Source organism: Dermacentor albipictus, chromosome 3 (assembly GCF_038994185.2).
Source record: "Dermacentor albipictus isolate Rhodes 1998 colony chromosome 3, USDA_Dalb.pri_finalv2, whole genome shotgun sequence".
Taxonomy (NCBI): Eukaryota; Metazoa; Arthropoda; class Arachnida; order Ixodida; family Ixodidae; genus Dermacentor; species Dermacentor albipictus.
The window spans coordinates 18,104,025-18,161,518 of NC_091823.1; the positions used below are offsets into that span (position 1 = coordinate 18,104,025).

Consider the following 57,494-nt stretch of genomic DNA (forward strand, 5'->3'; position numbering starts at 1 on the left):
TTTCCCAACAAACACATATACAACTGCGCTCGAGCACATATAACTCGAGGAGTCCCCGATCAACAGATGAATGGCACGAATTAAGAAAGGAAGATATAATGCTATCAAAAAGCTCTCACTTCGTGTAAGAAATGGCAGTATTCGTGTGTGTGCATGCGTGCGCGCGCGCGCGCGCGCGCGTGCGTGTGTGTGTGTGTGTGTGTGTGTGTGTGTGTGTGTGTGTGTGTGTGTGTGTGTGTGTGTGTGTGTGTGTGTGTGTGTGTGTGTGTGTGTGTGTGTGTGTGTGTGTGTGTCGCGTAACCAGATCGCGGTTTTTCGTTATTATGTGACTGCTTTTAGAAACCTGAGACCTTAACTTTTTTTCACGATACGAGCATCTAATTGCGAAAGTAAAAGAGTGAAAGAATAAACACGACCGAGTGCGTCCAGGACAGGTGCCACGAGCTGTGGACAACGCCAAATAAAAACAGCAAAAGCGACTTGGGCGCGATTTACCGGAGCGAAAGCAAAAGGGGTGAAAAAAGTTCGCGCCGAATACGAGGCCCATTCGCATTCACACCGTGTCCCCACAATTTCGTGTATTGCCCGAGCGGGAACCACGAATGTGGGAGAGGAGGCGAAATATTGGGAGAGAGTCACCAGATGGCGTTCGGGCGCCAAAAACAAGTACAACGAAATGGAGCGGCCTGATTGGCGCAGCCACGCGGCCTCCTCCTCCTCCGCCCGGTGGAGAGAGGGCGTCGCGTGCCGGTCGCGCGCGCGATCTTCGACAAAGAGCGGCTGCTGACGCGCGCCGAGGCACAAGCCGAGTTGTGAACGTGCGCCCGCCGCGACCGCATGAGTCCGAGCAGCTGCTTCAGCACCGGTGTCTCGCGATTCGAGTCGCGCTGCTCGCCGCAGTTCTTTGCGTGGTGCGGTGCGTTGGGAAGACTTGGCTTGCGGACGGCGCTGCCCCCTTTGGAGTTACTCAGCCATGAATGAGCCAATTAAGAAGAGCTACCTGCCTACCGTACACAAGGTGAGTAGTACATGGACCGCGTTTAGTTGCCAGCGTTAGAACGTGCGCTGCTTTGCTCATTATTTCTTGTTTGAACCAAAATACGGGCTCAGCATAGTATACGAAACGATGGCTTGCTCTGCGTTCCAAGTGACGTAGATATGCTTGCAGTTGTGTGCGTTATTGTATGCTACTTAACGAAGGCCCGTTCTCAACAGTGAACGTAACATTAATATCACAAAGGCACAAACGTCTTTTTCGAGCTGTAAGCGAGGGGTTTGAAATTGAGCCCGCAAAGCAGTTCCTTTTCTTTATTTATTCCTTTAGCTGCATATTTGCTTTTTGTGTTCTCTTTTACATTGACGTGTACGATCATCGTAAAAGTATTGCACGGGAAATCAAGTGAAATAATGTGACATGATAAATCAAGCCATGGAGACCGCACGACGTCCCCGCTATCCGCTTTCTCATTTACAAGGACGATGTTGAGCTGTGGTTCACTCACTGAGACTTGGATACGCGATGTGGACATTTGCGGGCATCGCTAAATGTTCTTCATGAATGCACACGAAGTGCCGACCTCGAACTATCGTCGAAAAGGTCCTGCTGTGCGCACCTTACCTAACAAGTACGGCATTACATAGTGGCATCTGAGGCAGAAATTTAATCTCGAGATGTGCTAGGCCATTAGGCCGGTAACGAAAATAATGCGGGTGTTTGGACTTGATAACGATCAGTGCGTAGTGCCTCGATCGTATCTTCGGAAAGTCAGCAGAACGTCGGCGACAACTCTGCACATGGTGCGCCGGATGGCGTCAAGCATGGAAACCGAATAAAGAGGCTTGCGCCGCTTCATTCACTTGTTCCTCACACGGCGCATTGTCTCCCAGGTACACCTTCACCGACTCGTCGTTGAGTAGTGGGCGAGCGTGGAAGCGACAAACAGAAACCGGATGAGAACTATCACAGCGCTTCCTCGTCTAACGCCCATTCAAATTTTGCAAGAGCGCGCTCATCTCGATGCTATTTCGTGACTCAGAAAGAGAGAGGACCGCGATTTTCAGAAGAGCGCATTACCACTGCCGCGGCTCTTAACTATATTATCCCAATGGAGGACTCCCCCTGACTAAGACACAATATGACCACATGGCGTTGCTTATCTCCTACGACAAACTAATCAGCGTGGCCTCGCCGATGTGACCAGCCAGCTTGCACAGCTGAGATTACTGTGTCCACCAGGGCCATTGCTTGCGTGGCGTATACATGCGGGTGCGATGGTGGATGAGGAGGAGTATGAATTCTTCTTTTCTAACTACATATGCTTTGCGGCATATTCCCGAATTGAAAGAAAAGAAAAATCAGGTGACAGAAGATGCTGCATCAAGCAACGAATCATGTCATTTTCAATTATTTTTGCTCTTCGTCATCGGTTCTAAATACACCTCGCAGCCATTGTCGCCGTTGTTAGCCAGTCGGCGCAAACGCGTCACAAGTGCAGATAATCCCTGCAAAATACGATATCAGAAAATTGAGGCCTGAAATCGTATTCACCACGTTATGGCGAGGCGAGGTCAGAAGCAAGACCAAAAAAAACGAAGGCCGGCACGTACTCCGTGAAAGCTATTGTGAACAAAGTCATGCGTATTGTCGCTGAAGAACACCGAGGTACAGTGCGACGTTGCGCTCTCTTAAGAGTGCCTATAGTTCTGGCAGTGGCGTATGCCGCAGAGCGGGGTTTAGTATGGCGCACTGTGGCGTTGTTTTCTGAAGCCGGAGGCTTGCCCGGCATGTGAAACTACAACCTGCAAACTGCGTTTACGAGTTGTCTGCGCGCACGCTTGATTTTATTTCGCTGCGCGTGCCCGAGTTTCCCTCGGAGATAACATTCTGCGATGATGAACACGCGCTATGGCAAAGGTTGAACTGATTACCGTGTTATCTTTCCCAAAGTGAAAAAGGAAGGCTTCCGTTTATTCTAATAATGATATTAAAAATGACGTCGCAGCGAAGCCTTGATCAGAAATGGTATAAAGCCGCTCGGACACACAAATTCGGCCAATATGTGAATCTTACAGTATTTTTGTAGGGATTATGCTGCTGCACTATTTTCATTTCATCACGCCAAACGCCTTCATTGGCGCTTCCAACGAATCGGAACTTACTTGATGTTCACGCTGACGGGGGTGTCCCTTTGCTGGCATTGATTGATACGGGAGCCCGATGGGGAGGTGGGGGGGATTCTGTGACATGTCCATTTCGTCTGCCGCTGAAATTGTGATTGGCTGGACTGGGGTATGCGTCAGAAGGAGAAAGGTGGCCCCACCCAATCAGCATTTCAGTATCAGACGAAATGGACTTGTGTACCCCTCCTCCAGTTGTCCACAGTGAGTGCTAACAACAGCCGTCGTCGACTAAAAAAAGGTTCTGCCTGCTACTATACACTGACGAAGAAGCGATGAAATAGCAGTAAACGTAAACTACATCGTGATGAAGCCTAATTTTGACACCGGCATATATTCTCATCTTCGGGGCGTCCTTTTTTGTTTCAGTACGGAAACGATTGAAAAGGTGAAGTTTTATTGACTCATTTTGCGCACAGTATAAGAACATCGATGAGGTTAACTACATTCACAGGTCCCAGAGTTAAGCAACTGTCAGGTGGACCTCTTAAAACAAAACGTATCCATATTATGGGCAAATACAGCATGGTAGTACAACTAGTATAGTACAAGACACGCACTACTTGACATATCCCGCGGTCGACAGCATTTCCCCTTGCAGCAATGCTATAGTAAAATCACAAGATCACCCGTCGTGGTGGCGTACGTATACGCAGTCGCTATGGCTTTGTGCTGCTAAGCCCTCGAACGCGGGTTCAAATCCCGGCAGCGGCGGTCGCATTTCGACCGGTCCGAAATGCAAAAAACGCCCATGTACTGCGCATTAGGTGCGCGGTAGAGAACCCCAGCTGGTGAAAATTAATCCGGAGTCCTGGTATACGGTGTGCCTCATAATCATATCGTGGTTTTGGCACGTGAAGCCCCGCAATTTAACTCAATCTTTAAACACTAAATCACGCTTTCTCACTGTTACTTCACTAGAAGCAGAAGGAGTAAACTCGTGTGCATTATCATTAATTAAGCCGCCGTGAGCCGTTCAGAAGATCACCGCTGACCCAGTCCATAATAACTAGCGCCTTCTATATATGCCCCGCCTATACGTCACTAGCAGAAGAGCCGCCAGAAGTGTCCCCTTTCTTCTTTCATTCCTTTCTTCATCTCGCTGCGGTCGCGACCCGCGGTCTGCGGTCCGCTAACGACGTTTCGTGCTGTCCTGTCGGTCGGTCACTCGGAAACAAGCAGCCCCCTATCGGACAGCATAACGCACTTTCTGGGTCGCTCGCGCGGTACAGGGCGGCAGACGCGCGTGATTCCCTGCAAGTGGGGCTGCCCCGCCGCTCACCAATGAGCGCGGCCGAAACAGGGTGCACTGAACGTGACAGCTCCTGCCCTAGCTAGGCCGCACCAGAGGCCTCGGTGGCACTCGGGATCCCGTAAAACCGTGCACCTCCGCGAGTACCAAAAACGTGGTAACTTAATGAAGGTATACAGCATCGAATAGTGCTCCAGTTAGACGCCACGGCTCGCACATCAGCCATACGGGCTTGTAGCTGTGCGCGTTGTGGACAACCTTCTTTGAGCCCTTCTTTTAATTGGCCTCTCCACAATTTACTTTCTTTCTAGAATCGACGGATGCATTCGGGAAATCCGCCAGACTGTCGGCCAATGCCCATGGCTCCATGGGTAGGTGGCGTTGCCTTTAAGGTTATCGTATACTGGCTGCCCTCATCGGTCCACTAATGACCGTGCGCTCTTCCGGTGGCCGGACGGTGTCGACCCCTGTAGCTTCCGCTGCGCTGCGCTGCACCATTTTAGCGAGACGCGCAGCCCACGCTCGGAGCCGGCGCCGCGGTTCGTGTCACCCGCCGAGTCACGTCGGAGCGCTGTGGGCGCAACGCGCTGGTAAATTGCTCTGGCATCTACACACCTCTCCCGTCACGGTGTGCGTCGCATCCGGCCCTGGTGCCTTCTGCGGGTCGAACGGCTGCCTGATTTAAATTTGTAGGTCGTTCTTGTTATGAGCATTCTTTTTATGTCGTCCTAGAATAATTTTTTATGCTCGCTCAGACAAGCGCATTTGCTTTCTACACCACACAAATTACCTCCGCTGCACTGTCATTGTCAAGGAACCTTACTTCCATGACGTTGTCAGCAAAAGAATTATTCTTTCTTAGGAAGCACAGGCATGCCCGCCTCTCTGAGTAATCCAGCTCAAGGACTCCAATTTGGTTATCTGCAACAGGCGATATTTAAAAATAGTGAGAAACTTAAATATGATCACCCCGTATATAATAATGGTTGTTGGCAGTACACTACCAACCATTGAAACAAAAGCGAACAGAACGTATAATACTCAGCCATCTTAAGGACACTCTTGTGTGCGGTAACTTGAGGATACGATGTCGCGATGCTGCGCGTCGTCGGTTGGCAAACATGGCTCAACTTGTGATGAAACAATCGAGGTTGCCGTGCTTTAAAGGAAAACGCGTTGTACTCTGTTCAGCGCGTGAGCTTGCGTACAGCCAAAGGCATTGGTATAGCGTAAGATATTGCGTCACACGAGCGCTAAAAGGTGGAAAAGAACGTGACGGAATCTTAATTTCACTGGTCACGCTGCCGAAGATTTAGTTTCGCGTGTCAGCACGCTTCGAGCGGTCGGCCGCGACACTGCGAACTTCATTTTGTTGCCTGGTATAACAACACAGAAACCAACCGTAATCCTGTCGTTATATCGAACAACATACTGCCCGTGGTTTGCCGTAGCAACCGGGTCTAAGCACAGAAATAAGTACGCCTCACTTCAAATGAAGAAGTCGTCATATGACTACGATAAACGACTTTTTTTTTTCATGTTTCGAAGCCGTATACTTTCATAACATGCGTCGCAGGCCCATATCCTGGTTGACGTTACGCGCGAGTGCCATCGGAGCGTTGTTTGATGAGCCGAAGAACATTTGCGCTTCGCGGAGACGTCAAGGCCCAGAAGAGAGCTTACCGAGGCATCAGCAGCAGCGGGCTATAGCTGACGAGGTGGACCATCAGTCCCGCCAACGTGACGCAAATGCGGGCAAAATACACCGCGAGACGGCGCTGTCCACTCAACCGTTGCCTGCGGTTTCGTCTGCGCAAGAGGATCGCGGTGCACAGAGTGGCTATTTGAGCACTCGCAGCTCTTAAGTGCCTGTTTCATCGGCCGTGCGATCTTGCTCAGTGCTTTAGCTTCGTTTGTCGACAGCTGCGACTGCGATTAAGCAGACTAGAAAGTGGTCGGTAGCTCAGCAGCAGTGACAGTGACAAGAAATTTTTTGGACCGTCCTGAGGAACTTGATAGGGGGGAACCAAAGGCTCCCCAATCAGATCGGTGACAGCAATGTTATGAAGATTTTAGCAGAGCTGCGTCTGGCAAACACCGCTAAGTACCCGGAAGACTACAGGAAAAGTATAACCTGTAAACAGTGTATTATGAAAACACACAAAGCGGAAGGAACGTATATGCGAGCTAACTTGAAATCCCGCAGTGGCTTTAACCTGAACAGTTAATTTCAGTAAATATACTGCAATGTTTTTTCTTTTTTTTTGCAGGGAAAACAAAATACTCTAGTTTGCTGCACTGTAGTAAAAAAAGTTTCGTTATCAAACGGATGTATGTGTACACGTTGTATGCATATATGCACAGTGACTTCTGCTTGTTGTTTCGTCTCTCCCTTGGTTATTTATTTCGTCACTTTTTTTCCCTTCCCCTTGCAAGGTTGTGACAATGCCTCCGCGTGCTAATTTGTCCATCTTTTCTGACATTGACATCTTTATACACATTCATACTATTTCCATAATTGAACATTTATATCCCGAGACATGCTGCTTTAAGTCTCTACGCCTGAACCGCAGCTTTGGGCTGTCCCGAGAGCCTGCGATGCGGCGTTTTGGTTAGGCCTAACTGTCCCCACGTGGGAGCGGCCCGCGATGTCGCCCTAAGGGGCGGCGCTTTTAATAAAGTTCTTCGTATACGCATAAGGAAAATAAAAATAACCGTAGCCATTGAGCACCGCCAGGAACAATGGCATTATAGGACATATTTTAGGTTTCAGAGCACACTGTGTGGTGACTTCCGGCCTCTCTCTTTAAGCATAAAGTGGTGCGGAATTAATTATAGTGCGTCTACAAAAAACATTTTAGTGGGTGTACATCAAGAACACCTTCAGCTGTCAGGGGCGAATTCTTGAAGGCCTGCGATGATTTCCAAGTTCAGTGCAATGTTTCTAGGAATTCCGATTTCGTTAAATAGTTACGCGCTCACATATTTTACCACTCCCACTTTAAGGGACCCAGCAGTGTGCTTACACATGTTCACTTAACTATCTACTAAGTTTTAACTCCCCCCCCCCTTCCCCCTAAGTTCAAGCCACTATTGTGTTTTGTGAATACTATGGCAATACTCAAGGGCAACTACATGTCCTCAACTTGCAGTTCGAAAATTGGCAATCCGCTCGCTAAACTGAACATATCTTCTCTTTATGGTCAATGATGTTGTTTTTCTAAAAATTTCCTCTCTTGCATTTCCCCGTTTTGGGACGCGTTATTTGGAACTTCGGTAACAGGACACGCTGCTTTCCGTGACAACTTCTGCAATTTTGTATTTCCATGATAGACATTTCATTCGCACTTCTTAAGTACACGCTCCATTTTAGTGTTCATTTTATGCGCTCTTTCGTTTCATACGTAGCAGCTTCGCTGTGCTCGTCGGCGCCTGTATGGCGTAATAAGTAAAAAATTAAAAACTGATGTTTAAATAAACAAAGTGAAGTATCTGCCCATGCAGCACGTATAATTTAACGAACCAATAAAAAGAAAGCTTTGTAAACACGCTCACATTTCCGTGTAGTATCGCATGTTGACACTCACAGCAGGAAAGAAAACCTGTATGCACAGTAGGGAGCTTTTACGATCTTGCTGCAACGATGGTGCGCTTCAAGTGGAACTACGGATGAGAGAAGAGAGCACAAAGAAACCGCCCGTCTTGAGCTTACTAAACTTCCGCGTTGCTTACGATAGCAGTGCTCATAGCAAAGTGAGTGCGACAGCACGGTTAACGAACCGAACACATCTCCGCTCGCTCTGTTTTGACAAGAACTCCGCGAGGCACGGGCGCGAGGAAGGAATGAGCGCGCCTGGTGGACCCGGGAGCTTTATAACATCGGAAGACGTATTTATTCAGAAAGCTAAAAACAACGCGGTTCCTGCACTCCGGGGAAAGACGCGGGACCTCGACATATTATTAAGCGGAGACGCGCTGCCTTTCGGCGACTCCTTTACTGTCACCGGAGGAAAGAAGACGTGCTTATGTGTTCTGTGCTGTTTTTTTTGTTTATTGTTTTATGGCGTTGTATAAGGCTACGGCTGAGGTTTAAAGGTCATCCACTGTGAGAAGTCGTCCCATTTGGGTAGCAGGATATGTGCCTGACCTTTCGCATACAACTCTTTTAACAACGTTCTTGCACGGAGTATGGCAATGCGCGAGAAAAGCAAAGGGTCTGAGTCAAAACAAAATTATCTCATTACCTTGAGCGATCCTTCAACGAACACTCGTAATACGCAAGCGAACATCTTATACACTAGTACACCTGGGTTATAATTGGAGGTGGCGGGAGGAGGAGGAGGAGGGTTAGTTGCAGACGTTTTGGTTAGCGCAACTGCTCGAGCAATACTTTCAGGCCACCAGAAAACTCCCGGAATCGACATGCATGTTTGCATTCACCTAATGCAGCAGAAAATGTTGGTTCAACACCCACACGCTTCGAGGTATCATTTCGTCCACCCTCATTTCTCGTTACATTATTCATTGTACACTTCATTTAAGCATAGCAATTAATTTGACCTGCGCTTTCTCTGGCTTCGTGGTCCGTTTCTTCGTATAAACGTAACCAAGAAATCTAGCCCCTCGGATATCCACCTCTCCTCGCTCACGGAATTCGAGACGTTCAGGAAAGGAACACGTACAGAGAAACGGAACAAAAACAAGCGGGTAGAAAAAACCGTGCATCGCACTTCCGTTGCGAGAAAATCCCGTGAAACGGGCTCCGCTGGTGTACTCTCGGCGACTATACGCGCCTGTCAGCTGCCGTGCCACTCGTGTCCATCACAAAGGCAATCACCGCCATCGGCTCGGCCCACCCACTTTCCTTCATTTTGGTTTTCTTTCCTTCTTCCCCTTGCGACTTTTATCGAGGCCGGCCCCGAAGAACCGAGGGAATAAAGCTTGAAACAAAGTGGTTGACAGGGGGCCGTAATGCCCTATACGCGTTCCCCAACCAAAGCTCCGCGACACATTTTCTTCGGGAGAACAGAATCAGCCGTGCTACCGTCGGGGAACAACATTCGCGGTAGAAGTTGAAATTCGTGTACCGGCGACGAACGGCTGGGCTCTCCGACGTTGTAAAAAAAGAAAACAATGCTAGAAGGTGCTGGCGGTCGCTTTCACCGAGCTAGATACTCTACTCCACGCATCAGCTTCGCGCGGTAGTCCCGCCGGTCACCGATTCTCCTTATGCTGCGGCGCACCTTTGTGCTCTGCCGTAATAAAAGGGTACATACAACATGGCGAAGGCGAGACGTGGAGGAGACGCGCGATCGGCAATGCGCAAATACTATCACCTGCTCAGTGCACGAGGTCTTTATATGAAACTCCAGCTAGTGTAAATTAAGGCCTTACTTTGTTTCTTTGTTTCGGCACTACACCGTGATTGGATTTACTTGGCACTTTCACGGTGAGTGTCTATGACGGAAATCTCACTGCCTTCGTGATCAGCCTGCAATGTGTCGCAGCCTGACGGCGTGGCTCATCAGGGAACGTATACTTGTGCATCGCACAAGCACACGGGATGACACACACATTTTGATAGTATAGCATACTCACATTAGTATTGAAAACAATGTTAAGTTCAGAGTGTAGATAATTTAATAAGCAAGAATTTGCGTCGACTCGTGAAACAAATGTGCAGTGTGGTATGTTCAAAACAATCCTAAACGAATTCGTTCAAGTAGTTGAAGTATACAACGTTGCGCATTCACAAGCCTTTTCCTTCTTATAGGTGCTGCTTGCCACGTGACCGATTGCTCGCCTTCGCCAATAATATGTCCATTGACTGGAATTTTCACTTACGAGCTATTCTAGCGCAACATCTTGTGAAAACTGGCCGAGATTCTCAGTACCTGGCAAATTTAAAATTTTCCACAAATCGCGCGTGTTAGTCAGCACTTGTGTTGTTCGAAGAACCGAATAACATTTTTAGGACACTGTAGCGCGCATGACACGTTAAGCTGCGTTCAGACTGCGGTCATAATTTTCTAATCAATATCAATTCGCTTGTTCTTACTTCGCGCGTGTATTTAGTGACGTCATTCGCCGCTCAAGCAACCGCGTATGCGACTGTATATAGCATGCATCCAGTTAAAGATAAGAACGTAGCATCAATTCCGGCATTGGGGTCGGTGGACCCCCATGCATCAAATTATGTGTAATCAACGCTGGAGCAAAAATCAATGGAACTGCGACTGCCTTTTCTACTCACGAACAAACGGTCCCAAGCAGGCGACTCTGTGAAAACGCTGTTGCCAAGTGAAACGCCTAACATAAGTAAGTGCTGGCGTCAGCTTGGCTGAATCACGCATTCCACCACGTGCGCTATAGGCACGACGTCTGCGCCGCTCGCAGATTTCACAAAGATGCACAGATTTAGCTGCAGGCCCTGCTAGAACGGACGCGCTCGTGATTGTCGACGCCGTGGCTCCGAATCCTCTCCTCTCGATTCAGCACAAAGCTGCCCGCGTTGCGTCTGTCGCTTTCGGGTGTGCTAAACGCCGCGCTCTTGCGGTGCCGGCAGCCGCCCCTCTTGTCTTTGTGTGGCCGCCGAGAAGGAGACCGTGCCGGTGCGCGTCGGCGCTGCGAAGCGCGCTCATCAATCGCCGCTGCCGCTAACGCCTGGAGGAGGGCGAAGTCTTCGGCGTGCAAGAGGCGCAGCCGGGCTAAATCCACCGGCGACGCCCTGAGCATCAATCCTCAGTGCCGGCAGCCCCTGTGTGATCGTGTGATCCAACCTGCAGCCCCACCGAGGAAAGACGGGCGCGTACGGCCGGAGAGAAAAGAGGGTTCGCTGCCAAGGGCCTGGCGCAACGTTTCCACTCATCAATTGTTCGGTCGCGTTTTTGTAATTTCTTTCTTCAAAGTTTCATCTTTAGTTCTTTTGTTACGATCGCAGTTATCGTCAGTCTGCGCGGCCTTTTTCTATTTTCGGTCGATGCACTAGCACGTGGCGCTGTAAACGGGAGAAACAAAAAAGAAAGCGCGAGGAAGCTTCACTTTGCAATGATGAGATTTGCCAAGGCGCTGGCTCCAACGCCCAAAGTAATTGTTTCGAACGTTCACACAAATGAAACGGCCTGCCAAACGCTATCTTATTCTCTCTTTATTTTCTTTTTCTGTGAACTGTCGTTCAAGCAGCAACTGCTTATTACATACAAATCGTATTCTTGCATGGGTGCAATCTTTATTGCTCATAGAACAGCAGTTACTGTTCGATAAGCTATATTGACATATGCTACCTATGTTTTAGGGGGAACCCATTGCGGTAAGTTCTGAATTAAGTTTTTATAAAGCCGTGAAACGTCTCGCGTTGACTGAGAGGGATCACGTGATTGATCGATATCCGCAGCCGTCCAGTGTATTTACGTTACAGAAAGGAACTCGCTGGGTTGCCATGTATACTATATACCCTGTTGATGTCGCTTAAGATTCGTATCTTCGTCTGTTGCCATCTCGAAGCTCTCAGAAAGAGCCACAAAGATTGTGTAAAACAGAATTAAAGTCACAGTGTGAAATTGAGCTAGTTTATTAGCGGCATAACGGCTTCATTAACGTCACAGGATCCCTCTCAGGACCGCAGGAAGGCTTGCGTACATGTTGTGCACTGTCATTGCAGTGCTTTCGACGCACTCTGGAACGACCCACCAGAAAGCAAGAATGCTAACCTGTATATAACCTGGTTTGCTGTCCTTCTGGCCAGTTGGCTCGGAAATGTCCACCTCTAAGCCAACTTGTGATAGGCATGACGCAGAAAGCAAAGAAAAGTGTAAAATGCCAAAGGAAGTGTGTAACGGATCAACTGCGAAGCATGAAACAATGTCCAAAGTATGTGAAGGCCAAAAGGGGAGGAATAGCTGCAGCCAGTCATACGACGGAATGCCACGGCTGACAAGGGCCCCAAACAAACCTCGAATCGCGACCTTCGTTGAATCATCAGCTCTGGGAAGTTGTTTCATACCTCGCTGCTCGCTGAGGCGCACCTGCATGGCAAATTCCCTACTGGTTAACGCTTCGCGCTTCACGATCGGAGGCACTGACGCACGTTCGAAAGCATTGACGAAATGCTTGGATCGTTACAGGGAACCGTGACGTTGGTATTCTTGGGGATTCCCTCAGCTGTGCTTCGTCAGCCATGTGAATGCGCATGTGCCTATGCAGATTGTTTAGCACGTGATGTGGCTACGGTTGAGTAAACGTATTTATTTATTTATTTATTGGTTTATTTACCAATGCTCTTAATGCAGTCAATGCTTGCAGCAGGAAGGACGCGCACATTAATACAAATACGTAGAATCGAATCAAAGGCAGGCATCAATTGACGTACACACAAAAGATGCCCACGTGGAGAACACCAAATAGACAAGTATCAGTACTGATGCCAATGGCAAGGTGAACCAAACCGTAAGGAAATGTTGCTAAAGAGCTGCGTTTTGTACCGAGTGAGCAAAACACGACACCGGGAATGTCGAAAACGCTGTAAAACACAGCGGTTCTGCGATGTGGAAAGTGTCTGTTAGTAGACGCAATTCGTTATGCTTACATGGTTAATGTCGGCAGCGATGGCAAAGCTACCCACAAACCATCATATGATGGGCTATGAAATCGGGAGAGGTGTTCGTCTTTAAGACAAGCTGGAGGTGTCTGTAACCTTCCTATACATCTTTCCCCGTGCAGGCATTGTTCAATCTGTCCCCCTTTTTCCACATGTGTGCACAGCGCAAAAGACGAGGACTGAAGGAAGAACACCTCGTCCTCGTCTTTTGCGCTGTGCACGCATGTTGATATGGAACCAACAACTCGCCCAAGCTCCCACCTTACCCCCCCCCCCTTTTTTTTTTCTCTTTCTATTGCCCCTTTTCTTTACACCCAGTGCAGGGTAGCAAGCCGGGCGTTCGTTTAGCTGACCTCCCTACCTTTTCTCTCTTTGCTTTCTCTCTCTCTTTCTCCGTCTGGAGATGTTTGCCGGGGATAAGGGCCTGATGTGGGGTACAAGGTGTTGGATGATAAATAGGACACACCCGATGGATTGCCTCTCACGAACGCAACATACATTTATTTGTTTATTTAGTTTAAATACCCTCAGGGCCGAATCATTACACAGGGGAGCGGAAAACAAGAAATATAAAAAATAGATATAATGAAACCAGCATGTAAAGCATAACAAATCAAGCATGATTAACATGGTCACTATGAAAGTAGCAGGTACAAAATGGGCTCTATTTATACAATATTCATACAAATCATACAATACAATGCAATATACCGTACAATATTTACAGAAATCCATTTCATTTGGTCTGTCGTTGTCTATAAACTCCCAAGCGAGTCGCTTGCTTAAATTCTGTAAATACTATTTGACAGGAAGCGTCATGCAGGCCCCCAAAACCGTCTACGTACGTACCGTAAACTTTGCAACAAAAAACAAAATGCATTGAATTTCTACACGTAGTTATTACACACAAGCGTGCACACACACAGGCGCAAAAACACATGCGCGCGTTTTTATTGGACGTGTCCGTTTGCTCGAATAACGCGGAAGTGTCATTTGCCGGAAGGTCGCTCTAAATTTTTGTTTTCGCCGTGCACTTTCTGCATTCCACTAAAAGGTTCAATCATGAAGCCCGGCACACTTACACCACCCGTGATACGGAGGTTCGTTCAGACAGCTGTCTGATATAAATAAAGGGCCTTTTATAATCGGTTTCCTTCATCCAAGCCCATCGTAGACTGATCGGTCTCTTCTGACACGCTTTTCCTCTTGGAAAAACGCAGTTTAATACAGTACCTATCGATAAAACAAGTCTATTTCCTTTGATATGTTGTTGTTCATAGAAATCCGAACAGGTTGCGAGACGAAAGTCTACATACAACCGCTGACAAAAACTGTAGGGTCAAATAGCCTACGCACTCTCAATTAGTCACAACCGTATGAAGCCAACAGGCATTGAGGCCAATGGCAAACATGTGTAGGAAATTACTTGTTTTAATTAAAACGGAGAAATTATCAAGTAAAAGGGCTGCACTAAAAAAAAATGGCCGTAAGTGGGAACCAAACTCACGTCTTTCGCATTTACGCGTGCGCTGCTCTACTACTTGAGCTACCGTGGCACAGATTTCGCGTCCACTTTCTTGGGTGTTTGTGTATGGGTATTATGCAGGGAGGCCCAACTATCCTGCACCAAGATTTTAAAAAATATGCAAATGCCACGTGGTTGGACAGAACCATGATAATGTTGTTTGCCGTCGCTTGGAGATACTCAGATTATTTTTTTTTACATTCCGCCTAAATACATAATTAGTCTTAATTAGTTAATCAACTTCATAAATATTATACCTAGATTAAAAGCATCAATGAGAAAATTGTAGAGCAACACGAAGAACTCCCGGATACGGCTTTCTGGTGCTCAGTGGGTGCTACATAAAAGTGTTTTTGCGAGCGTGAAAGATGCCCGCGATAACACGCAAAGTGCCTCGATCGGCCAGTTGCGCGGCAATTTTGCGTGTACTCGTGGGCTTCTTTCGTGCTCGCAAAAACACTTTTAGGTAGCACGTATTGAGCAACAGAAAGCTGTATCCGAAAGTTTTTCATGTTGCTCTACAATTTCCTAACTGACACTATCTCATATATTTATAATATTTGGGAAGTTGAATGAATAACTAAGACTAATTATGTAATTAGTCGGAATGCAAAAAAATAATAATCTGAGCATCTACAAGCGACGGCAAACAACATTATCTTGATTCTGTCCAGCTACACGGCATCTGCATATTTTAAAATATTGGTTCATTATTATTGGGGCACCCTGCAGATGCATAGCTCTGGGGGTGTTAACCACAGAAACTACTCCACAGAAAACGCTCTTCAATATTCGTGACATCATCGTGCGGTTGCGTGAGCTGACCTTCGCATTGCCCAAAAAGGGTTTCATCTGAGCGGGCACTTACTTGGTTACTGCAGCGCACAACCTACTATTACGTTCAGCACAGAAGGTAAGATGACACGTGGCTGACTAAAAACTAAAACCTTGTGTCGAAGTTTTAAAGACAGACTCTTCAAATTGGCGTCACCACATGCCTTTCTGTGTTGTATCACTTATGAATTACCATGCAAACCTCATCTCTCGGTAATACTGGCCCCTTTTTTGGTGTTTCAGAAGTGTAAGTTGCCAATTCACCACAGAGTTATTTTCTGTGCAGTCTACCGTTTAAAAGTGTCAACAGATGCACAGCCGAGCTGGAATAACGAGGCTTCCAATAGTGCTATTTTACTACACTGGATTCTAGGAACATTCCGACGACGAAGCCTTCATGGCTGTAACCAAGTCTTTTGTCTGAGCATTGCGAAAGTTCTGCGCTTCCTTCATCGCCACAAAGGGCCGAGCAAGTCTCCCTGATATAGACCCGAAGCCCGGAAAAGAGCCGATACGCAATCAGGCTTCCAGGTTCCGCAATCCGAGCTGTCGCCTCACAATGCGCAGAATTAGCAGCGCGCGGTGTTTCGAGATCATTGAAACTCCTTCTCCGAGTGCACAACGGGCGCATGCAACCGCAGGCCGTCGCTGACGCAACTCCCGTTCGGTACCGCTGTCTTCAGTGCAGCCACGCGCTTGTAAGGAACCAGACTTTTGTCGTCATCGCTTTTTTGTGAGGCCGCTACCACAGAGTTAAAATTAGTCGAGGGAGCTGTGACAATGCCGTGTGCAGGAGCTGTAAGTATGGCGGTTCAGCGAGACTCGCGATGGGTAGCGCATTGATTTCAAACGGCTTTGCGATACTACAAGTTGAATATGTTCAACAAGAAAGTGCTTTAAAAAGCAACAAGTGACAATGATTGTACGATTGCTTTTAAACTGAGGAAGATAAAGCGCAAGAAAATAACGTGAAAAGAACGCCTGAAACCAGAAGCACGAAGATTAGACAGATCCACGTAATATATCCACCACTTCCATGGGAGTTGAACGATCGCCAGCGCCGGGGTTTTCTCTATGCGTCTGCTGCGCTTGAGAATATTCGAAGGGGTTGCCGTGCATCCTTGTCAAAGACAGGGAGCCCGAGCATTGCCATCCCTAGCCGGCGGGCTCGTTCTGGAAACCTCGCGAGACTAGAAGTCGTTCGCAGCCCTCGAGAAGCTCGCTTCTTGTGGGATAAGGGCTGCACGGTGCGCATGCGAGGAGAGGGGGGCCCCAGGGCGTCGGTCCATGGAAGCGGCGGCCATCGGACACCCATGGTCGGCTATGCAGAAACGCAGCCAGCGACTCGTGAAGGAAAGCTCCGGCTGCGCACATGCTGCCTGATTCGGGAGTTTCACCGGCGCACGCCATCCTCAGGCGAAGGCCATGCGGCTCCGCCGGACCCCTCGTTTTCTTCGACATTGCGCCGAACACCGCCGACCATCTGCCGGCGCACACGTCCGTCCAGGAAGGTCGCTGCGGCGCGAGCCACCACTCTCGCCCAGCACCGGTTGCTTCGCCGCGCGCAAACTGCGGTTCCCCTTCTCCACTTCTGCCGCCCCGATGCCAGCAGCCCCGGCGTTCGCTTTTTCTTTCTTCACCTTTTCTTGCTCGTTTGTCCGCCAGCAGTGCCTCGCCAGCTGGCATTGTGTACGACAGACGATCAGCGGCGCCCGCTCCCCTGTTGGAAGCCAATAGAGCACGGCCGGAATGCGGCGCTGCTTGCCGTCAAAGGCGCGGAACAACTTCCGAGGCAGCGAAAGTGGTCGCGGCAGGGAGATTGGGTTGGCGTGACGGGTCTTTCTGCGTGTGTGTGTTTGTGTGTGTGTGTTGCGCGTCCTATGCGGTGAAGCACCTCTCCGTTGCGAGGGGGCGTTGCCGGTTTGGGCGTCGTTGCAAAAAGGCGGCAGGTGTCGTTCTATAACGAGAGCAAAATGACTCCATAGGAGACGCTGGGCTGACTTTGGACGTTGCGGCGACCCGGTGGATTATTAGAAGGGACCGAGGCGTTTGACCGCCGCTGTGTAACTTTCGCGCTCAAGCGGAAACGTGCACGCAGTAACAGCCGGTACGCTCGGCCCGACGCATTCAATTCTTTTTTGTTTCGCCTCTTCGTGGCTACCGCCGCCAATAAAGTTAAAAACGGAACGGGAAACACAAGTTCACCAAGAGGACTTTTCTGACCTACAGCGAAGCAACCAAATATACAAGAGGGTAGTGAGCAGTCGTTTGGTTTTCTTCTTCCTTTTTTCTGTTTTCCCCTTCTTGTCCACATGTATTGAGCACGCTCTAAACGGATACACAGACGGATAGCGCCAAAGCGAATAGCACCGTGGTATACAGGCACGTCGCCTGCCTTTCTTTCTTTCTTTCTTTCTTTCTTTCTTTCTTTCTTTCTTTCTTTCTTTCTTTCTTTCTTTCTTTCTTTCTTTCTTTCTTTCTTTCTTTCTTATCATTTAGATGTCCAGTCTCACAGCACAAATAAGAGGTTTTTCTTAGCTGCAGACGACTCAGATCTCCAGTCTGCGCAATGCATTCTTCTATTCCGAGAACGCACATCACACTGATCGGGCACACTGACGCGCAAAACAATGCAACTGCTGACCACGGTTACCAATGTTGGATACCTATAAAACATGGGCAACCATACATGGCTAACAACGGGACTAATCTACAGCTTCTTCCGCTACCTCTCGTCTCATCTGTGGGTCTTGCTGCCTAATGGAATTACGCGCGGATTCTCCGGTGTACTTAGCGACCCGGAAGCATGACAGCGTTTGTTCTGTGGCTTCTGACGAGGCTTCGCCATTGGCACCACGCCAATCCTAGCTGTGCGACACACACCGTATAACTGAAGCGGAAGCTGCCGGTTTCTGATCTCTGTTATACGTTATTCGTCAGGGTGGCGGTGGTACAGACGGGTTTAGACGTCTCGATGTGGCCGGCAATTGCTCCGCCTGAGCGTCTCTTTCACTGTTGCTGGGATGTTCACTATCTGTCGAACAGCTCAGAGTCTCTTAGAAATGTGAGAAGAAGGCGTGAAGCTTCCTTGCAGGCTATCGCAGATCCTTCCTGAAACAAAATGTGTTATTCGCACTTTATTATACCACGTGTAGTGTACGCGTGCTTTGGTGCGCAAGATCTGCGCTGAAATATACCACATACACCGCCGGCGATGTTGGGCAGTTATGACTCGCTGGAGGGCACTTGCGGCCACTGTAGTCCAATCGCTGCGTAAACGAAACCGTTGAGGACGCCGCGTACTGCTTAGCAGTTTAACGACGGTTTGGTCTGGGCTATCTGGTTCGTAGAAATTGTAACGTAACCTAAATTTACAAACCGCACATGGAAGAAATAACATGATCCATGGCTGGCTAACAAATGGGATCTTTATTCAACGCGCGTGAAGTATATACTACAGAAGACACCATGTAAGCAGACGTGAAAAAAGAAACAGAAATGCGCACTTAAGGACCCAACTGCTGGCACTCTTAAGTAGCGATGTCACACTTACGTCTTAAAGGAACACAATGCGAGGGTGCAGACCCATGTGTAAATAATATGCGCCAGAGAGATGCTGAGTTAGATGACTGAGGGAGCAAATAACCCATAGGCCGGGCACCATGGTGGTTACTGTTTATTTATTTATTTATTTATTTATTTATTTATTTATTTATTTATTTATTTTCGGTTCCCTAAATTGGCGAGGCGCTGCGGAGGGGATTGAGTGGTTGGCAGCATTTAAACAAAGAAAAGAACAGAATGAAACTTGCATCCTTATAAAATATTACCGACAAATTTATAAATGTGAAATGAAATATAACATAATGAAACAACTAAAACAAAAATAACTGAATAGGAATAAACAGCATCTGCATATATGTCATGCAATATTAACGGCATAATATAAACGTAAAAGAAATATTCGAAAGGGAGGAAAAAAGAAGAAATATAAAGAAAATTGCAGGCATCGCGGCACATGTAAAAAGAAAAAAAAAGAAAGGGGTTGGGAGGAGAACTGTGTAAGATGGTTAAGCAGGATTATCACAATGTAGCTGCGCAGATAAAGAATGGCAAAAAAAAGAGAGTGATGATCAATGGAAACAATATGGTCAGGTACGTGTCCACCTCCTATGTACATCTGTCCCATCCCCCATTTGGACATGTATTTTTTTTTATTGTCTATCTCCATAATATTACATAACCAAAGGCAGGATCATCTTAACACGCCAGGACGAAGACCTCTTCCAAGTGTGTTTAGTCGGCTCCACGTCCTACGTCAGCCATCACATGACTGCAAGTGTCTCACCGCTGCATCTAATCCACCGCTTTTCTCGCCTGCGTTTGCCATACCTTGGCATCATGCATGTCTGTCATAACAAACCATCGTATGTTCGTTCTAAGCACTGCATAACTTGCCCAATTCTGCATCTTCCTCGTAAGGCTCAATTATAGGATATAATATACATACTCGCGTTTTCTCCCACTTGCATATTGCTGCGTTTATATCTCTTAACGTTGCTTCTTTTGTTCTTCTTTCCATCGCCCGTAGCGCGGTACGCATTTACGTGTTTATGCGGAAAAAGACATCTTAATTCACACTGAAACCACTGCGCCACGCCAGAAGTTTTGTGTGGTGCACTTAGCCAGGTGGGGGTGGCGGTCGGGGAAGTGCTCGCAACACGAACGATGGCAAAATATATTTCCCTACGTTCTAGGGCCACGTTGCTTACAGCTCTTTGTGCCCTTTCTTTCTATCCTTCTCATCCTTTCCTTTTCGTCCGTCTTCCTCCTGTTCTTACGGGTTTTGTTGGGGAATATTTTAGGATAGCCGGCAATGTATCGAAAACTCCGATGTTTTTCCTGCATGTATAACAACGTCAGCAAAAAAAAAAAAAAAGAGTAGTGATACTTCGACGGCCGCACGCAACAATGCAGTGTTTTCGTTGAGAAGGTCTGAACAGGGTGCGCCGAATTCTGATGCGGTGGACGCTCTTCTGAAACTATTGCCGTTTCGTACTTTTCAAAGTAAACCTCGCACGGTCGTCTGAGTGGACAACCAAGTCGCCACTTCCATTGGCATGCACGACCTGACAGCTGAAAAGCCCCCACCCGTAATGAAGTTAATGACGCTTTTCTTCAGATCGCAAAAATGAGACTTCCTGCATAACACCGTCGAATTACGCTCGCGCGCTTTCCGCTTTCACCGAACTGATTATATAGGAAAAACTAATTATAGAGCCTCTTTGATAAAGCACCAATCGTGGCGCACGCCTGCCTGTGTAATGGAACCGCCTCCTCGTCGGGTCGGTAAGAGCTAAGCCTCGCATGCGAAAACCAATTACGTATACGCCGAATGCGAGTCATTTACGTGTCAGTGCGTTCCAATTCCACATTTCGTTTAATTTATTTCACCCCCAGGGTCATTCGGCATCACAGAGGGGTGAAGGCACGTGAGCCACACAACCCAAATGTGCATAAATAAACGTTTTCTGTTTGATATCACAGTGGAAGGCATGAAAAAACTAAACGCAATATTAATGCAAGGATATTGCCAGAATAATAACGATAATAATACAATAGCACAATAGTAATTAACATTTTATTAATGATATTAATACTTGCAGTGATACACGTGTAAAGAAAAAGAAAGGAAAAAAAGCCGAATACAATTGTCCGTAAGATTAAGTTATTCATGTGCAAGGAGGTTAGTTACAGCATGCTTAAAATGTCCTTAATCCGTGGTATGCAAAATACTGCATATGTGGGAGCTGATTCCACTTAGTGCATGATTTAGGATGAAACGAATTACGGCGGCATCCTGTAAGGATCATGACAACTTTTCTATCGGGCCGTCGTAAAATCTCCGCGAAAAAGTAAAATCAAGGAATCCGAGATTATAGCTATACAAAGAGAGATCTTGTTAGTACTAGTTTTTAAAGAGGGAAAATGACGTATAACATTACGGAACCTGAGAATTACTTGCTTCATTTTGGCAGCGTTACCGTGTATACAAACGCGACTTTTTTGCTGATCGGTCAGTTACTGTTAACACGAACAGTATATATGCTGTCTCGGAGGTGCGTGCCTTATAGTCTCACATTTTTGACCCTGCAGCACGCACTCGTTGGTCGGTTCAGAGATCACGTGATTACATCGCGTCGAGTTCACGTGGTGCAGCAGAATGCTTGGCGTCGCTTCAGGACCGTTACTGCGATGTTTTTAATTCCGATAGCCCATCGCTCACACGAGCGCTCGAGGTTTAGTCCTACGCCCTGTATGGTTTCAATCTCCGGCGATTATGGCGGCACTTCTTGGCGCAGCGCTTGTCCCCGTATACTTCCGCAGCTTTCGCATTCTGAATTCTCCGCGCTAGAACTATTAACATGAATTGAGTCGCCTGGCTTTCCATTCTTCTTAGGCTCACGTTACTTCCCACACGCGTACAGAAAAGAGCCGGCGAGGTGCCTTAACGACCGCTTTTAAATAACGGTTGTGCGTGTTCAGTGTCAAAGACATTCATCGTTGGCACGAGGGCCCCCAGGCAGCACAATCTCTCTTGTACGTTCGCATTCAATTACAGCTCCTCTCTCTCTCTCTCTCTCTCTCTCTCTAGCTGCATGTCGCCATCTCCAACTCGCATCAAACGCAGTGAGGTTCAGTGCACCATCGGCTGCCGTGGGATCCTTAGATGCGCAAACCTCGGGTCACTCAGGTTCGAAGTTCAGAGCCGCTAACAGCGTTCTAGTAAACGAAATCGGTATTGACGTCGACGCAGCATTCGTTTTGTTTGCCGTCCCGTGTGGCAAATAAAGGAACCGCGAGAGAGACGCCCGCTGCAATCTACGGGTCAAGTACTTCCCGTTTCAGCCCTTTCTGACCCGCTCCTCGGAAATGTCGCGCATAAAGAGCGCGGCTCTCGTCCCTTTGCCCTTGGGCTTGTTTGCGCACTTTCCCGAGGACGGAGGTTGGGAATCGGGATAAAAGCTCGCCCGCTGCATACCAGATGCTTCCTTCGTTGGTCCACGCTGCGTTTTTGCGTATTTTGTAGTTTCTGCTCCGCACATAGGTCAGGCCGCGGGTCGAACCACACGTGTTTACAGGTCTCGGTGAGGCCGTATACGCACAAACGTCGTTCCTTATACGTTCACAGTGCATCAGCGCGGGCAGCCAGTGCTAGACGCGTGGTGCGTAGTCGGGCATGTGGCGATTCAAGAACCAGTTAAGCAAAGTGTTAGAACGAGCGGTCAAGGACCATTTGCGATTCATGGGAGCACAAACGGGGGGGAGCGGGGGGGGGGCAGCAGAGTTGCATCTTCGATTTCTTTTCTTGTAGGCTGCCCCGCTTAACGATCGATCTAAAAGGCATAGAGGCGAAAGCCTCCCATGGGGGCAGTTTCTTTTCGTCGCGGTAAAGAGAAATGGATACGAGATACTGAAAGGCCAACTACAGAAAAAGGAGAAAGAAGAAAACTGAATCGGAAGTTTAGACAGCGCGGACTGAAATCGTTCCTGACACAAATAGTTCGGGAGCTTTTGGGTATTATTATTGTCCTTCACCTCATGGATACTTAGGCTTGCTTTGTCAATATTGAGGGGAGCACACCTTCCGAGGAGAGGAAATACAAAAGTAAGGAAGTGGAAGTCAACACCACGAAACATTGCTTCGTGCCGATCCGATTGTAGGTGCGTATTTAATAAGCTGGAAGATTCGTGTGTGCCGCTGCGTTGTAGTTGATGCTTGGGGAAAAAAAAAGGAAAATGATTGTTTAAACTTACGGTAGTTCCAGAGGCGAAATTTTCGCTGAAATTTTGATACGTATGATTAATTTCATTCTGTACTCCGCGAGTGCAAAAAGAAATTGCGTTTCAGGGAATGAAAAACAAGTAAGAGGTTTCAAGGTTGGCTGTAACCGGCTGTTTCAAAAAGAAGTCAATTTTTAAGCATAGCGCGATAGAGATGGAGATTTTTTTTTTTCGGCGACATACTGTTATCGCTTGCGGACATCGAATCGTTCGCAATAATGGCTGACTGAATATTCATGTAACTAATACTAACTGTTATCTTGAGTTAATCACTTTGGGAACATTTTGATGCTGTGCAGTTGAAGACAGGAAATTCTCGAGACATTTCTGTTTAACAGTTGTATGGCAAGTCTGGCAACCTTCTCGATATATGCGTCCGCAAAAACTGGATTAACTATACAGCGCTTCACATTTTGCACCGGTATACGCGGAATTAACACAAAATTAATGTAAGCAACATTATAGAACAGTTTGTGACTGATACTCAACGTATATGTATCTCACAAACGGGACAGTTGACGACTACAGAAAATAAAGAACACAAAAAACTGGCGTACACTTGCTTACTTTGCAGGAGCGGTATCGTTGCATAGTAATGAATGGGAACATTATAGGGTTGATTTTGCATGCCGAAAGCAAACAGGACGTAGGTACGTACAACTGCCTTGTGTAGACGAAAATACAGATCGGAGGACGACCAGTTACTCATAAGAAAGTGGATGCCCTAACCAGACAGACAGTTACAAAAAGGGGGGTGGGGGAGGGGGGTCGCATTCAAAATAGTTCGCATGGTTTCTAACCTCTCCGTCGGGACCTCGGTTAACCTTACGTGCCAAGTTAGTCTGATTTCTAGCGGTAATAAAAGCAAAGTACACCCTTAGGGCAGTATTGTGCGCAGAATTATCATATTCTTTTCGCCCTTCGTCATTGGCTTAGGCTTCGGCCGCGATAGGCCACTCAGCGCATCGAATGATACTAAAGACAAATGGTAGCTCAATAAAACAGGTCGTTACAGAATATAGCCCAAGATTATATGTCGCGTGTTATGTTCGCATTCGAGACGATGATCACGAGGTTATGCGTTCACGGCTGCGTTTCGACAGCGGTTCGTTGCCTCCTTCGAACGTCGGCGGGATCGGCAAAAGAGTAGAGAAAGGGCATGGGGTCGAGGGTGTGGTCGAACCCACGTGCTGCACGCAAGGAGTGGACGTGACCACGTTACGCTTTGTAGTTACCGACGAACATCCCTCCTTCGTGTGCGCGAACGTGAAATGTCCGCGTGGCCGTATCGAACGCACCGTTCACATCTTGCGCAGCCAGTTTGCGTCCTTCGTCAGGCCATTCTCCTCCACTCCTCCCGTCGTGATGGGACATCGAAAAATTCGATGAAAGTATTCTCTGTATTTGAGAATATTCGACAGAAAGATAGTAAAAAGACACTTGTATAAGAAAAAAAAGGGGGGAAGGGCGGAAGTCGCTGGGACATTTAGCTATGGTTTCGCGAATTTCTGGCAGCTTTTTCTTGTTTACGAAGACACGTACACGCTCCCCTTGAGCGTGCAACGCACTTGTAAGAAAACACGACAGATAGGCGCATCGTAGAAGATGAAGCTTTATAGGGCATTGCTTACAGCTTGCAGGAATTGTTGTTTCATTTAGCTTCATTTTGCTCTGTAAGGCAACTCCCTCTTCACTCGTTTTCTCGTGCTTTCGTGTCGCTTTCGCGACTTCGCATTTTTCTCCAGAAACCTTCCTTTCTTGGTTGGATACCGAGGGCTTGGTCGTTATGCCAGAGCCTTAATATCCATAATGCGGCCGCGTATAGAAAGCAGAATGCGGCGAAATAGGCGCCGGTACTTCCCAAATTGTTTATGCTGGCGGGCAATAACATTGGGGTGGGCCTACACAAGTTAATGTAAAGTAATATAATACGCGCTGCCCTCAACACCAAAGTATGGCAGGCTGCCAAATTGACAAATAAATAAATAAACAAGTGGGTAGGGCGTTAGCTAAATAACGTTCGTGGAACGAAAAAAAAGCTTAATAATAGAAATCTACCGTAAGAGACGAAACCATGGCCAAGGAAATGGGTGGAAGCGGATTTAATGAATTAATATTTACGCGGATATTATTTCAAAGATAGTACGATAAGCATTAGAATCTTCGTCTTGACTGCCAAATCTTCTCGACTTGTTTTGTATACAGCCATTCGGTGAAGTTTAATTCTGCGACTCCCAATATCTTTATTGTTCGGATACCGTCAGAGTATGCAGAAAAATGCCCTAATACACTCCGTTTTATTTCATCCACAATGCAGGGCATTTTTTTGTTTTGCTGTTCACGGGCGGGCCCACGTTGACCGCCGAAAACGCTGGAGATATATACTGTTGAGAGACTGGAAAGTTGGGTGTATTGGTGAAGCATAGACGCACATCGCGTGGATGTGTGGCCATTCCTGTGCGTCTCATGTTCATGCAATGTACGTCCAACTGCTTTATATACTTCCGACCCACCGTCACTACCGGTAATAAAACTCGCCACCTTTCGACAACCCGCCGGTAGCCACAGCTGAAGAGCGACTGCAACGCGTACGTGATTCCGTAATAAAGGGCGACGCAGCAATTTGTCGAAAAAAGAAAGTTCGGCAGTAGTAGATTTTTCTTAAGTATAGGGCTGAAACGTGCGTTCACCATCCAAGCTCAACGACGAGGCTACACCTAAAAAAGTGCACGACTGGCCGAGTATAGCGGGTGCGTTAAAGCGTGCTGCAGCATAGCGCATTCGCGAATCACGAGAGAGAGAGAGAGAGAGAGAGAGAGAGAACAAACAGGGAAACAGCCGCTTCTGGTGCGAGGGGGTTCCTAAAATATTTTTAAAAAGTGGTCTTCAGACTTATTCATCAAAATTGTCCTTGAACGCGCTGATGGTCTGTTTATGCGAACATTTCCTTTATGCTTGCAATGAAAACACGCAGAACACAGCTAGACAAACGCAACGTAATATGCTCTCTTTGTGTATGTCCGTGCGCTCTGCTGTGCATACAGAAAAAAAAAAGTCATCATCTACGTGTGGACGTAGTAGTGTGGAAGTGTTCGTGTGGACGTGTAACGTCCACACGAACACTACCACTTCCTAGAATCTCGATAACAGCCCGCGGCTGCATGGCTTTAGAAAATTGCGTCAGATTTGCAATAATGGAACAGCCGCACGGGCGGTTCCATTCAATACTTTTTGCCGCTTAGTTCGCGCCATTCTCTCTATTGCCCCTGTTTATGGTGGGCGGTGCACGTTCGCAGAGCTCTCGCATTAGCAGCCCGAGATGTGTGCATGCCGTGGTCGTCTAATTAAAGCAGTCTATTAGCATGTCGGCGGCGTGCGTCGGGAAAGCGGGACGACGACGATCAAGCGCAGTCTGCTGCTCCCTCGCGTCTGGAGGGTGTCTGTCGGTCGATCGATGCGCACAGCCGCATAGAGCCCGCCTCGCAAAGAAAGCATCGAACCGGTGGGAGGAGCGCCTGGCTCGACTGGGCGTAGGAATCCGGGAGGAATGTCAGCTGGCTCTTGCAGCCGAACGGCAGCTCCACTCCCCCTTGCGTACACTTGACGGAGGGTTGCCCTGTACTGTTTCGTTGTGATAGAACATGCGGTGGTAGCAAAAATAAGAAAGATAATCAGATGTTACGCTTTATTGCCCCATAATCCCCATAATCTGTAACAGGACACACACACACACACACACACACACACACACACACACACACACACACACACACACACACACACACACACACACACACACATATATATATATATATATATATATATATATATATATATATATATATATAGGTAGGCTAATGAGCGTGGCGAGCAGACACGGAGGCGCTGCCGTAACATTCAGTGTATGTATGTATGTATGTATGTATGTATGTATGTATGTATGTATGTATGTATGTATGTATGTATGTATGTATGTATGTATGTATGTATGTATGTATGTATGTATGTATGTATGTATGTATGTATGTATGTATGTGTGTGTGTATGTATGTATGTATGTATGTATGTATGTATGTATGTATGTATGTATGTATGTATGTATGTATGTATGTATGTATGTATGTATGTATGTATGTATGTATGTATGTATGTATGTATGTATGTATGTATGTATGTATGTATGTATGTATGTATGTATGTGTGTGTATGTATGTATGCGTGTGCGTGCTAATTTGCAGGCGTCCGCGTTTTTCTTAACGTGTGATGTTTAGGATATGTCGGTGCTCTTCATTTGTTGTGCGTTTGCATCTGTATAAAGAGTGATTGTAGTTACCAGAAATTGCACTGTAATCAGCTTCCCTTAGAGACAATATTAGTACTTATACTGTGAACTTAAGCGAATAGCGAGAACCAATCGGTGTCAATGAGTCCTTCTGACCTCTTCTACATTTATTTATTTTTAGTGCGCTATACGTCGTCACGCCCCTTCATTTTGTAAGCATGCGGTTTAAATACGTGCCGCGATGGGGCAGCACGCCAGCACTTGGAAATCGCAAACTCTGCTTGACGTGAAAGCGCGTCTTTTTTTAATCTTTGCACCGAGTACGTTTGCTAGTGCACATTATTTCCTTCTCTATGTGCTGCTCCACTTCTGCGGTTCTTCAGACTATCTTGCCGCACCCAGGCACACGCTCGAGCTCTTTGCAATGGGCCGTCTTGTAGCACGAAACGTGCCTTGACTGCGCAGGCACAATTCCCGAGCGTATAAGTGAACAAACAGTAAAACAGGCGCCGCGGACATGCTTCGTTATGTGTAATTGGTGCGCGATTTCGCAGCCTTCCGATCTTCTGGACTATACTATTCCGAGACCTTCCTCTACCAGCCTGTTTATTACTTTTCTTTTCCGTTTTGTTTCACTTGGTTGTTTCCGTTCTTTCGCACTCGCTTGAAGCCTTCATTTCGGGCGCTTCATTTTCGGGCCATGAAAAATGCAGCGCACATCAAAAATGACGGCTTCCTTCTGATTTCCAACTGAGGACGCGAAGGGAGAGGCATCGCGCGTTATACGAATATGCACGCACGTATAAGCACACACGTGGTGCGCCTTAAGTATTCTTTCGCTCCATAGGCTCCTCCGCATGGCACCACGCCCGGTCCGCTGCGCCGTGCAGTGCAGCACGCAGTGCGGGTAGTTTATTTTTATGGCGTACGAGCTACGTGCTTCCGAGGACAGAACGTTTAAAGAGTGCCCGCTGTACTCCGGGTGGCCAATTTTTCGGAGTGCCAACCTTTAGCGCGTGCCGCTCTTTGGCAGTTCGGCGCATGGGCCTTGGAGTACAGTGTTGGCGTGCTTGATCGAACACGGGCTTCAGCTAGTGTGCCAGACGTCTTCGCCTTTCCCCCTGTATATGCTTCGCGGCGATTCCTAATGACGTCACTATCTGTGTCTAGCACGGCGATACAAATGCGAGAGTTGCCATTTGCACCTTCAATCATCTAGTAGTGGATGCTTGTCATTGATTTTTTACCATTTGTGACTCTGCCCACTGGTGCCCGTCGCATTCGTTCACTGAAGCGGGATTCTCTCGAGCACAACCTGTACCGAGCAGAGGGCAAATTTCTGTGCGGTGGCTGCGGCTGACTGATCGATCTCCATCGAGTCCCGCAGGGACAGCAAACGTTTCTGCCAGTTTTCTTTATTTGTCTTTTTTGTGTGTGTGTGTTCTTGTCAGCTGCTTTCGGATGACAAATGGCCGAATAGGTTAAAGTCATAGCTGTGCCATGAAATTCTCGGCATACGCGCTTAACTTACGTCGACATTGAGTTACCTTACTGCTGCGTTCGCACCGAGTGTTATTCGCAATTTGTCTTAGTGTTTTCCTGTCTTTTGCTGTCTTTTTTTTTGTTCTCGCCCTCTTGTTACCAGATTAACAGATCTGATTTTTCACGAGTGGCGAAGAACCTTTCTTTTGGTTGGTTTGATGGGGAGAAAAACAGGGCGTGTAAAATATGTTCCACGCAGACTACTAGATGACTGGGGCCTTGGTACATTTCATTGGTAGCGATAGCCGATGCCCAAATCACAGTCTTAAAAAGTACAATAATAAATAAATAAATAAATAAATAAATAAATAAATAAATAAATAAATAAATAAATAAATAAATAAATAAATAGCGTGATTCGAAAATCTTTCTTGCCGCAACGACGTGCGACGTTGGACACCGGACGCCGGATTTTCTGCGACACGGGGCCCTTAACACTATCGCGTTAAAAAAGAAAGAAAGGAAAAAAAAAAAGTCGTCGAGAGAATACTCGACTGTCGCCGCACGAGGCTGTCGCAACACCACGATATCCCTCGTTGTATATATAGCCGTCACTTTAACGGAGATCACGCTGCGTGAAGACACATTTCGAAAGCGTCAGATAACTCGCGGTACCCCTGCCTATACTAGGTAACAAATGAAAAAAAAAAAAAAAACAGCAGTTGGCAACCAAGGCACACGGACCGCGCGGCGTTGTGTTACTGCGCTAGCCAATCACACAGAAGCAAAGTCGTCGTCAAGCGACGTGTCCAAAATGGCGTCGTTCTTTATACTTCCGGAGCGTCTGCTTTCTTTAGTCTTCGTCGGCGGAAGCGATGAGGTGTACAACAGACACGGATAAAGTGTATGGATTCTGAGCATTTCACTCTTCAAAAGTCCACGGTACAGCTCATTTCACTGCTGACCCCGTTTTACTCATGACACTTCACTTCAAACTGAAGTGAAACTTGACAATAAGTTGCACCGAAGCAAGCGTTTTATTTCATTTCGATAAAGAATTAGGCTTTCACCGTTTCACTGTAATAGACGAGCGAGAACGTATAAAATTATGCACTTATAATTTAATTTTTGAGGTTACCGCCTTATTTAGGTAACAGGGCAAGTTTGAAGTATACGAACTATTTGCAGCCTCGCGGAGGAACAGTGGCTGGCGGTTATGAGGGCGTGGGCGGGGCTTCCTTGCAGACTTCAGTTGTATCTGACTATAGTGTATGTAAATTTGTTTAGGACTTTGAGTGCTGCCATATCAGGCTATACCGGAGCGGTACATTTTGTATACTTATTCATACCGTATCAAGTGCGAAAGATGCTTCTGCGACGTAACTATAGGACAAGATTACTTTTATTTTACTTGCTTCAATGACCAAAAAAACTTTCATCGCGAAACCTTAAACGGGCTATATAAAAGTACATGTATGAAAAAAGTTTCGGCAGCGCTTCTGTATTGTTCGAAGAACGCTGGTATCCGCGACCGTTTATATACAGTAAACGATTATTAAGTGTATGGGATCATAAACTTTTTTGTCTTTTTGTTTTCTCCTCATATCTCACCCCGACTCTATTCTTTCCGGCACTGCAGCGTATAGAGAAATAAGCCGCGCACACTGCCTTTAAGCCAACACTTCCTGTGAGATAAGAGAGTGACGGGGCTCGGATTTTTGACGCCAAAGGGTGCGTTGACAGCGAATGGAGGAGATCATCGAGGGAGAAGGGACGCTTTTAGTGTCGATGTTTTCATCGCGGCGTGTTTCGAGAATCCATCGGTCCGTAGACGCTGCCTTCTTGAAAAGGTTCGATTATCGACTACGGAAGAGAACTTGCCGCTTTGCAAGCTGCTTTAGTTACACAATTTAGAAGCACAGCCTCGAAATTGAGTAGTTTTTCCTTACTCTGAGGCAGCCTTTCAGAGTCCTTGGGAGTCTTATGACGCAAGACTTCAACTGGTATCTGAGATAAAGGAAGTCCTCCATCAAGCCCTTTCTCATGGACATGAAACGATCTTCCAATGGCTGCCGGGCCACTGCGGCATCGTCGATAACGACCTCGCTGATGATGCCTTCGTTGAAGCTGCAAATCCCATCTCACCTTTCCCGCAGTGATCCAACTTTACTGTGCTGTTTCTGGTTAAGGGTGGTTTTTACGAAAGCTTATTAATTTCTAATTGGAGTGGCAAATAGGCCGAGCTGTGGCTCGTGCAAATATGTAAAGACAATGGAACACGTAATATTGTGTTTTCGTCATCGTTATAAAGTCGAACGCGACATTCTTAGGACTGTAATAAACAGGCTAGATCGCAGTCTATTCTTCGAGACAAAGATTTTTTGACGACAGTCCCATTCGTCGCAGTCTTACAAAACAACGCAGGCATTACCTCAGTTTATGAAATCGGCTAGTCTACCAATGACCGACTGTAGACGCAATCCCACGTGTTCGCACTGCTAATGCTTCCCTCCTTCTCTTTCTTTAAAGTTTTCATCCCTGTTTTCATCGCTGCGTAAGGTAGCAATCCGAACGCACGTCTGGTTGGCATCCCTGCATTTCCTCTTCCCTCTTTCTCGCTGTGTAGTCTTTTCTTCTTTATTTATCTTTGTGTATCCCCTTACATCTTCCCCAGTGCAGTGTAACAAAATTGATATTTTTCTTCCGGTCGACATTCCCGCCTTTCGCATATAATTTATCTTTCTCTCCCCCTCCTCTTTTTCGGCTATCAGAAACGTGGTTATTTTACAGTGCCGAAGTTGCTCATTCGCGCTCGTTCAACGCTCAGTATGTTGGTCGTATCCGTAGCTTTCACAAATCTACAATTCAACTCGGCTTGTCGGCAGTTCGAATAGACTACGCTTTCCCCCTAGCAGCATAACTGGGAGACGCTCTTTCACTTCTGGTAAGATCGTCTATATGGTATAGAACGCGCTCTACCGCAATTGCCCGTTATATGGCAATTACCATTTCACGCCTACGACCAAGCAGATCACTTCTGGTATGCGCGCATCGCGTGCGCGCGCCCGAGTTGAGTTGCGTGTACACACACGCGCGAGGTGTGGCGGGCGCAGTCCGGAGCGATCGCTCGCATGCAAGTCCGGTTCCCAAGGCCAAAGGGCCCGGAGCGGCAAGGCGCGCGCGGGCGGCGTTTGTCCACCGCGTCCCGCGTGCATCATCATGCGCTGCAGCCCTCTCGGCCTGGGTCAGCGACGAGTCGGGCGGCGCAGCGAGCGGGCATCCAGAAAACAGAAAACAAGGGTTTAGAAAACGCAGAACGCCGCGCGGGCGCGGCAATCCCGGACGCGCCGCCACTCCTAATTGAAAAGCGTCCTCCTCGGCGGCGGCGGCCCTACATCGGCTCCCACGTCGCTCGCACAGTGCGGCTTCTCGGCCGTACAGCCTCGACGGCGCGGTAATGGGGCCGACCCAGAGAGAGCGAGTGGGCTCCGACGGCAGCCCCCGCGACGCTGCTTTGCGCCGCGCGCTGCTTTTCTCCCGAAAGGCTACGCGCGTCCATTCCTCAAACGCGGCCTGCCGCTTTGTGCTTTTGTTTGCTCTCTGATGCTCTGTGTCTCTCTGTTCACTCGCATTGCGGGCAACATCCCCCGTCGCGTTGTGCTCCGTTTGTAGTGCGGCCACGCCACTGCACTGTGCGTGCTCCTGCGCGGGCAGGTCGGACGTTGAAAGCGCGCCCTTTGGCTACGCGCATTCAGGGACTCGGCGAACTCGCAGTTGATGCACTGTTGAGCTCGTCTCCGCCGCTGAGTGTTTGTTTGTACAGATTGCGAGTGAAGGAGATTCGTTTTGCACAGGTTTCACCGCAGACTAAGGCGTAGGTGCGAGTGATTTATGAGCGTGCAACTATAATGTGAACGTAGAACAAATTGTTGCCAGCTAATATTGCAGTGCGCATTCTATGAAAGAAAAGGGAAATAAATACACACGCTTTGCTTGCAACTTGTACGACAGCGAGCAACGTCTGAGACGAAGTGCCATGTTGCACATTCGGTGAACACAATGAATAATAGTGAGAGCTCGTCATGCTGGTGCTCAATGTTCACCAGGAGAAACCGATATGTTCCGCAATTGCTATGGACTTAGGGTCTAGAGAGACAACCTGCTGCATCGGAGCCCAGAAGAACACTCCGCTTAACTGTCTTCTCCAGTCTGTCGATCATTTCCCAGATCGATCTATCTATCTATCTATCTATCTATCTATCTATCTATCTATCTATCTATCTATCTATCTATCTATCTATCTATCTATCTATCTATCTATCTATCTATCTATCTATCTATCTATCTATCTATCTATCTATCTATCTATCTATCTATCTATCTATCTATCTATCTATCTATCTATCTATCTATCTATCTATCTATCTATCTATCTATCTATCTATCTATCTATCTATCTATCTATCTATCTATCTATCTATCTATCTATCTATCTATCTATCTATCTATCTATCTATCTATCTATCTATCTATCTATCTATCTATCTATCTATCTATCTATCTATCTATCTATCTATCTATCTATCTATCTATCTATCTATCTATCTATCTATCTATCTATCTATCTATCTATCTATCTATCTATCTATCTATCTATCTATCTATCTATCTATCTATCTATCTATCTATCTATCTATCTATCTATCTATCTATCTATCTATCTATCTATCTATCTATCTATCTATCTATCTATCTATCTATCTATCTATCTATCTATCTATCTATCTATCTATCTATCTATCTAATCAGTTGCTCGTTCGTAGGGATTCAACAAGTTATAGCTCAGAAATAAGCAAATTTCACCGGGAGCCACGATTGGAGTGGGACGCAAATCGAAAGCAGGCTGTGCCGCGCATCATCAAAGGGCTGCGGAGAAGTTCCCATTATTGACGTTTGTTACGCAGCTCGAGCTTCGCACCCTCGTGGGATGCGGCCCAGCCGGTTCCATCGAGCGCCTCCGCGCGTTCGGAAATAAAATAAAATGAGAGAAAGAAAGGCCCGAGAAAAGCGCGATATCTTTAGCGTCGTCAATCGAAAGGGCCGCCATTGCGTGCGAGCGACGCGACCCACAGCACCAGTTGGGGTAAGCTTATTTGAAGCCGGCTGCATGCGCGCCGCCGCAACCGCTAGAGCTCGATTCATGCAATCTCGGCCCGACTCCGCGCTGAGGGAATTACGGCTCCTCTGATTGCGAGGTGATGGATCAAAAAGAGACGGAAAGAGTGTTCCTTTCACTGCCTGGCTGGTTATACAGGAAGATTTTCCTTCCCCATGAATAATGTGAACCCGATTTGCCGGTCGTAGCTAATTTACGCCAATCCTCACTTTTCAGCAGAGTTTTACGCACAGACGCTGCTGCCCTGCGAAAGCGCTATATTGAACACTTCACACTCTCACCAATTAGGCACTTAATTATTAGTTCAGATAATGTTTTAAATTACTATTTCTTTAAGCTTGTTAGTTTTTTTTTATTGATATGATATAAGGAGATGTTGGCGCACAATTTAAGGCGCCGGCTACTCCTCATCTCTTGAGTGGTTCCATCATATATCGTACAGGGTTCAAGGTTACATATCAAATAGTCTTTTCACACAAGCACCAGGACTTATCACGCAACGTTTCCACTGGAAGACTATGACGTAAGGAATACATGGTACATACAATATACAATGTAAATGTCTCCACACTTATTTAGATAAGAGTCTCAAAAGTACAAAAGATACTGTCGCCTAATAACACATTGTCTAGTCAGCGGGTGGTACATAAATCGTGTAAATGCATTATCACATACAGTCTCAACAGAACAGTCAACATAACATAATTCACAAACAGTAGTTCCTATGGCTATTACTTTTCGCCAAGGTAGGAAGCAAGGAAAACAAGCGGTGAAAGGCAGAGAGGTTAAACAGACTAAGTGTTCGGTTGGATAGGAGGACGGGGTAAAGTGTCACGTCGCCTTTGGAATGCCGCGCACCTCAAGCATGATGCGCAGGCTGGCAGGGTAGTCCAGGGTTGCGGCGCCGAGTCCAGGCGTGGTTACATATGTCAACAAAATCGGTGTGGTGAGTGAAATTCGCGGTTTCGAGAGACCTCACACGGAAACATCTAATGCTCGGCTCATGGTTAATCGTGTATAGTCATTTTCTTTATCATTGGCATGATCGAAAAATGTTGGCCCGCTAAATTTATTTTTAAGGGTGTATTAACGAAAGCAAGAACAAAGTGACAATATTCGGCCGGCTTGCGCTGAATAGTGGCAGAATCTAGAAGGACCATAACCAGAAAAAATCTGCTACGCGTTTACTCTGAAGAATGTAGACGCGTAGACGTGACGAAATATTCGCGTTCCGCAAGTCCTCAGTATAACTTTCGCCTCTGTATAACTTTTTTTTTATATACATCGCGCTGGGTTCTATTTTGAGCTCAACAGCCCACGTCGTTTTAAGTATTCGATGCACAAGCAGGCAATCCACCGAGACAATGTTGCAATGACGTGAAGAGCAGACGCCTGATGACTCACCGTGTTGCATGGCGTTAAAGGAGAGGCAGAGGTCGTGACGGGGTCTGATGTTCCCCGGTACGGAGAGCGAATAGCTTTTTTTGAGCTTCCTCCCGTTGAAGAAAGGAAAATGTTGGATCTGGATAACAGTGTGGAAGTGAGAGAGTTACCACTTTCACTAAAGGGCGCAACACATGTCACTAGAGCTCCGAAGCTTGGCCTCGTCCGCGTAATGGAACCGTTATTGGATTCGCAACACCTGAAGGCTACGAAGCTTGAGTGGAGAACGCTCGTCCCTATCTTTTACAGCTTAGGCCGGAGCGCGAGATGTTTTGGATTGTGCCTACCAAAGTGGCCAGTGATACGAGTTAGGGAGGAGATGCAGCATTAGTATGCCCTGGTAGGTGACGCATCCTAGCACAGGGTTTGTTACCCTGCAGCACTGTAGGGAAAGAAGATGACAATATTGTGAGACAAGAACAGAGGAATAAAACAAAAATATAAAAGAGAAAGGCCTAAGTGTTTATGCATGAAGGTGCACGCAAAGCCGCCATCATAGTCAAGCAGTCAGCATGTCCTTAGGGAGTGGCCTACGCATTCCATACGCGTACATTCGATAGGGTTTTGTTCGTTCTACAGGCCTTGGTCAGATCTTGTTCTTTACAGGGTGTTTCATTTTGCGAAAGACTTGAGTGAAAAGGGTTAAAAGAACAACATATGCGCTCGCGGGATTAAGTGAAATAAGGTTACAACAAATCCTGAAGCCAAATCGAGCAATGGGAGGTTATATATATATATATATATATATATATATATATATATATATATATATATATATATATATATATATATATATATATATATATATATATATATATATATATATATATGTATGTATGTATACCACCTACGTGTAGGCGTACGTGCTAACCTGCAGCAGTTAGTGCAGTCCTCTAGATAGTCGGATGACGTCCCCGCACGATTTCACCGGGCATGGGCAAGGCGTCTGCTTGAGTGTCGGTACCAACTTTCATTACAACTCGGTCAGTAGCGTCAGACGTCAAAACAAAGCCTGCGCCAACCTCGCATACTCAAGCCACTAGAGTCTCAAGAACTGGATATCTGTCGTTAAGTTATGAACCGTGAGCAAAAGATGATGGACGCAAAAATGATTCGTTATCAGAGTTGCGATCAAAGAGACTCACTGTCTGTATAGAGATGACATCCACCCGCTCCCGAAGGTATATCGCATTTTTCGTTGGCATCTATGGAAAAGTCAGGGCTAAGCTGTAGTAGTCTGTGCCGACTACAGGCCAAAAGAAGTTTGGAAGTCATCGTGAGCTGCCTCTAGCGAAGCATCGTGCTGATAATAGTCTCGTTACTTCTCCTGGATTCTTTCGGCTTCAACTGATCTTTATTCATTAGCCCGATTTCGATTACAAAGGGTAAAGGCACTTGCTCTCCGAACCATGTGAGCTGACTTACGGCACGCATTAGCACTTCTGACAGACGCGCAGATTTAGTTTGGCGCAGGGAAAGTGTCGTTCGGGGTTCGTGTCTATCGCGCACACTTGGGGCTTCCAGTGGCGATCGCTGCAGAATGCACTCGCTAATGAGTGCGTTCATCAAGCTCCCTTTACTCGGTCCAGCTGCGTACTATCGCCTGCACAGCAGCGTTTTAGTGGTAAATTATGAGATGTTTAAAACAAGGGCTTCAGTACAAAATTGCAGCTACTGTCAAGTCTGACCTGTTTAAGCTCACGAAGGCTTATCTCATACACGTGAAACGCGGATTCGCGCATTCATGGGTCCCTCTTGTTTTCTAAAATTTAGGATAAGAGATTCGGTTTTCTTAACTCCGTTTAACTGACGGAGTGATTCAGTTTACTATAATGAACTTTATTGGTTCTACAAGAGCTTTCACAAGAGCAGCTTTTACAAGATATTCTGTTCAACGTTTGTAATAGCATTCGACATTCCGAACACTCTTTTTTACCATCATTGCATTTATTTTCGAATTACATTTCGCTTTGCTACGTAATATAGAAGTGCAAAAGCTTATTTTTCTGTTTATTCATCCCTCACGTTCGCCTCAGACCCTGAGGTCTCCGCAGTGTAGGTAGCTCTGAAACGTCAGCACATTCAGGCCCCATGATAACCTTTACGAGATAGAGCAGGGAGCGAAGAAAAGAAGGCAAAGGAAAGAAAGTAGTGGAGAGAGAGAGAGAGAGAGAGAGAGAGAGAGAGAGAGAGAGAGAGAGAGAGAGATTAGACGTGAGAGTCCCGGAGCGAAGAATGGTGAAAACTGGGGTGTTGACAGTATGCGGCGTCTGCGTCCAACGCAACTGCACGCTGGCGCAGTCAGTGAACTGGCCCTCTCCCACAGAACGCTATAGTGCACTCCCTGAAAGTGCCGCTACATTTGCCCGCCAGACGCGCACGTAAGCCACCGCCCGCAGCAAAGCTCTTAGGCATTATGTGCAATTATTCGCAGCCGCCTTTCTTCGCACTCCATGGTGGACGTGCGAAGTGTGCCGGCTGCGCGACCCAGGTCGGTAGCGGTGCGCAAAAGCCGAGTACGCGCCTGCGTTATGAAAACCATGCAGCACTGTGGAAACTAGGGCTCCTATCTAGTAATCAAGGGCACGATTTAGAATGCCGTGACTTGGGCCATTGTTGCTCCAGAATTAGTGTACCGCAGTGACAGCGGAAGGAGACGCTGCGCTTGTGTCGTCTGAGTTTTTCTTTCGTTTTTTTATACTTGTAACAATACGAACTATTCGCAAACCTGTCGGTATAGGCTTTTCAACCATTTGATCTTGTGAATTCTCGACAACCGCGTGTGATGGTGTCAGCGGGCAATTCGAGTCGCTTTTGTCAGATTCCACAGTGCTGAAAACTCGTAGCATTCGTGGCGGCTGTTCGCATTTCCTCAGTATACTGAAAAAACTCTCGTAAAGGGGATTATTCCTCACATTGTCTCCACACGCGCGGTAGCTTAACTATCGAGACAGAACGGGTACGCCCTGTGATGTATAGCTTATTCGGACGGAAGGGTGTTGCGACGGGGGGGGAACAACAACCGAGCGAGCATTGAACCTCGCGTGGTGGCGTTGAGGGCAGCTTCGTCGATCCGGCCGCTAATTGGACAACGCCGGCCCAACTTTAGGGAGCTAGGCTACGGTGTAGAACGGGAAATGTCGTGAGCGCATGCTCTGGGGTTTAGCGTTGCCGCAAGAAGAAACAAAGAAAGAGCAGATGTTCTTCTCCGCTGGCATGCGCTCCGGCATTCCACAAGTTCAGGCGTGGTCCCTGCAGGGGGCGCACGTGCGGTTGGCGCACGGCGTGGTGCACGGGAAAAACGCGCAGCTGTGACTACGTTCGCGAGGGAAGACAGGCTCGGACGCGCACGGCTCGGGTGGTGGCGTGCGGTTCGACGCGGGCGGACGTCCGTCCTGGCCCGGGCGCTGCGCCTACACGCCGCCGCCACGGCGCCCAGCTCTTCTCTCCTCCGCTTCCGGCTTCCGAACGGAACTGGATTCATGCACCGTTGGCGTCCAGTGCCGGTCGCCAGGCCGGCACGCGATGTGATTCGCCCGCCTTCCCTTCCCTTCCCTTTCATATTTTTTTAAAAAACTTATAGCATGCGCTCACGCTGGCCAAATGGAAGCCCGGGAAGAGGCATGTGTCTAATGCTGTTTCTTTTCTTATTTCTTGTGGTTGCTTTTTTCCTTTTATCTGAGCTTCCGCCATATTGACTTTGTCATCACATAATATAACCTTCTGTGTAGTGTTACGTTTTCATTTTTCTGACTTGTCTATTACATTCACTTCGAGAGTAAATCATAAATTACTTATGTGTAAGCTGTCCTTACTTTGGATCCTAATCTACTACTATGGCTCGAGTGTTTTCTTACGAATCACTTTCTGTATATTACTATTAATGACCACGATTCACCACTATCTGATGTAACATCTGGTGTTCCTCAGGGTTCTGTTTTAGGTCCGTTACTTTTTCTAATTTATGTTTATGACTTGCCTAACTAAGTACCTCCATTAATTCACGTATATGCAGACGACTGCGTTCTTTACCGCGAAGTCCGTGACCTCAGTGATGGGCAGGCCTTACAAGCCGACCTTAATTCTGTCGCAATTTGGTGTAAAACTTGTAAGATGGAACTTAACGTTAGCAAACGTAAACTAATGCGCGTTTCACGTGAGGACATTTGTCCGTCCGTCTTACAACTTAAACAATATTTCACTAGAAACAGTATATTCCTATGAGTACTTAGGTTTTCTCATATCTGTTACTGTGACTTAGAAACCCCACCTTCACTCTATAATCTTAGGGTATGTTCGGCGAAACTTCTGTAAAGCAGCTGCCTCTCTAAAAGATACTCACGTATGAGACACTCGTTCGATCAAAATTAGAATATGCAGTTTCAATCTGGGACTCTAACCAAGCTAACCTATCTCAAGCCCTTGAACTTGTCCAGAATAACGCAACTCGTTTTATCCTTTCTAATGATGAAAAATATCTTATCATTGCCATCGCTGTCCTTATGGCGAAAGGCTTTCTGTCTTTGTCTTTTCCGTTAAAATTTGCAATCACACGTCTTTGAGAGACCAGCTCAATTCAACACCCACCTTCGTCTCTCGTTGACACCCCCCCCCCCAAAAAAAAAGAAAAAAAGAACTCGGCTGCATTTACTGCAATACGAAGACTTTCTCTAATTCTTTCATGCCGCGCACATCTACAGACTGGAACATGCCGGCTTCTATTGCATCTGTCACCGACAGTACAGTTTTTTTAAAATGCTTGTTGGATTATTTTTCTTGCGATACTAACGCCTGATATATTTATTTTTCTCGTTCCGATACGTATCATATACATCTGCAATAAAGATAATATATTTGTTGGCGTGGTGCACATTCACTGGGCACCTTACAATATGTATGCCTCTGGCGTGTTGTTAACCGTTGGCGTTTATTTCTTTATTTTTTTTCCTTTCGGTTTACTATATAATATATTTTAATGTCTGGCCATCATTACTATTTGTTATAATTAATATTTTCCAGTGTTATATATCTTAATACATGTGTAATGTTGCCACCTTTCTGTTCTACATTTTCAATAGTTTTTTAATCGTTACCCCACTCCTCTCTTTAAAGCTTCGGTTATTGAGGGTAATTATAATAAATCAATAAATAAATAAAGGACCCGCCGCTGTTGCTTTGTGGTTATGGTGTTGGGCTGCTAAGGACGAGGTTGCGGGATCGAATCCCGGCCACGGCGGCCGCATTTAGATGGGGGTGAAATGCGAAAACATCCGTGTACCTCGACTTAGATGCACGTTGAAGAAGCCCAGGTGGTACAACTTTCCGGAGTCCCCCAATAAGGCGTGCCTCATAATCAGATCGTTGTTTTGGCACGTAAAACCCCATAATTTTTAACACTGGCTTCAAACGACCAACAGACCTACGTCAGTGAACAAGCATCATTCCGTTGACACTCTTCAATACGTCAGTTCACTTTATAAAAAAAGAAATAGTGCAACATGTCATTTCCGAAATGGCACTGTTCGACATGTCAGCTGTTACACTGTGCATATACGAACGTGCGAACAGACGTATAGCCGAATTCTCTAGTGGGGTCGGCTATGCGTCTCGTTCAGGGAAAGCACAACCAAAAGCACAAGAAAAAAATTAACATTGATGATGACTGCAGGCAATCAAACGCCAGGCACATTTGCGAAGTTTAGCGCACGAGTGAAGAAGGGCACGTAAGAGACTAAAATGAGGGCAAGAGATACACGCAATTTTATAAAATAGTATGAAAGTGCACAGAAGTGTCTGAAAACGCGCACAAAAGTTATATGAACATTTGAACCACGTGCGCAACGTTCTTTTGCAAAGATTTGGCATAACGCAATCTTGGCGTTGGACTAGAGGCACAGAAAGTAAGGCATGAACACGAATATCGCATTCTGGAGTCACAAAAATAACTCGCTTAACGCGGGCAGCTTGATGCTCTCCTTGCAAACAGAAGAGCCATTAACAAGATAGGATAAAAAAAAGCCGTTTCCAGGCGTAGTATACTCTTCTTACATATGAGTTTACATCGCTTTCCGCATCAATGTTGCTCACTTTTTCTTTTTTCTTTCTTTCTGTTCTTTTTTTTCCTGCTGCTCAACGCTAATGCTCAAAGCGGTTCGATGACTGCAATATAACTTAGCAGATGCTAACGGTCAGCATTCACTTTAGCAGCTATAAGTTGTAAGCACTTTTGCTTGTACTTAGGTGATGATGTCATGAAATGCCTTCCATTAGTGCCGTCCGCACGCTAAACCATCAGAATAATGGGTCTGAAGCGCTGCAGTGCTTATACTATAGTACCACGCTGTAAATGCAGATCTAGCAAAGAAGAGAATTTTTTTTCTGTTTGTCTGCCTGTGATATGTTCGACGTATACCATCGAGCTGGCTTGTATGGTATATGTATGGTATAGCACCGGAACCTCGCAGACCCAGAGTGCCGCCGCTACACGGAATGAGTGCGGTTCGTATAGAGCGATACCCTGCAGCTCGAGTCGCATTATTAATGCGGCGCGCAATCTCGCCCTGATCACGGTGCACCGTATGAGACCATATAAGTGCATGCGTCCACGCGCAGTGTTATATCTACATCCCCAGTGCCGCTCTAGTCAAACGCGTGGCGTCGTAGCTGATGCGGCTAACCAATCATTCCAGAAAAAGCATGTTTTGCTGCGAGAAGTCCGAACGCGCGCACACGTTCTCTAGCTCACCATACGAGTATGAAGCAAATATAACAGGCAGATATAGGCTTGCATTCTGATGGATCTTGCTTCACTTCTTGCTGGCGCTCGAGAATATTGCCGCTCGCTAATTATGTCTAGCAGCGAAGTCAGTTTGGTTAGGGGCACATGCGACACGTGGACAGCATAGGGCAGTAGCAATCACAACCGTTGTCGTCATTGTTCTCTCCTCTCTCTCTTGCTGTCACCCTTACTAAGTCAGCTTTTACTGTTAATTGTTCTCAATTGTTCTTATTTTACTCATGCATCTGCTATCAATAGATATGTTATTTTATTATTTTTCTCTCAGGACGTTATTCGCAAAAGGAACAGTTAATGCTTGATTCTGACGCAGGCGCTCAAGCTTGATGACACCGATCTGGACAAAACATCCTATGTGTTCACGCACGAAAGCCAAAGGAGAGGGGATTGGAGGGAATGTTTTTATTTTCGCGCGCGTGATGCCGGCACAGCAAGGAGTTGCGGAATAGAAATGTGCCGTTCTCACTTATCCAAAGTCTCGACTGAAACATATTCCCATACCGCTTTCCTCTTAATGGCTCCCCCTTAGCAACTTTCGCTTCGCCGTTCGGGCGCATGTTTCTCGACACCCGATCCGCTTCGGTGAATCCTGATATGGGCACATTCCGATGTCGGCCCGCTGAATGTTTTGGCAGCATGGAATCGCGTCGCTCCGGTCAAATTCCGTTCTGCACAAACGAACGTGCCACAGGTACATCGGGATCCTCGGTTACCCCTTCGCAAAGTGACAAAACCTAGACCCAAAGCTGCACGCAGGCCACAACCGGGCGATGACGTCAGTGGCCGTCTATTCCGCCAGCGGTGGCGCGGGCGTCGCCGCGTCGCTCGTTGTATACATTAGCGAGTGGGCGACGAGAGGGCGCGCTTTGCCCTCCCGCGCTGCGCTGCGACAAGCCCTGTCCCGTACGCACGCCGGACTGGTTGGCTTCTTCTCTTTAGCTTTGCCTGCTTGACGATTGCGACGGGAAATCCGGCCGTTCCGCAACGGTTGGCAACTATGCGCCCTGTGCCAACCCCCACTTTCCTTTCCACCTCGTCCGTATACTACCTCACGAAAACAGTGCAGCGCTTCTCAGTCTGTGGTGCGGCCTGTACATTATCGTGGGAGCTAGAACTCGCTCGCAGCTGACCTGCCGGGTACAAACCTTTTTTTTTTCTTCGCAAAATGAGCGGTCGTCATAGGAAGGTGTCGTGGTTACCACTCCTTTTGCTATCACGATATGTAAAGTTGCTCGTTCTCACGAACCGCTTTTGCGTACGAACTTAGACGAGAGAGAGAGAGGGGGGGGGAGGAAAAGTGATAAGGGAAATGTAGGGAGGTCAATCAGGCTGGGTCCGCTTGGCTGTCCTTGAGTGGGGAAGGAAAGAAGGGAGACAGAAAACAAAAGATTGCCAAGCAATCAGAACGCGTAAGAGCGTCCTGAAACGATACATTTTGCCAGTCTTTCCAATGGAGCTTAACTGCGAGCAGCTTTGTGAATTCGTCCTCTGAGTGGATGGCGACAGGTCCAGGCTTGCGCTGCGTTGCACTGTTTTTGTGGGAATACTCGCGCGTTGCACGAGCAGTGTTTGTCCCGGGACACCCGATCTCGCACCGAATATGACGTGGGGGTGGACGAGGGAAGGGGATAGGGGCTGATGCTCTCGTGACGTCAGGCGACTCAGCGTACACGAACACTGTTTGGGCTTTGAATGAGATTTCCAGCGGACGCGTCGTCTCATCCGCCGCTGAATTGGCGAGGTTGCTTTCAATGGCCATTCCCAGAAACGAAGGATGAAGCGAGTCTGTCTCTGCCTTCCGGTTACGCGACCATTCATTCATGTGGCCGTTTTCGGCAAATCCTTTCTTTGCATATTTTCATTAAGCGGAACTCTCGCTGTTCGGTCGTTCATTCGCTGTTTTCTTTCATGCGTTGGAGACTTTCTTTTTTAACATTTCTGCAAGCTCGTTCGAGCGTAGCGTTTTGTCTTGCGCTGAAATCCCGGATGCTAGTTCTGTTGCAGGGTCACGGTTGTGAAAATAACGGAAAGACTGTGCATGTATGGCGCAAGCGTGTTATTGTCATGCCCCCTCAATGAAAGAAGAGTTCTGGTTCGCGCATATAAAAACGGGAAATCGTTTTTTTTATCTTTTTAGCAACACTTCTAACCATCTGCGATTGTAATGTATTTTCGCAACACAGTTCGTCACGGCGTTGCTTTCGCCTTCAACGCAGCCAATCACAACTCGTTACTTTCGGAAGTTCCTGTGCCATTGTGTCGTGCTTGCTCACTTTTTCCTTTGGTTCTTTCTCCCTCCCGTCGTGAACGTCACTCTTGGGAAGACGAGAGTTCCTGCGTGTGAACGTGTTTGCTCGGTCAAGTGGTCTCTTCTGGCGCGCTCAGTAGAAGACAAAATGACCATTCGCGGTTGTTACTTTCACACTGTTTCGCTAAATATGTATACACTAAATAGTCTGTATAGAATTAATGGCAATCCATATAACGAGGTTGGAAGCAATGGTATGTCAAGGGACTCAATTAACACAATGATAAGTTACCATGCGCAGAGACGAAGAAAGGTCCTATAAGTAGTTAACTGACTAAACAGCTGCCCCGACAACAAAAACAAGAGCGCGTGTCACAGTTTATTATGCTCACTACCAGTGGCCTTGAACAGCATTATGTGATGATACTTTTTTGACCCTTACTTACTACAGTCAACGCTCACAGTTCAAAAAGTGAGATGACTTAATTCAAGTATACCGGCCCAACTAGGACAGAGAAAGCTCTTTATTAAAATGCAGGGAATTCTGCCGGCGTATATGTAAGCGCGTACGTGCCACTCTGCATAGGGAGGAGGGTCAACGAAAAAACTTGGGAGGGGGCGAGAAAGGGGGAGAGAGGGGAGTATCGTTTTGTGACTTGCTTAGTGTGTAGCTTAACTGCGCCCTTCGCTGGATGTAAAACAGGACAGTCCTACAACACATGAACTTCCTTCATCTGCCTCAGCAGATTGAGGTTCGAGAGCTTCAAGATTAAGTACTCTATAGGTTAGTTTGTTGTACCGGGTGTACAGGCACCAGTGGTTGGTGTGGTTGAGTTTGTCTTCAATTCGGTAAGAATTAAAAAAGGCGTAAATTAACGTCGCTGGAAGACTCGCACACCGTTACAGAGCGAGCATGTGTATCGTGCCCTCGTCAGGTAACGCTCGCCGCGGCGATTCTGTGTCCGTGGAGTTCTGTTGCCATGCGCGAAGTCGCAAGTTAGTATTCTGATCGCATCGGCCGCACCTCTGTTCGCACAACATGGGATTAAAAACAAAAACAGCAAGCTATGTTACTGATATCTGGGAACCAGTTTAGGAGCCCCAGTCAGTAAAATTTAGAGAACAACTCCGCTTCTCAGCGACGCCCCATAGCAGCCCACAGTGCTGGTTTAGTGCGTTGAACGACATATTGTTATCATAAAGGCATCTCTTGCAGACAGGTAGAATATCAGCGCATGTGTTAACGGTAAAATGCGAATTCAGGCTATTCTATCTGGGATTAATAGGAAAAACTCCATCCGAGCAGGTTATGGTATTGTGTGATACGGAGTCTATCGGAGTAACAGGATGTGTACCAAGCGGAAACAGCAGTAGATAATTGGGCAGAAGGGTGACATTAAGAAATTATCTGGCATGGGTGTGTTAGACTCAGGCAAGACAGGTGGTAACTCGAGGCGCCTCGAAAAAGGCATTTGTCCTGCTGCAGCGCGTTTGATCAGGGATGCCGATGATGGCGTCATGCAGAAAACGGGGTTGGAGGTTTAGGCGAAGAGGACGGAAGTCCACGTTATGAAACGAATTTCACCACATTCTGTTCGCATAGTCCCTATAGGGTTCGGTCGCTGTTCCTCTTGCAGGTAAACGATATCCGGGGCTTCGGTGTATGCGAAAGCATACATATGACGCAAATAAAAGAAACGCTTTGTCTTTCAATTAGCTTACGAAACCGGTGTTTCCTTCGCACGGGTGCTCTTTTCCGTCTTCCAAAGGTTGTCGCCAAGGCACCGCGAAGCTGAATAATTAAGTTGCTTTTTTTCTTCTTCTTCGCACGGACGTATCTTTAGCGCATGCTCGCTCCAGTATTGGCAATTACCGATTATGACTCGAGGGCGTAAAACGCCTTCCGCCGTTGCACACACGTCTCGCTGTTGTTCGTGTTTTTCTCCGAGGCTCGTTGGAAGTTTCCGATAATGACTGCCGCGCTGAAACGCTAAATGGCAGGGTGCGCTCCCCGCCACGCGCGCGAAATCATCGCTCGATAATTCCGTTGCGAGACACTCGTGGTGGCTCGTTAGTCGATGGATACCCCGGGCCTTGTGTCCGGAATTTCATTATCCCGGCCGAAGAGCAACACGAGAGCGAAGCATTTGTTTTTTGCGAAATCCCGAGCTACGCCTCGCGCGCCGCCGTCAGGCCCGGAAATTGTCTTCGTTCTGAATCCTTGTTTCTTGTTCTGAGAGAATGATCCTCCCTGACGACGCGAGGAGTTGGCTCATGGTGCACGTGTGATTGTGCTATTATTTGCGTAATATCGCTGTACGTTATAGCGAGCTCGTTCTGCGCAATTTTCTTTCTAATTCTTGCCATTTCGTAAATCGCAATCCGGCCTAGGCAACGAAAGGCGAAGGTGGGAGATCTTCGCACAGAGGTTACGTTTTAAAGAGAGCAAAAATAAATGCTAGTTTAAACGCATTTTTCTTTTATGGCACATCTGTTGCCTAATGCCGCAGTTTAGTTGACAATAGGCGAACAGTAGTAACATGCAGATAATTCATCTCGCTCGCATTCTGGCACTTGTGAGCCGCATGCCTTCTCAAGACCGCCGTGACCAAATTACATCAAGGTTGTGTGTAGACTGTGCGAACGTATGCTTTTTTAAAAGAGAAGTTGCCTATTCTCCCCATTTGCGGGTCGCTGGTTGCAATTATGCAACACATTATACGACTGCATGTGTGTTCTAATGGACAACTCGGGCCACTTGGGCATCTGCAACTGCGCATGTGGCGAAGGGTATGCGAAAACACTCTTGCCCGATTCCGGAGAAATGGTATGCACCACTGGTTTTGTGCCCAAACAGACAATTAGTACAGAAGAGGTGAAGAACAGAAGCAGCGGAACGCGAACGAGGAAATTGAATACACAAAATGGAACCAGTGCATGCTTTGAGCAGGGATCGTTAAGCTGCAGAAAAGTGAAATAGAAAACAGAAATAGAAATAGAAACAGAAACAGAATACATTTCAGTGAACAACAGAGAAAGCTTCGCTTATCACCGATTCCCACATTTGCGTGGGATCCACCGAATTTTCTTCTTCTACACGGATTGCGCATTATACGGCCCCAAAGTTCCGTTCGTATTTGTCAATCCGTAGGAAAAGAGAAACTAGGCGCAGTTATCCCCCGTCCCGAAAATTCTGGCTGCCATAACAGCTGCTCAGGATGCACAAGCTTTCTTATATAGGATCTCCATTTCCTATACGACGAGTCCAATCTGTCACCAGCAGCTGCCGTTCGTAATTATGAGTCCTCACCTCAATCTCCTTGCTAGATGTTGTGCTGGCTTGTTGCTTCCGTTTTCTTCACGTCCCCGTCAAATTCAGCGTTTCAATCTCCATGGCCCCAATGCTGGGCTTTCAAACTGCGGCACATTTCTGGCTCGCACGGCGTCTGCCTCAGTAGCTACGCGGCAACGCTATGCGTATTTGTAACGTTTTGCAATCTGCCATTGTTTATTCAGCGACTTGCATTCTGCAAGCAAAAACTCAGTGAGCCTCAAAATAACATGCACACTTATGCGAGAAATGAGAGCGCCGGGTTTTCTTGCGTGTGTTGTCTCGCAAAAGGACCCATGCGCAGCCGAATCGAGAAGGCCGAGCTCTCGTTGTTATTCGCGCGCCTGTCGATAAGAATGAAGCGCGAACACATGCGCACGCCAGAGAGATTTCGGCAGTTTCGTAAACAAACTGACGGTGATCTTACTTTTCTGTCGTTTTCCCAGCAGGCGCCTGAAATTCTACGACGTGACTAAAAAAACAAATAACGAGAAAATGGAAACACACTTGCCTGTATCTGTCATTGTTCTTTTTTGTTATATTTATTAGTTTTTTTATTATAATAATTTTGTTATCTGTTCCACAGATCAAAGTAACAGAAAAGCCTCTGTCTTTAACACTATCCATCTAGGCAGGTTGTACTTGCATGCAGTGTGAACGAAAAAAACAAACTTAGTTGCCACAAGGTCACAAGTTCGATTCCCTGCAGCGTTCTCACCGATCAGAATTTAAAAGCATCGTATTCTTGTATTCGCAAGAGGTCAAAATTAATCCAGGCACAACCACTGCGGTTGTCTATGGGGAACTAGACCTAGAAACATATGGCCGTGGTGCAGCCTTCTAGACTTTACCTACTACCACAGCTTATTCAGAAAATCCGCACGTGTGATGTTATCGGTCCACCTGCGGTTAGGTCGTACGTCTTCATCAAGTACCTAAGATGCGGTAGACAAGCTTTATTTTATTTAGTGCACCCCCACTCGAATAGAATGACCGCTGCTGGGTTGTTAAACCCGTGACGTCGCATGCTCTCCAACAGAAATCTATAGCCACTGGGCCAGTGCGGCGGATCCCCTTCGAACTATCAACAAAACCTTCGACAAAAGCTTTCTTCTTTCTTTCTTTCTTTTTTTTTTGGGGGGGGGGGGTGTTCGTGTTGTGTAAACCTCTACCACAACTTCAGATGCGGGCAAAAGTCATCTTCGCCTGAAAAAGCCGTGAACCTTGTGAGAAAATCCCGGGTCCGAACCCCAGCTTGCTGTTTAGGGCCACACCTGCACCTGTCTCCGCTTTATTCTTCTACGTTTGTGCTGTGGCTGCCACTTGCCCGAGAAGCATCACTCGCGTGATGCCACACGATCCACGTGTGGAACGCCAGGTTTCCGGCATATTCGACTGCACCGCCTGGACTAATCCCTCCGACTACGCATTCCATCTGGACTTTTCTGAATTGAGACAACTGTTCTCTGCCGCCTGGGGCGGGCTTGGAGTGTCTTTTACGAATACATTCGCTTGCCGCATCGGAATGGCTGACAGTGCTGCCTGTCCAGTGCAGGATTGCGATATCTATCTTCTGGTTAACCTCCCTGCGTTTCGTATCTCATTTATCTCTCTCTCTCCCTCTCTCTCTCGTATAAAACACGTTAACACTCGTTAAAGAATTATTAACCAGAAAAGAAGGACAGTTCTGTTTTCATCCACGGTTTCATATTTCGTATCCGCAACCTAACTTCTCTCATAAGACATAAAGGAAATAAGACAGCGAGAGGACGCGTCGATTCCTTGCACCCCTCCCTGCGAGTATTTCCGAGGCCACCGTGTTTACACAAGTCCGCACGAAAACCCTGCTTGCTTTGTGTAGACATTGTTCGCACTATTTTTTCATCACTCCCAGCGCACGTGCCATAGCATTCGCGGTGCATATTCGATACGTAATGATTCAGCACAGCTACTCAACCCTACTTGCTAGCCTCTTAGGTTTTGGTACCTCCCCCCCCCCCCTTTATTTTTCTTCTGCAAAATAAATGTGTGCTTTTTGTTTCTCTTACACTATATTGTGAGTAGGCGCTCAAAGCATTTTTGTTTTATTTTACAAATGAGACGATATTTCTCTTATAAATTTCTTCCAGCTGTTCTTCTTCCTTTTCCTTTCTCTTTTTTTACCCCCTATCGTTCCAAGTCTGGAGGAGCCTCGCGGGGCTCACGCATCTGTGCAGCCCTCGTCGTCGGGGTTGCTGCACTAAGCTTATTGCATGCTGTCAACAACACTATCCTCTTACTAAAGTGCGTATAGCCCTATTAGTGCCTCGGCTAATCCCTGGCACCTCTCGCCGAGTGGCTTCGGTGACGTGATCCGCGTACTTCGGACAAGGACTGGCGCACTCGTGACCCCAGCTGGTTCGCGACAAGGAGGGCCTTTATCGCCGGTAGCGGCCATCCCTTGCCGCGGTGAAACGACCGGCAGAAAATGGAGCAGTTCTTCGAAAGTGCGGTCACTTTCGCAGAGAATCGTTGCAGCCCCGCTGTGGCACCGAGGCGGGGCCTAGCTCTTTATGGCAACAGCCTAAAGAGCTGGCACGGCGCGCGGAAATCGGGTGTTAAAAAGACTGGAACTTTCGGCGCCTTGGCGCACCGGTCTATACGCGTGATCGTGGCGGCGTCTTTCACGCGTTCGCGCATCGCACCGCGGCAGATGCGGGCCGTCTTTTCAAAAGGTGCGCCGTGTGGGTACACGCCCCCCTCCCTTCGAAACAACGGCGCGCGGTACCCCTCTGTTTCTTCAGAGCGGGGACGGACGCGCGCGCGACTCATCGACCGGCGTGCCGCACTGTCTTTAAAGATGAAGCGGTCTACGGGAGGGGAGGAGACGGCAGACCGGAAGCCACAGTTTCCATCTGCGGTCGGCGGGAAGTGCCGCGCGTTTAACGAGGATTCCGCGTACAGCGGCGGAATATGGTGCCTGCATGTGCTCGAGCATTGCGCGAAAGTGGGCAGGACAGACCTCCTTTCTCTGCGCCACCCCCGCCACCATCCTTGGGCGGACTCCCTCCGTCGACAATTCCCTCGCCTCCTCTCCGGTTATGACCGGCTGTGCGCAACTGACTTAGTTTCCGGAAGTGAGGAAGAAATGAGAGCGTCGAAGAACAGAGGATCAACAGACGGTCTGGTGCGAAGGGAGGAAGGCGGGAGTGGCGGTGCGTACGGGACCTTTCTTTCTTCTCTTTTCCTTCTCCACAAACACGGTTTTCCAGCCGTTTATGGTGAAAAAAAAAAAACAGAGCGGGCTTCGAAGGCCAGCCGTGGCTTCATTTCCTGTTGCCGCCTCGCCCTCGGTCACACCCGCAGCGCGGTTGCGTTGCTTGTCTCTGCCGAGAGCGGATACGTGTGTCTGTGTGTGAGTGGCCCGCTTTCGACGCTCACATGCTGGCCACCCATCCTCATCTTCCGTTTTTTTGTTTTCTGTCCTCGTCCGCTGGTGCCGTTTTCGCAGAATCTGCGAAGTCCCCGAGCGAACCGCCGACACTGAGACTGTGAAGACAGGGCCCTCTCATCGCGGCTGGCACCGCCCCGCCCCTCACCGAATCCTCTTTAGGTTTTCTTTCTCGTTCGCCGAGACGAAGACTCATTTTTCTTGTTCCAATCGGATCCGCGGCACGCCGCTAACACGCCGTTCCTGCGGCGAGCATGTTGCCGCGTCTCTAGCACGCGTTATTCTTTTTTTTTTTCGACGATCGAGTTAGACCTTTAGGTATTTATTGGAAGCGCCGATGAGACGGACTCTCAGCACTCCCCTTTTACCGGTAACGCGCTCACCTCCTCGGTCCACGGTTTGGCGCCTTCTTCGCGGGAAATGGCCAAAGTGCAAACGAGGTCATCCGCGAAAGGCAGCTTGTTACCATCGTGACAGTAACGAGGATAGAGCACCGATAGCGCCAGAGAACACACCTAGAGTACTGGCCATTGCGCTGTTTCTTTCCTAGAAAAGGAGAAGCGATGCTGTGCAGAGAAAGCGCTTCGTTTCGTGACCGTGCGTGGTGCGTCATTAGGAATGTGTAAGATCGCAGCGGGATGCGTGGAGCGCATGGTGGTGGAAATCCAATTCCTAGACGCCCGAGCGCGTTTGTCTTCCGTTTTAAAGCTGGGGCTTTACCGTCGCCAGAGTTTTGCGAACCCTCCCTTCTTCATTCCAGAACACAGTAGCGCGTGAAACATTATGTTCATGTGGCTGCTAGATAAGCAGTTTCGCGCTGCTCGGTAAAAGAGGTAGAAAAGTGGTTCGTAGCGCTCGCTTCAGACCGGTGACTTCCCCGCGCTTTAATGCAGCGTTTGCTGCGTGCAAGCCCTCGAGAAGGATCGGTAGTAACAATGCACTGAAACTCGCCGCTCGCACGAACTTTCTTTTTTCATAGCACAACTTTTCACCTCCCTTCTACGATTGATTAGGTGATCCTTCTCAGATGCCAGTTGTCATGTCGCAACTTCGTTTCTATAATGTCGGTCAGGTGTCAACGTTGGTCACAGTTTAATTACAACGAGCGCTTCGTTTCACTAAATCTAGGAGTGAACGAGGGGTGTGTGCGAAAGAGGCACAGAAGTGAAAATGGCCTTTGAGCGGGGGAAAAAAAAAACCGCGAGAGGGAAGGGAAAGTAAAGCAGAAGCTTCGTCTCCATGGCGACCCCCGAGGTCGCAGCGACGGTGTAAATTGCCTCACCGCCAGCTAGCACACGCGTCATTGAAGCCCGTGCTCCTCCGGCCGCATCGTGGTTATCGCCCTCCGCACGCTCTCTTTCGCGCGAGCCTTTCTCTGGATGCTGCTTGTGCTGTTGTTGCTGCAGGAGCTAGTCACTTCGGGAAGCCCGTTGCCGTTGATCCGGGATTTCTCGCCCACCACATTGCTGGCCCGTCGTTTCCATCTGAGCGCTGGCGGCGGCTTCCAAGTTGTGGGAGGCCTTGATGCGCCCCGTATACGCCGCCGCCACCCAAGCAGGGCGCGAGGGGAAGGGCAGGTCATCCCTCAATTGAGCCTCCTGCCCACTTCACTCGTGCATCGCACCGGGCCCAGATGGCCGCCGCTCTCGCAAGCGTCTTGACGGCGACCGAAAGCAGTTGGTTGGTTCGCCGCTTCCATGAAGCTCGTCGCTCGCTTCCTTTTCTTTTCGGCGAGCTTCTTTCCCAGCAAGTCCTTGGGCCACTTTTGAGCGAGCAGGCCCAGGCATGCCTCGTGGCTGAATTGCGCGGATGGGCACTGAAATCTCGCCAGATTCGCAGTCTCGTGCTACCGCCGTACGACGTCCTCTTGTTGCTCTTCGCGGGAGGGCGAAGAAGACGCGTCTGGCGCTTAGAGACAAATGCCCCTTCCTCCCCCCCCCCCATCCCTCCGTCGTTGCTTGCACCATCCTCATGCCACCTCATACGCATGACTCAATCGTGCGTCGAGAGTGCGAGCGGAGGAGGAGTGTCGCGTACGAGTACGAAAACAGGGTGATGCCATTGTGGGAGGCAATCGTGGCAGCGTGAACCCCTTTCAGGCCGGCGACCTCTGAATGAGACGGAACACTTCCTTTCAACGAACAGTTAAACTAGATGTGTGTATGTACGGCCTAGGAGGAGGGCATTCACAATAGGTTGCAAAGTGCGATGCACAGACATCGCTTGAGGCCTGAAGTTGGCTTAACATTTTTACCATTTTCACTTCTCTTTAACACTGCGGATGCATAGACAGCTTCAATATGTATACCGCCATAGCGGTTTCTCTTTCGCGTTCAATATTTCAATATCGCACTGACGTACGTACGATCTAAACCAAGCCGTTTCCTGCAGTTTCTTCCTATTCGACAGGCGTAGGTCGACTACGGGTTTCTCGACACTATCAGATAAGTTTAAGTCTGTAGCCGTCATTAAAAAGTTCAGCTTTAAGGCTCGGTTCATGCGCCGCAGTATATGATTCGTTAAAGCTGGACGACGCCTATATCACAAGACGCGGAGAGCACCCCGCCAACAAACATAATTTATGACTGGTTTACACGTATGTCATTGTTTTCTCATATCAGTGATAGCCTATTCAAACCTTACATTTTCTTTGTTCCGTGGTGTTATTCAGTTTTATTTATGAAATCGTTGCAATGAAAGTGCATTTTTCCTCACTGAACGGCCATCCTCGTTCTTTGTCCACGCAGTGCCCGTGCCTGAAGAGCCACCCTGTGGTGATGCCGCGTTCGTTTCCGGAAGAAGTGCACCAGCTGCGCTGCCAGGAGGGCCCCGAGGCCGGCACGGTCTCCAGTCTGAAGCTGCACGTTGGCAAACTGTTCCGGTCGACGTCTGCGACGACCGCCAACGGCGCCGCGCCGCCCAGTCCCTCGCCGCCATCCAGTCAGACGTCCATACCTCCCTGGAACCCGGCCAGGCGCATTGTCACCTTCGTCTGTCTCGTGTCGCTCATCTGCACCGCCATCATCGTCGCTGTCGTGGTCGCGGCCGTCCTGCTGTCGCGCCACATCGCGCACCCGTCGCGGCAGCAGCACCGTTACCGGCGGCTCATGTCCGACGTGGCCGTGGACGTGGTGCCCAAGCCGCAGGACCTGGTCGACCGCACCAACACCATCGTCGTGCACCGCAAGAACCCGACCGCGTGGCAGTCCCAGTCGCGCCAGCTGCGCTCGCTGCTGGACAGCTACGCCGTCGAAGGCGGCTCCCGCTGTGAGCCGGGCAGCCGCTGCCCCTTCCCCGTGGGCCTGGTCAGCGACAACTGCAGCGAGGCGGACTTCTTCGGCTACCGGGAAGGCGCCCCGTGCGTGGCGCTCGTGTTCCGGCGGGCGCCGGACTGGACGCCGCAGCCCCTGGCGCCCTCGGACCTCGCGTCTCCCGCGGTGCCGGACGAAGTGCGCGAGGGCTACGACCCGGGTCTGCTGTACGTCACCTGCAAGAGCGAGCACATCAGCAGGGACATCGACATCCGTTACTCGCCCTACCACGGGTTTCCGCTTCGCTTCTTCCCGGCCGCCCGGCATCCGCCGATGCTGATGCTGCACTTTCCCAACCCGCCGCTTCGCACCGAGATCTGGGTCACCTGCCGCTTCTGGGCCAAGAACCTCGACCAGTCCAGCAATGGGAAGGTGACCTTCAAGCTGCTCGTCATGTGAGCTTTTGAGACGACTAGTGCTACACGGTCAGGACCCATGCAAGACGGAGCCGTTGACGTTGTCCTTGGAGTGACCGCCTCTCCTCCAGTCCTCAGAAAACCAGTGAATTCGCCGCTGACGTCGGCAGTGAGCAGTTTTAAACCTCTTGGTGCTCGTATGTGCACAAGCAGTGATCCTGCCGGAACAGCATGCGCGTCAGCATAAGAGTGTGATACTGCTGAGAGTAGCTGGTAGTCTTTGGTGCGCCTATATAAGTAGCGAGCATATCGCTGTGGTCTCGGTTGCGTAGCCACTGTGGACAGTTACACTCAAGTGCCGGCACCCTCGCATAACTCTCGTCATCATTGGACTTCATCAGTGAAATGTCACCTGCGTTTTGTGCTTGTCATCGTCACGCGCTGCTTGCCGCTTATGAGACTAGAAACGTGCTTCCTCGTGAACAAAACTGAATGTACGCATGAATATGTCGCAGTGTGTACGGAGTGCAAGAACATTCCGTGTGTGGCCGAATTTAGAAAGCACTAAATGGCGCATGACTGCGAAGCAGCGATTGCCCATTTACCGTGTTATCGTCCTTGCATAACAGTGGCGTTTCTTTCTTACTTTTATTTATTATTTTTGCTTTCTGTCACCAAGGTTGCTGCTTGTACAAATGGAATAGAAACCAGACGCAGCTCCCGATAAAAAAAAATTGAAGAACCATGGCACCTATTCAAAACAATGCCATTGGCCCAAAACTACCGACGTGGCTAATTTTTTTTTCGTTCGCTACGACAACCTTCACGCTGACCTACAGCGAGGTAGATTAATTGTACCCTGAAACACGGATACCCTTGCGCATTTGTTCGAGGTCCTAATGTTTCTCTATTAATTTATTATAAACATTGTTTTGTTAATTGTAAGTTATAATTGTATATTGTGCGGCGTGATGCAGTGTAAATATGTATTCTGAGCGTTCATAAGCCTTCAGGCTTAACTCGAGTGACCAAGTTCGTAGCCTGAACTGCACGATGCAGCAGAAACCAACCGTGGATGTACGGAACATGCATGTCTTGCGAAATTCCAACACGGCGTTTTGATGTGTACTCCTGTGTTCGCTACCACTTCCACGACGTGTATTCGGTCCGCGAGAAGAAACTCTTTCGTGGCTGTAGGCCTGGGCCGAAGCATCTGCACTCTATTCTTGTATGAAAGCGCTATCTAGTGAACGCGCACGAAAATTTCCAATCTATTGTACTTCCGTTATCACAGTTTACCGCACCATTTTCTCTAAGCGTTTAAACTTCTTCACATGACGCATTCGTCACTGTCGTGTGTCGTACAACGTTAGGACCCTCACTGCCTGTGCCTTTGAGTGTCCGCCTAGTGAGTGGAAGAGTGGAAAGGTCACTGCACTCTTTTCTGGTAGATATTTTTCTTAGTAATGTTACCAAACTACCCGATGAAGCAGTCATCAGCAGTCACATGAATGTTGACCACTAATCTCGGAAAGGCTTCGTCACAAACCTCTCTCCCAGATTCTCTGATGATTATAATGATGATGAGTATCCCTTTTAAATCAAGGTAGTGGCACATGCGCCCGAGATTGTTCTTTAATATGTTCTGTTTGAGAGCTGTGCAGAGGTCATGTCTTTCGTTTGCAAAAGATGGGCAGTATCACAGTAGATGTTCTATAGTTTCCTCGACACCGCAGGCATTGCACTCGGCGCTATCTTTTAATGAAGAGAGAAAACATCAAGCAGAGATAGGCGATATGCTGGGCTGCAAAATATGCAGTAGAGAGAAAGAGAAAGAGAGAGTCTCTTTAAAACCTGATTAGCCCGACAGGATAGGGGAATATTTGTCGCCGCTCCGTTTCGAAGGGGATGGCGATAAAAATCATTCTCATCACATTTTATCGGGGTGGAGTGTCGAGTGATGGAACGTTTCTGTGCTACGGGAGCGAGTCCTTCAATTCAGCTAGGTCGCGCGATCTTATCCAGTTTCGCCACCGTTGTGACAACAAACGTTAAAATCACCGCATTTGGCCGCTGAACAACCGGGTAAACGTAAAAGAAAGTTAAAGTTTTCTTGTAGCCTGCGCATGTTTCGCAGGACGGGAATGCACAGTTTTACCTGCGGATACTTTCAAGCTACGCTCGCTGCAGCGGAGGCTTTGCGGCTACAATGTTTTCTTTTTAGCATGAGACCGCAGCTTAATTTCTCGTTGCATTACAAAGGAAGCAAAGTGCTAGAACATTCTTGAATTGTAACCTCGGTGTATGTTATACAACTTCAGGGGGTCAAAAATAATCGGATACCCATGGCGAACCCAAACTGAGGCTTTGGAACGTTGGCGATAATGAATGGGACCTAAAGGCTCAGTGT

At 47.8% G+C, this 57,494-nt stretch overlaps 1 protein-coding gene across 2 annotated transcripts; it reads left to right on the forward strand.

The window, feature by feature from the left end:
• The first annotated feature begins 766 nt into the window (after nt 1-766).
• LOC135896955 (uncharacterized) lies at nt 767-55,826 on the forward strand. Of its 2 annotated transcripts, none has more exons than XM_065425505.2 (2): nt 767-1,018; nt 54,165-55,826. In XM_065425505.2, the coding sequence occupies exons 1-2, from the start codon at nt 974-976 to the stop codon at nt 55,125-55,127; spliced, it is 1,008 nt and encodes a 335-aa protein (XP_065281577.1). In that variant the 5' UTR covers nt 767-973; the 3' UTR covers nt 55,128-55,826. The 2 variants fall into 2 exon arrangements, with proteins under 2 accessions (XP_065281577.1, XP_065281578.1); XM_065425506.2 differs by lacking the exon at nt 767-1,018 and adding an exon at nt 53,882-54,013.
• Nucleotides 55,827-57,494: the final 1,668 nt, after the last annotated feature.

Bases quoted from the DNA above. Each gene is read 5' to 3' on its own strand.
- LOC135896955 (XM_065425505.2), top strand. From the start codon at position 974: ATGAATGAGCCAATTAAGAAGAGCTACCTGCCTACCGTACACAAG. The intron at 1,019-54,164 runs GTGAGTAGTACA...TTGTCCACGCAG, and splicing joins ACCTGCCTACCGTACACAAG to TGCCCGTGCCTGAAGAGCCA.